Source organism: Eupeodes corollae, chromosome 1, assembly GCF_945859685.1.
Source record: "Eupeodes corollae chromosome 1, idEupCoro1.1, whole genome shotgun sequence".
NCBI classification, from domain to species: domain Eukaryota; kingdom Metazoa; phylum Arthropoda; class Insecta; order Diptera; family Syrphidae; genus Eupeodes; species Eupeodes corollae.
Window position 1 is genome coordinate 211,472,037 of NC_079147.1, and position 72,089 is coordinate 211,544,125.

The window sequence follows — 72,089 nt, forward strand, 5'->3', positions numbered from 1 at the left end:
TCAGTAAAACCAGTTTTGTTTATGATCGTGTCCGTTTAAATGAAAATGAGCCTCATCGATAAAAAAAATGTGATTCACTGTACGAAAACGTCCCGTCCCGACATCGTCTTAAAAAAAATTTAGGGTGATTCAAAATCACAATTTGAAATTTCATGAATAACCGCTTTTGGAAGTCCCAGTGACGCTGTCCTCTTCCGTATAGAAAGTCGAGCACTGACTGGGCCCTGGCAGTGGAGTGTTTTGTAGCCGAAGCAATTGCGAAGAACCTCTGCACCCACGAACGAAGTGAATTCACACTTCCCCTTCACGTATTCGTCGTACACCGAAGTGGGAGCAAAACTATCGAAGTGCAGTTACTTACTAATTGTTACTCTTGGAAAATGCCTCGATGGGCACTTGACCAGTGCGACATCGTGGTTGAGAAATCCGCACGATCACTGATTTCAATGACACCACGTCCCCCGCACCGGTTAATACTTTTTGAAATAATCCTATTTAAAAACATCAATCTTCCACCAGACACCTTGTATAACAAATACACATAGATTTGCACCAACGAAAATCGACCTTTCGTAGCTTGGATAGCATCATTTTCCAAGCCTTCAGTCCAAAATTCATACCAAACAATAAACTTATTTGGTTGCATGGGCACCTCGTGAATTTCGCTTGTATTTTGGTGTAGTTACTTACCCATTCATCAAAAAATTAGCCTCATCCTTAAAGATGATTTTTCTAATAAAATTTGGATTGACTTCTCCACTATATTGTATTTTGTTAGATTAATTTCTCCTGAAACTAACTTATCATTACATATCTTAAAATCACGTAACTTCAGCAATAGGGGCCCAAGGTACATCTCTTAGCTTTATACAACCCAAGCAAAAGTTTGTAACCAAAACGTCTTGAACATACATTTTTGTAATCAGGAGAAGTTTTCTGATGTTTTGATTATATGTACTTTATAAGAAAAAATTATGAGGGTTTTAAATTAAAAATGCATTCGAACGCCTTGGGCAGACTTTTTTATAGGTAGGGGTTTTTTTTTTATCATTCGTGTGGTTATCATTTCGACCTCAAAATCGGAAAAATTACCATTTTCGAACGCTTTCCCTGACAAGACGGGTTAATTTTATATAATGGTACGTATGTTTATCTACACATTCACACTAAGGAATTTGGGTTAACACTATACTCCCCAAATTTGCTTCCGGCTCTTAGACTATCTCCGTTTAGAAGCCTTTTAAGATTCTTGGTGATGTTTCCGGGGAGCTGCAGAAAGTATTGGTGTAGTGGTATTTGACGATATGGATTTTGTTGTTAACCCGTTTTTGAATATTCCTGTGCAAATTTAGAGTATCTTCTTCTCAGTGGCAATTCCTGCTCAAAATTTAAGGGTAAGATATTTTTTTTTCTAGAAGTTGAAGATAAGTTTTCAAGAATAAAAATGTATTTTATTCAAATTTTCTGCAGTCCGTCCTCAGCCTAGATCGATAAATGCAGCAAATGTTTCATCTTTTTTTTGTATGAAAGTAATAACAATATACAACTGGGACTTAAATGAATGTCAGATAAGGCTACCAACTCTGGGTGTCTGATTCTATGTCATCGCCTAAAGCGTCCAAGACAGTTTTGATTAAATCATTTTGGATAGCCATAGAAAAACTTTAAAAACTGTTTCCGTTTTAAGGTGTTGTAATAAAATTGGATCATATTGTTTCAGTAAATTGATTAGTTCCATATAATTGCCTCGGCTTAAAGATGAACTTGATTCATTGTGGCGTCTAATCGATAACTCCTGTTCTCGAAGAAAGCATGTAATATTTGATATGCGGCGTTACCGCACGATTATTCTTAAATTTAATGTTATGTTGGAAACTTAAAGCTTCGTCTTTCATAGTCTGACCAAAAATAGCTAGCTTAAATACATATTGCAAATGGGAGGCACTTAAATTGTGTTTTTTTTAAAGTGTGATAAGAGTGTTCATATTGTCCACATCCGCGGAGGTCCATGCGAAATAGATACCCGAAAAAATCAAACAAGACCAATAAAACAATTTCTTGTTATTCTTGCTACCAAATAAATATTGGTAATATTATATACTGAATATTGATTGTCGAGTTACTCTCTGTTTCTATACTTGTGTGTTGATTTTAAATCTGTGGGACGCCTATTATTAACTATTACTTTACTGAAATCTATATTGTTCAAAATAGTTTCTCTGATAATTCCTTACGAGTAATTGTGCTCTTTGCTTGAGAAGTATTAAAGATACCATTTTAATTCCTACCAAAATAAAAGTTCGTTTTGTCAGACAAAGATCTTGATAATAAAGTTTCTCTGTTTACAACAACTTATCAACTAGCCTAAAACCTAATTCTTAGCTGGTCATAGAATTATGCAATTTCATGTCAAATTGAATTTTTTTTTGAATTCAATTTGAAAATTAACTTTTATTTTTTGTTTAATTGCAAAAGAATTGAATTTAATGCAATGCAGATGCATAAGATATGTTCTCTTATTTATTTTTTTCGCTCTGGTAGTTTTTAATTTAAAGAAAGAAATAACGATTTCGGAATAGAAAAATATATGGGCTATATAGAAATTTGGAAGCACAAACTTTTGCGATGCCCAAGCCCAATGGTTCAAAATCATTTTGGAAAAGTCAAATTGACGCGGGCAGATTTTGGCGCCTCTTGGCAGCCATTTTGTTTTAGTGACATCTGTCAAATCAAGTTACACGATTGAACAATACGTTCAAATCATAAAACTAAAACCCGTACGTTCAAGGCACGCAATATCGGCCGAGAACATCTCCGCGGTCCGTGAAAGTGTACAGCTAAAACCGAGGTATTCTATTCCTCGTCGTGCACAAGAACTTCAACTTGGTAACTTGAGGGTAAGTTTATCTGCAGCAGGGGTGATGTGAATTGGCCACCAAGGTCATGTGATTTGACCCCGCAGGTTGCAGGTCTATGCAAATAAACTATACAATTGACCGATACCCTAAAGGTAAACATGTCTCAGACCATCGCTTAAAGCCTTTTAAAAAAAAATTTTAATACCTCACACACTTGGTTTAGCGACTATAACTATGACAAATGGCCCCTGTTTCCTCTTAAAGAGTTTCTCTTGTTCGTTGCTAATGAAGAAATCATAAACCAAACAGGGAATCCATACTTTAAGATGATTCGGATTAGCTTTTTTTTTTGATTTGCTTCGTCTTTTTACATGGTCTAGATCGCCACTAGAGTAGTAGATGGACCAAATGCAAAAAAAGTTGACTCTTTTTAAAATCAGGTCAGCATGTTTTTTGGACTTTATTTTGTAGGTAAAATTGATCCATAAGTATTTAGATGTTATTTTGTCGGCTACTTCAGTGTTGTCCCGAAACTTCACTTTTACTGTCCGGAAGCATACAAGCTTAGTTTTGCTGCTATTGATTTTCAGTACCCCCTTAGGCTATTATTCCTATAGGTTTTTCATGTGCTCTTGTATATTTCCGGAGAGGGTGATGTGGCGTATGTATTTTAATGTTAGGTCCTAGCTTTGCACCTTGTGGTACTTCAGCACAGATTATTTAAATTGATGATTCTTCTTTCGAAGTCTGTGTATGCAAAAATCTATCAAGAAGAAAATTTTGTATTACTTTAAGAAAATTATTCGATAGTCCCAACTCTAGTAGTTTCAATAGAAGTCCTATCATTGTCAACAACTTTTTCAATGTCTAGCAAAAGCGCTATAGTCGGTTCCTTTTTAAGGTTTCTACTTACGTCCCAGTGAAATCCCAGCAGTGGATGTATAGTGGAGGGTTTGTTTTGAAAGACATATTGGAACTCTGGAATAACATTGCTTTCCCTATAGAATACCCCGAGTTTTTTTGAAATTGGTTGGAAACTCTTCATGTTTGAGCGGTAGCTCTTCTTTGGTTTGGGGATAACCAGGGATAAAGTACCCTTCTTATAGACAAACATATGTTTTATGCTTCCATTTCATGTGTCATAAAAAAGGATAAATGAAAAAAAAAAACTAAACACAGGATTAGTTATTTGGTTGACCAACTTAATATTATACATTAAACTTACCTTCTAACCTAGTTCCTATCTTTAAGTTCTACAATCCTTGTTATCTTCTAATTCTCTTCTAGATCCTAGAAAAACGTTTGCCTAAATAAAATTGACTTTGCTATTATTTATGAGCAGATTAAACACAAATACAAGACAAATCATCGGTTTCCGAAATAAGAACATGTCAGAGGACTACGGAGTAAAATTTGTATTTGCCAAAGTCAAAACCATTATAAGTTCTAAATTGTAAAGTATCGCATTTAAGCAGCAGCGTTGAATCGAAGAAATGTGTCCGATTCGAAGTAAATCGAAGAAATTGCCGCTCCAACGTTTACCTCAATAGGGCTCAATAGAATATGGCCGCCACGACGTACAACATGCACCCCTCCCTTTTTTTAAAACCCTTCATTTACCAAAAATATTCCATTAGCACCTAAAATTTTATATTCAGCTTTTTTTAATTATTTATATGTTAGAAAAGCATAACTTTTATTTTTGAGAACACTTCTCAAAGTTAGTAACGTTCGATGAAATTTTAAGAGTTTATATACTTCAAATCACTGAAGTGAAAGTAAAAGTTCATTACTTGAAAGCAATGCTAATAAAATTTAAGGCAAGTTCTGAGTTATATTTTTATGAAAATACATTTCGGACTTAATTCAAGCCAAGTTTTTTTTTCAAAAACTCATTTCAAACAAGATTAAACTGAATTACTCAATACCGAATTATTTTTCAAAAACGATGACATTCTACGATTTTTTATATACGCAATCTATTCCTTGAGGTATTTTTCTAAGACAATAATAAAAACCTACTTATTTTCCTTCAATCCGCTATGTCAACATAATTTTCGTACCTTCTTTTTTGCATTTTTATTTCATTGCAGTTGGCCATTTAAAATATCAATGCCGCCCTCACTCCAATTTTACTACGCCTACATATCTATGTACGTTTTGCCTCCTACTGAAATAGAACTTCCAAGCCCTGAATTTTGATACACACCTTCAACTGAATTATGGGACATTTTTATACAAGGACTTTTATTGCCAAAAAATTCAAATTTCTCCAACCAAGTTCTATGACCAACAATTTTTTTGTTTTGTTCATCTTGTGCAAGGACCGTGCTAAATTTATTGTGAACCATTATGTGCTCCAAGAGATTTGTGTCCTTTCATAGGCACATAATTGATTTTACCAAATTCACTGAGGGGCGATGGAAATTATTAAATTTTGTTTTAGAGTATGGGTGTGCAGTATACACACAAAATTATAATAGGATGTCCTGTCTATCCTGCTGGCCAATGAGTTTTTTCTCATTAGACAATCATTAGTATTTAAATTGAAAAAGGAACAACAAGAAAAAAAGACCAAATTGAAAATTAGAAGGAATTGAAAGAAGCACCTCTGAAGTTGCAAGGACCTTTCTGTTTTTTTTTTTTCGTTTTTAGTATTCAAAAACCTTTGTTGATTGTTCTAGAAGAAGAAAAAGAAGACATATAAAATTTTGTTTGATGTTTTATGAAGCTGAATTCTATCTTGTAGCTAATTAAAGTGTTTGTTTCGCTTTTGGTATTATTAATTAGTGAGAAATATTAAAATTTAAATTAAGATTTTAGTCTAAGGTAACAATTCCATGGGATGAATTTATTTTATAAATTTGATGTTTTAATTTGAGGAGATAACTCTCAGCTCTTTGAACATTGTATATAACATATATTTCTATCATTAAAACAGCGTAGCTACCTATTTCTTGATTTGAGCTGAATATTAAATTTTCGACAAATTTGGATGCTTAATTTATATCTCTGGAAGTTTTCAATTATTTTGAAAATTAAGAGGGACACATCAGTAGGCAATGTGTTGTTTGATGGCTGCGTTTTTCAAATTGTTTCTAGCTCTGTTTGATCCATGTTATATAAACCTATCAATACAAAATTTGTCTCCAAAATGTAATACGTAATTTTTTAAAAGATATTTGCTTTTGTAGCTAGAAGATAATTTTTCAATTTATTCTTCCTAAAAAAAACTCAAGGCCGATAATGTTTCTTCTGAATTAGTTCACACTTTTTTCATGCCATAGTAATTTCAGTACTACTAATTTTTGAAGTTTCAAGGTTACTCGAATCTAAATCAAAGCTTTATTACGTTCGAGGTACCGATTTTCATCACCCATATCTGAAGAACTGATGCAGAGATTATCAAAAAAAGAGGTTGGGATGCGACCCACACTAATTACTTCCCATCCGGTCTGTCGATTTCTCTTGCTTAACAATTTGTACTTCATGTTTTGTTAAAAAAGTTGTCACTTGAATTATTCGTAAAAAATTTAAAATTACCAAAATTATTTTGCTCAAAATGAAATACTTTGATTTTAAAATCAATTTTTTAAAAACTGATTTTTACCAATTTTAGTAGCATTTCTTAAAAGTTTTTATTTCTTATATAAACAAATATAAATGAAATCAATTTGAAGTCAATATCTTCTATTGTTCACAAGATATCGAGAACTGAACGTCAATTCATACCAAATTTGCGTGTTTGTAGATTTTATTTGTTTATGAATAAAACGGACTGTTCGATTTTTGTAAAAAAAAATACTGAATGTCGAAAACAATATTTTCTGTGAGAAAGCCTAGTTTTTGAAGCCAATATTTTTTGGTTTTGAAAAGATATTTGAATCGAAAGCAAATATGCACTAAGTTTTAGTATTGTTTAATTCGTTTTTTTTTTAAATTTTATTGAATGTTGAAAACAATATTTCTGATAAGACAAAATTAGTATGAAGCCATAATCTTAAATGTTTAAAAAGTTGTTTGAATCAAAAATCAATTTTTACGAACTTTAAGTAATGTTTTTGTAGGTTTTATTTTTTTGTAAAAAATACTATCAATGTGATTTTTCTCAAAATTTAACCGAATGATGGAAATAATATTTCTTATAATATAATTTAGTTATCTAAAAATAAGTTTGAAGCCTGAATATTAATTTTTTTGTAAAGATATTTAAGTCGAAAATCAGTTTTTAAAAACTTTTATTAATATTTTTTTTTTATGTTTATATTTTTAATAAAAGAAGCTGTCAATTCGATTTTTCTCAAAATTTTATTTAATGTTGAAAACAATATCAAAATTTTACCAGATGTTAAAAACTTTATTCTTCATTGCACAAAATTGTTTTGCAGATAAAATTATTTTTCGTTCGAAAAATATTAGAGGTAACAAATATTTGTTTTTTACTTTTTTGATTTACTAAAAAAAACATTAATTGGATTTTTTTTTCGAAAAATATACTAGTTTGCTTTCTCGTTACAATATATAATTAAAAATCAAATCTGTAGCGTTATTGGTTCGTAAGATATTTTGAGTTAACCAAATTTTCAACTTTAACTTTTTTTTAGTTGCTAGGTTAAAAGACTGCCGACGCAATTTTTTTGAGAGTATTTTCTGAATCTTTTTGCATAATTATCTGCGTAACAAAATTTATTTGAAGTCGATTTCTCTACCGGACCGATTACAATAGCTTCCTATGGGAAGTTAAAAAGTTTAGTCAGTGGTTTACTTTCTATAGACAATTATTTTCCATCTTAAATATTTTGCAAATAAAAAATGACTACCTCCAAATTATTTTACGCATCGAGAAATCACGATTTAAAATTCTTTTAAAATTCAAAGTAAAGTTAAAATTGGTTTGAGGCTTGAATATCTTGGTACGACTAAAGATACTTCAAATTCATTTTGTCTTTTAAAATGTCGCAAAATTTTGAAGGATTTAGTAAAATACTATTTTTAAGAATTGATTGAGCTTGAAAGATGATTTGAATCTTATTTAATAATTTGCTAAAGTGAAGATCAAGAAATGGCAACTTTAACTTTTAGCAGTTTGCTAAGTCCATATGTCATCTGAACAATTTGTTTTATATGAGCAGTGGATGGAATGGTCCAGTCAACAACAGTCAATGTTTTCTTCCTATAGTGATTTCATTACTAAGGTAGTTTAGAAAACTAAATTTAAAAAATTATTGGAAAAAAACTTTAAGGAATAGAAAAGTTAACACTTGAGGTACGATAAGGCAATTGAAATTCGTGGGCTAAAAATGCATGAAAATTTTAATTGAATTAACTTCCCGTAGAAAGTAAATGTAGTCAGTCCAATTTGTTGAATAAATATGTCTGTGTGTGCGTGTATGTATACGTACGTTGGGGGTACCTATTGTCATCTGCCATATTTCAAGCACTAATAGAGATAAATGAGGTGGCGCAACAGTCCGTAGTGCACCAGGACCTAATGACTTACAACTCTCAACCATTCCTGTGTGTGAATAATTGCATGAATGGAGGGGACCTAAAGTGACAAGATTTACTCTTGGAGAATTTGTCAATTCCTCGCAAGAGGCAGTACCCGTGAATAAAACTTTAGGTGGCACAGGCAGGGATCGAACCCAAGACCTCTCCCATGACCGTCCAACGCACTAACCATCATGCCACGGGTAGAACACTAATGGAAATATCGACTTTAAATTTAAGTTTTACTAAGAATAACATCAAAGATGTAGAAAGGACTTCCAAAAAAAAGAACCTGGGATGCGACCCACACTAATTACTTCAGATTCCGTCTGTCGATTTCTCTTGCTTAACAAAAAAGTTGTCACTTAAATTATTTGTAAAAATGTAAAAATTACCTACAGTGGGTTGCCAAATTAATAGGGACAGTCATGGATTTGAAGAAAATTGTATGTTTTCGTAACAAAATTAATGAAAATCTTAAGTGTATATTGATAAATAGTTACTTTTTATTAAGGTTGGTTATTATTGCATCAAAATAAGTTAAATAAATAATAATTTTTAGATTAATAATTTTAAAAAATAGCTCTTAATCGAAAGGAACTAAATAAACTACAAAAAATCAATATTTGGTAACTTTTCCTTTTGCCTCAATAACTGCTTGAATACGTCTCGGCATGCTATCAATGCACTTTTTAGCACATTCTTTAATTGCAGGGCAGTGATGCCAGACCTGTATCAGTTTTTCAATAAGTTTTACTTTTGTTGTAATATCTTCTTTGGCAATTTCCCTTTTAGTGATCTCCCATAGGTTTTCTATGGGGTTCATGTCAAGGGAATTGCCTGGCCATGATAAAACTGGTATGTTTTCGTCATTCAAATATTTTGTCACACTCTTAGCTTTATGGCACGGGGCTGAGTCATGCATGAAAAGATATGGTTCGTTTCTTGGGAACCATTCTCTTAGCTGGGGTATGAGTCGAGTTCGCAGAATGTCCTTATATTGGTCCTGTCTCATGGTCCCCTGCACAATTTGGAGACGTCCAACTCCCCTTGTGCTGATAACTGACCATACCATTACTTTAACAGGATGTTTTACCCTTTCTACGATGCATTCGGGGTGGTACTTCTCATTGGGACGTCGCCACACGAAACTGCTCTTATCAGCCACAATTTCAAATGATGACTCATCGGAGAAGCACACCTGTAATAAAAGGAAACAACATTAACAATAAAACTAATCACATTTTCAATAACTTTTTTAGATAATTGCATTTGTAACCTACCCTACTCCAGTCATCAACAGTCATGTGACGATGCTCCCGAGCCCAAGACAAACGTTTTTTTATCATTGCCTCTGTGAGACGTGGTTTCTTAGCTGGACGACGACCCGAAAGTCCTTCCTCTGCCAAACGTCGCTGCACAGTTCTTTTGGAAACCAATATTCCCGAATCATGGATAATGTTTGTAAGAACTGATGCACTTTTCTTTCGATTTTGAAGACAGATGTCTCGAATTTTCCTGTCTGTGCGGGGTGTTGTTACTCGTTTTCTTCCACATTTGCCAGTTTTTTTGGGAGTAATAGGAATTTTTTGGTCCAAATTAAATTTTAATCTATTAACAACAGATTTTGAAACACCCGTAATAGCAGCTATTTGTCTTTGGGAATGACTCGAATGAATTAATAAAGTTTTTATTTCCGTTTTTTTTCTTGGGGTGATATCCATTCCACGACCCATTCTGTTCCAAAAAAAATGCTTATAATCATTAAATATGATTTTTGTAGAAAAGATTTGTTTTAAACAAAATAAAATACATTACTTACGTTTCAATTAAAAGAAGTTCAAACAATTCCCACAAACAATTTTCAAAAAAATAACACCTTTAAAGCTCAAACAACATCCACAAACAATTTAAAAAAAAAACACCTTTGAGAACAAAACCGCTTTCTCCCCGAATGAATCTGGGTTTTCCCCGAATAGAACCATTTTGAATATCCTCCGATAGCTTAATATAACCGTCAAACAAGTAGGCCGTGAAATAAAATTCACCATGTACACTTAGAACCAAAAAAACAGCTTAAAAGAACAGTGAAACATGAAATTTGATGAAAATTTACAATGTCCCTATTAATTTGGCAACCCACTGTATATATTCATGAACTATATTTTGCATACAATGAAATACTTTGATTTTAAAATCAATTTTTTAACTAGATTTGTCAAAAACTGATTTTTACCCATTTTAGTAGCATTTCTATAGAAACAAATAAAAATTGTACAAATGAAATTAATTTAAAGTCAATTTTTTCTTTTGTTCACGAGATATCGAGAACAGAACATCAATTCTTACCCAATTTGCTTACTATTTTTTGTAGATTTTATTTTTTTTATGTAAAAACGGAAAATATTTACTGAATGTTGATAATTATATTTTCTGTGAGAAAGCATATTTTGAAGCCAATATTTTTAATTTTTGAACAGATATTTGAGTCGAAAGTAAAAACTGTCAATTCGATTTTTCTCAAAATTTTAATGAATGTCTAAACGATGCTTCTTATAGAACAAAATTTGTTCGAAGCAATAATCTTATAATATTGAAAAGTTGTTTGAGCCAAAAATCAATTTTTACAAACTTTAAGTAATTTTTTTAAGGTTTTTATTTTTTATATTTTGAAAATAAATATTTCTTATATGACAAATCAAGTTTGAAGTCAGAATCTCAAATTTTAGAAAAAATGTTTGAGTCGAAAATCAATTTTAGCAATGTTCTTTTAATTCGATTTTTCTCAAAATTTTACCAGATGTCAAAAACGTTGTTCTTTGTTGCACACAAATATTTTGCAGATATACTCCTTTTTTTTCGTAAAATATTCGAGATGACAAATTGTAAAATTCAAAGTAAAATCGAAAAACCATTAAAATTGGTTTTTGATTTGAATATGTTTAGAACGACTGAAAATACTTAAAAAAAAGTTTGGTCTTTTAAAATGGAGCCAAATTTTGAAGGATTTAGTAAGATGCCATTTTTAGCAATTAACTGATCTTTAAAGATGATTTGCCTTATTTTAAAATCTTATTTATCAATTTCCTAGAGCTAAGATCACGAAATGATAACTTTAATTTTTGGCAGTTTGCTTAGTCCATACGGCATCTGAACAATTATTCTTATATGAGCAGTGGATGGAATGGTCCAGTCAACAACAGTTCCAATTAATAGCTTTGCTTGAGCCTATTTGCTTTATGTATTTTTACGAATTGTCACCTTCTAGATTCCTTTTTTAATAAAAAGCAATAAGTTTGCAGAACGAAACAAAGATTTAAAATTTTGAACTCCCTAAGCAAAGTACTTAATTTTTATCAAACTGCTAACGATGGCTTGTTTAAAATTTAACGAAAATGTTTTTAAAATTTGGTAAAATATTTATAAAACTCCAATCGGCAGTTTTTTTTAAAACTCTTTCGGCGTCAATGAGTTTTTAATATTTCAAAACATTGTTTAAATATTAGGCAATTGATATTGTTACGAGGTATGTTATTTACTCTTTGACAAGATTCTGAGCGAAACACAGCTATCAGTGTCAAAATAACCTATGTTTTGAAAAACAACCACTAAATGTCTCATCTTGTATTCATATTTTAAAATTAGTTAATTAACATAAAATGTTATTAGAATAATTTATTATTTTCCAAGAATTAATTGATTTATTAAATTTGTTAAATTCTTTTGAATTTAAGTTTCCATTTACTTCATAAATATGTGAAATTTTAATATGTATAATGATTATTTTTATTTGAGTAATCTAAAACGTAATTAAGTAGCCCTAAAAAATACCTAGTAACTGTCATTTTGTCAACCATTTTTAGGAATAAAATATATTTTTGGGATTTCAAGAAATGTGATATTCAATAATTTTACTGTTTGTGAAGCTTATACCAATACCATATTAACGTCATATTTGTTATGAATTGACTTGTATTATGTAAAATATAAAAAAAACGAAATTTACCTAAAAATAGATTATTTCCATGGAAAACGTCAAAGTTAAAAAAGTTGTAAGGTATCCAATGAACGTTTTCACGTTTTTGTTGATTCGGCTATTTTTATATTATCTTTATCACACATACACTACTTATACGTTTGTACATATGGACGTTCCGACAGCTTCTTCAGATTAAGCTTTAATATTTATTCAAATAATTGCGGTATTTAACATATAAGTCACTTTTATTTTATAAGTCCATTGAGTATAGTTTATTTCTTGGCAATAACAAATTTAATATTGTACAAGTTAAATGAACGAAGGAAATATTTCATTAATTCCTTATGGAATATCGAAAACATTTTAGTTGAAATTAATTTTTCAAAAACATCTGTGTGTTGTTTTTTATGTTTCAATGTTTTTGCTTTAATTTATTCATTGATACCTTTTGTTGTTAATTTTGTCCTTATGAAAGGAAAAAGATACAACTTTATGTTGAAATATCTCTTAAGTAGGTAGAAAAAAAGGAAGATACACAAAGGAAGCAATAAGACCTGAGGATGTCCTGCGAATGTTGGCATTTATATTTCACTGAGAGAAAGATTGGCAGAAGCTTACTCTAGTGATCATTTGAAATTTAATTTTATTGAAGTTATTTTAATCAGTTCAATTAGTCGTATTGAAAATTTTGGCATCTCTACGTTTGAAGGACCTTATTGTTTGGGTTTTATAGAGATAATTTTCCGAGCATTGTGTTTTTTTTTATAAAATTTATTAAAAAACACTAAACAAATTTGTTGACCCCAAATATCTCTCGAATCAATAAGGCTATTAACTTCAAACTGCATCTCATACACGTGTTGTTAACTTTTAGTGTCATTTTTAAGAAAAATTCTGACCCGTTCTAGCATGAAACTCAGAGCAGGAGATACGGTTGAGCTAGAAATTCTTTCTTGCGACAAAGTCTGTGCCTTTTCAAGAGCTGCATCTATAAATTAGCACGATTTTAAATTTGGAGTGAAAACAAATCCAATAAGATGTTTCTCCATACCTAGGCCAAAATTCCGAAACTCAGCCTTTGCTTTTCTGGTTCTTCTGTTTAAGCTAAGATCAGTTTGCGTAGGAACACATTGTTGGAAATATCTTTCCATCTATAAAGGTTTTCCAAAAAATATTGACTTGAATTAATGAGAAAGGTCAAAGCTTTTTATCCTTTTAATTTTTGCTAAGTTGATCTTTAACCACACGAATTCTGCTTCTTTTTATACCTTGTTGTCATTTAATGGAGGTTCATGGTCTTACAGAAGAGAGTCAAAGTAGTGCAGAAGTATGTTGAAACTGCAGAGTCCATTGAATTTCTCTGTTTCCATTTCAAAAATCTGCTTGCAGTACGTCGTCACTTAGCACCAACATTAACAGTATTAATGAGAGTTTATAGGCTTGGGCTACTCCGTTTAGATTTTAACATTGTTCTGAAAACATTCCCTTACATTTTTCTGAAAACCTTCCTTTATGCAAAATGTAACCTTGATAAAAGCATTAAATTTATCCGGGATGCCCCGCCCTACACAAAGCAAGCCAAATAAATTCTCTATTGATGTTGTCGAACGGCTTCTTGATTTCTACGAACAACAGATGAAGTGATGCTCAATATCCAACGCACTGTTCGATGATGATTTGCAAGATGGCAATGTGATCCCCACAGGAAGATCATTCTTTTTAAGCGTCGTTTTTTAACAGAACAGAAGACTTCGCAGAGCAGAACACCACATTTAATCTTAAATGTTTGATAATCGATATTTTGTTACGTAGTCTTGCATTTCAATAAATTGTTATATTTATGCTAAGTGAGCATTTAGTTGTGTGTTTTGTATCCATTCGTCAACTTGTAAATGTCGTCGTCAAACCTTTAAAGTTCCATGTCCTATACTTAACTTATAACCCTTAAAAAATGGAAGTAATTCCTTGTTCTTTTTTTTATGTATTTACAAAGTTTCTTTCTAGGACTTAACAAAAATTGAGATATCCATAAAATATTAAGATCATAATCAATATGGGTGAAAATATATAATTCTCTAAATGCATTAAATGGCTCAAACACAATATGGATTCCCTTAAAAATCAACATCCCAACCACTATTTTCATCAGGTGGCTCATCATTTTCTGCCCCACACGGTTCAAAGTACTGCAAATCCATATTACTGCTAATAGGTCGTTGTATAGGCGAGGGTAATGTTTTGGCTTTAAGCCTCTTCCAATCAAATCCATCGAACCAGCTAAAAAACATTTAATGAACAAAAAAACAAATACTTTAATTAAATTCATTGAACCAAAACAAAAAACAAAAAATTGGGAAATACGGAAATACAAAAATACGAAAATCCTTACCCATGACGTTTTATATCAAGGATACCTTTGCGTTGATAGCCCAAACGTTCTGCAGGCATTTGTTTGCATAGCTGTTTGATAAGACCTTGTGCGGTTTTTGGTATTTTCGATGGCATCTGGATGACATCGATTCCGCCCAATATCTGCTGATAGATTTTGATTTGATTCTGACCACGAAATGGTGATTTACCAACTAGCAATTCGAATATAAGAATTCCCAAAGCCCAATAGTCAACTGATTTGTCATGTCCTCGATCTAAAATGATTTCGGGCGCCACGTATTCGGGTGTGCCAGCGAATGTGTTTGTTTTGTGACATTCTAGAATTCGTTTAGCAAAACCAAAATCAACCTTAAAAGGATTGGATTAAAGGTATAAAGGCACAATGTGTATAAATATAATTGCAAAAAGGATACAAAACGGAAAAAAGAACTAAAATCAATTTGTGGTGAATTTTAAGGCAACCTACAAGCTTGCAATATCCATCGGTGGTGAGCATCAGATTCTCAGGTTTTAAATCACGATATATTATATTTCGGCTGTGCAAGTATTCGAAGGCTTCCACAACACATCCGGCAATGAAACGAGCAGTCCTTTCATCGAAATATTTTCTTTTTGACATTATCGTCCAAACATCGCCGCCGAGGCATGCTTCAATGAGGAAGTAGACGTATTTGTCGTTGCGAAATGTTTTATACAATCTTTAAGAAATGAAATAAAAATAAAATGTGTGTATTTTTGGTTGAAGTTTATGTTTTTCAGTTTTTAAACTTTAAATATAGATAGGAAAGTTATTTAATCAAATTTAAGCAACAATTTTGCAATGAGTTTTTGAAAACTTTTAGTCGATAAAGGCTTAATTGTTTCTCGTTTGTCCGAAACGTTCTTTAAAACCCAATTTATTATTCCGTACTCTACTTAATATAATTGACAGCATTTGAGTATTCTAAACACAAACTTCTCAAATCAAAATTTAAAAAATAAAAAACCCAATTAATTTAAGTCAGATTTTTGTTAAAAATTCACAGAACCAAAATCCATAAAAAGCCAACATAGGTATAACTCCTTACCAAGCTCTGAAACCAATGCTAAATCCACATTTAACGGAAAAAACAAAATCTCCTGAAATCAAACTCTTACCATATTAATGAATTTTATATCACAAAGTAAAAGTCCCAATCCGACTTAGACTCAAATTAAATTCCAAAAGAAAAATCCATGAAATGTAGTTAATTCAGCACAACCACGTATGTCTCCAGATATAAATCCCAAAAACGGAATTTCCGATACTAATTTCAGAGAACTAAGATTTGAAAATTCAAGAACTCAAACTCAGCTGGTAGATTCAAAACATAATGTCCCAATATTCTATAAAAAGCGATATACACCTACGAGTACTACGTTAGTGGATTTGGGATTTCAAAGTGTAAATATTTTGATATTATGCACATTGGCACACATATATTAGAAACGAACTAAAAAGCAATCTTTGGAACTTACTCAACAATAAACGGACTTCCTCTGCACATCATCATGACTTGTTTCTCGCTGTAAACATGCTCGACTTGGTCCTGTTTTATGACATCAACTTTTCTTAAAATTTTCAATGCAAACGTCCGTCCATCACTTCTGTGCTGGACCAAATCCACCCGTCCAAACGCTCCAGCTCCCAATGTAGCTATTTTCCGCAAATCACTCAACTCTATTCCAGCATAAGTTCTCTCGAACTCCGAGCGTCTACCAGATGAGAATCGCTCCTGCGCAGGAGTCTTGTCAAGTGTTTCCCGCAGCTGTGGTATGGTGCCCAAGTAACTTATCACAGTTCTGCAAATTAAAGAAATGGAATAAAGTTGCTGAGGGAGAAAAATGTTTAATAAAAAATGCAAACCAACTCTCGATCTAGTTTTAGACATTCGGTCACTGGAGGATCTGCATAGACACTGGCTTGGCGAACATCAGCATTGAGGATTGCATGCTCTCCGAAATAATCACCCCGTTTTCGGTGGGCCACGATTTTTTCAGTGCCATCCGCCTGAATCTTCTTAATTGTAACCGTTCCACCTCTGATAATGAAGAACTCGTTACCAACTTCACCCTCACGCACTATGCACGTATTTCCAGGATAAAATCTCTGCAAAGGCAATAATATATCAAATTGATGTTTCTGAGAAAAACTGTACACAATGCTGATACCCTTTTGAGAATATCGACAAGTTTGCAGAGAACATCTTGCGAGAGGTCTTTGAGTATGGGTGACGACTTAAGGAACTGCAAATACTCTTCCTTCTCCTTATACCCGGAGACAAGCATTATATTGCGAAACTTTAACCTATCGATTTTCCACACTTTAGCTCTGGTAACAGCTGAAATCAAAAACGATTCAATATGAAGCTACAAACTTTCCTGGGAAAAACCAATTTACACATCTTACTCTTTATGGAGGCAAATCTTTTCGCACTATAGAGAATTGCCAATTCGCCGAAAACAGTGCCCGGTCCAATGGTGCCAATTATATTGCCCGACTTAATAACATCATAATATCCTTCCTCGGAAACGAAGATTTCAGAGCCCTCTTCGTTCTCTCGGATTATGTAGCTGCCTTCGTCGTAAGAAGCCGGTTGCATGGCATCAATTACCATCTCCTTTCGGTCTTTGTCCATGTAATTGTTGAGAAAGTCGTTCTTCTCGATGGCAGTTCGTATCAGATTACGGGCCCTGTCTCACATTGTAAATAATTGGAATACTTGAAAAGGTGATGAGGAGGTGATGGTCGTATCGTATAGAGTGTAGTGGTGCATCACTTCAGACAGCACATCACTTACCTGAGGGTTGGTATACTTACGATTCGTTCTTTCTAAATACTTCAATGCTTATGGGTTTCTTGTTTGATAACTTTGGCCTGGAGAACATAACTCCACCTGCGGCACGGCTGGAAGCATCAACTGCATTTTCTTTTGCCTCCTCGAATGTATCCTGAGATGCAATCAAAAGGTATATACGTTTGTGAAAAGTTTTAATTAAATATTATCGCTTTAATTTATTAAAGTTAAGTAAAAATATACCTATATACATGGTTTGGTAAGGTATTAGGTAATAAAGAAGGTTCAAGTTACATTACACACCACAAGAACTCTGCTCTAAGGCAATTTTCTAATGAGGAAATTTTAAATTTCTGTGGAAAACACAAGACAGCAAAACGAGACTTTGAACGTGCTGTGCAAACAGTTTAAACTTTTGATATCATTTTCATAACTGAGTCGTCGTGCTTGGTTCTGGTTCTGCTTTTACTGCTGCTGATGTTGTTGCAGTATAAAAGAAAGTGAAGTGAAAATTTTCAAGAAATAGATGTGAACATTTTTTCAAACAACACTTCAAGTTATTGAACAATTTTGAAATTTGATATGAAATAGAAGTGAAAGGAATTGCCGTAATTGGTTTCTAGGAACCGTTTAAGTAACAAGCCCATAGTTTTCTGAACTTCTAAACTTTTAAGAAGACAATTTTCACCAATCTTCGGCCTGTGGGGTGCGAACTTTAAGGAAAGTCAGTATTGATTTTCGTCTATGTATGAGTGCGTTCAAGTGATGTTGATTAGAATTTTAAAAGAATCATAGAGTGCAGAATGTAAGGACTTCGTCTACCTCTACTTCAAAAATCGATGATAGCACTTCAGACAGTTCAATGATACTTGTAGGTTAATATACTGTATAAACGGTAATTTAAAGGAGTCCTTTGATCAGCCTGTAATCGAGATTTTTTTAAATTTTACTTCAGTTTCGTTAAAGGTTTCTAAAGAAAAAATCAAATGCTCATTACTTATGATTTAAACTTCCGAAGCGGAAGTTTCTTTTCCTTAGTGAATATGAAATTTGAGGAAGTGAGAATTAAAAGAATTAAAAAGTCAATTTTTACAGTCGTAAATGATTGCAGTCAAATGGTTAGAGACAAAATTATTACACTCTTTTTAAGGCCGAGTGGTTGGTAATTTAAAAATCCCAATCTCTAAATGAATGAAATGAATGCAGTCTTTATATTGAGCTCATAAGAGAGGTTGTTGTTCTTGGTGTTATCTCCTTACAGACTGTTTTCAAAAAGTTCATCAGAATTTGTTTGGGTTTTTCGACTTTAGTCTCGACGTCTGCCCGATAGAAGATTCAAATCCGGACCTTGGACCGACCATTCCAAAACAATAGTTTTTGTATCTGAAAACCACTGCTTAACAATCAATGCTATATGTTTATGAACGTTACCGTGCTGTTAAACATAACGAATTGGCATGTCTGCAAATGAGTAAAGGCTCCAACAAATTTTCCAAGATGTCCTTATAAACATTTTGTTTCCTTAGACCATTTATTCTTACAAATTCCATGCCACTAGAAAGCAGTCCAAATCATAATGTTTCCTTCTCCATGTTTGATGATCGTCAAAGTATATTAAGAATTTAATTCCTTCTTCTAAGGACGTCTAACATGAGCTATACCATCTAAACCTAATAAGTAAAATTTAGATTCAACATTCTAAAGCCTATTTTTAAGAATTCCATGTATTTATTTGGGTGAAGCTTAGCAGAAGTCAAACGCGCGCCGCTTCACATTCTTTTTGGAAACATGTGGTTTTTTCTGGCAATGCATCCTCGTAGACCATGTTCTAGAAGTAGACGCGTTATGGTTCTAGGTTTTGATTCTTGAAATAACCTCTTATTTTTTCTGAAGTCAAAAAGAATCGGCTTTGCTAATCAGACATATTAATCTTTCGACTTTTGAAGTTGATTGTCCACCTTTTTTGAAAGCTGTCAGTCATTTTTTAGACTTTAATTGTACCAAATACTTTCTTTTTCGAGCAACTAAATATTTGTCATAAAACTTTCTTTGACGTTGATTCAAAGAAAAAAATCTAAAGCACACAAGTTTTTGATTGCAAATTTTGGTCAACTCTTCGAAAATTACAAGAGCAGGCAACTTTCTTAGAATATTGTTATTGTTGTAGTTAATGCTAACGGCGTATTTTTACTTTTCAAATGTCAAAAGACGATACCTTCAAAAGTGTTAGCTTTTCTAATATCGAGGTATTTCAAAATAAAAGCTCATATTACAAAACTCTGTTAAAAATGTCATACGTTTTTATTTAAAATTGCGAAACGTAATGTTATCGCCTCATTCTCATTTTCATGTTAAGAAAATTAAGTTGTTCCTATTTAATTCTGTAAGTCGCAAATGTTGGGAATGTTTTTTTCCATCGTATTTGGTATTAATTAAAAATTTTTAAGGATCAAAAAATAGGATATTTGGTATTTAAGATACATTTTATATCATCGTCAAAAAATAAATAACATTTAATATAAAATTTAAGGGTTCTAACATTTTATATTCAGGAAAATGAAAAAGAACATTGTCCACAATTTTAACAAAATTTAAACACACCATATCCTTCCATTTGTTCATAAAACTAATGCTATCCTTATCTACATATTTAATAAACAGGTGAAAATTATATAACGTATACAATTTTATTTCCCACTTTTTGAATTTTTCATGTGTCATAAGTAAAAATTGACAATTAAAATGTAAATTTATGACCTTCTTCTAACCTAGATGTAGTCACGTCAAATCCTTTTAACCGTATACGTCAATCTGGCCATTGCCTCATGTCATAACTTTAATGACAAAGTTTCCATTGCCTTTGGGATTAATTTAGAATGTCTCGACGTGTATCTTGAATATTTTTAAAGACTTTTTATGCTCAAAAACTTTTTTCGTTTCGATTGAAAGGGCCTCACATAATTTTCCATTCAAAAATCTTCTTAACACGTTAACATACTTTTAAAAGTTTTATGTTTGCCAAAGTACACCACAAGGGTAGATACATTTGTAGGCAGTGTACTGTACATAGGTACTTGACAAGCGAAAAAAATACTTAACACTCTACATTAGAGCTATAGCTCTATATGTTGCTTAAGCTTATAGCTTACCTCAATTTGAACGCCTGAATCCCTTATCATGGTAGTTGCAAGTTTATCATTATCATCCAAAAAGCCACTCTCTTTCTGCCAATTAAATTAATCAAAAAAAAGTAAATGTTAGCAAATTTCATAAATTTTATATGGATACGAGGCATAAGCAAGAATAATGTGTTCTCCTGGAAGATTTATAGCTTAAAATGCAAACTACCTGCTACCAGGCGAACCGAGCGTAGCGATGAGGTGAAAGTATAAAGGTGTACATAAAAAGCTGGTACCTTTCCACTGTCGAGTACCTATGTATTCGACATTGAAAAAGTCTAGGGAAAAACTTGGGTATTTCCCCTCGCACACATCAAAGGAACTCGCACAGGAACAGAACAGCAAGCGCTCAACAAGTGGGAAATATTTCATAAAATGTAGCGTATACCCCGTTAAAAGATGCAGCAAAGTGGTGTTGTGGTTATGCTACTTTACTAGGGTGGCCATTTCTTAAAATAACTTAAATAAAAGATGTTTTACATTATGGCCAAGAATTATTGTATAGAGAAGGGTTTGCCATTTTGTTTTAAAAATATTTTCAAGCAAGTGGCTGCCACCTCTCGAGGCGAAAAACCCAATTTTCGACTTTCATGTCGACAATAGAACGCCGAATTACTTTTCCAAAGCGTCAGTAATCCAGGGTTTGTCTGCGTACACATGTGACTCACATAACACCACAAAAAATAATCTGTAGCCGTGTTAAATGCCACGATCCTGGAGGCTTCGGCACAGGCCCACGTCTAAGACAATGCAAACCGAAGTACTATTTTATTCATACCTACTCGTAAATTTGCACGATTAGCAAACGTTGTTCTGCAGTTAGTCTTGTTATAATGAAATGGCAAACTAATTTACTTATTTAATTAAGGTGGCGATACAGTCCGGGTCGGACCTGGGCCTCAAACAACAAGCGTCTCCAGCCAGATTGGTCCATAGCTAACTGTCTCCAGTTTCACACGCCAAGTTGGTTGAGGTCTTCACCCACCTGAGTGCGCCACCTGAGTCGCGGTCTTCCTCTACTGCTCCGTCCCAAGGGATTGGATTCGAAGACCTTTCGGGTTGGAGCGTTCAAGTCCATTCGCTCTACATGACCTAGCCATCTAAGCTGTTGCACTTTAATTCTGCTAACTGTACGTCGTTATATCTTCTGCTCCATTCTCCATCTATGCATACGGGACCAAAAATCACCCGGAGAATTTTTCTCTCGAAGCATCCTTAGGCGCTCTCATCTTTCTTTGACAGGGTCCAGGCCTCAGCACCATAAATGATAACCGGAATGATGAGTGTCTTATAGATGGTGATTTTAGATTCTCGATAGAGGCCTTTACTTCTCAATTGGCTTCCAAGACGTTGTTGTTCAATGTCCTTTTTTGATGACAGCATATACTTGATCATGCCCTTATTGACCACTAACCCATCTTCTTCGTTTCCGTCGCAATGCTCAAAACCGCTCCACTGACATCACGCTTTGATCTTACAATTATGTCAATATCATCTGCGTATCCGAGGAATTGCATAGACCTTTGGAAGATTGTGCCTCTAGTGTTGACAGTTGAGTTTTGCCCAATACTTTCCAGAACAATGTTGAAGAAGTCGCATGACATTGCATCGCTTTGTCTAAAACATTTTTTGACATCAAATGCATCGGTAAGAGCTTTTTCGATCTTGATGAAGCAGCGTGTATTCTCCATCGTCAACCTGCATAAACGGATGAGTTTGACAGGGATGCCCCAAAACTACTTTTAAAACGATAAAGAGATGGTAGATATGGATTTGAAGCACCTGGGTTTTTTCCAAGATCTGCGGTAGTGTGAATATTTATTCGATAGTCTACTTTCCTGGTCTAAGGCCACACTGATAGGACCTATGATTTTGTTGACGAGCGGGGCTTCAGATATTGACATAATACGGCAGAAAGGATCTTATATGCAATGTTGAGGAGAATGATACTCTGTATTGGCGCAATTTAGAGGTTCTCCTTTTTTGTGTATATTTTTATGAAATAGCAAACTAAACTGGGCATAAATCAAATGATAGCTGCTAATTTTTTGTGTATGTATTTATGAAATAGCAAACTAAACTGGGCATAAATCAAATGACAGCTGTCAAAAAAACAAACTCCGAAAAAGTATTGTTCGATTAAAAACTATACGTCTAAAAAAACACCAAGTAGAAGAGAAAAAAAAGTAGCCTTATTTTGACCAATTTTATAAACGACTGACAGACATTGGGCCTATTGTGAATTTTATTTCATTTGTAATGTTAATTAATCGGGAATTTCCCTGGAAATAAATTTCCCTCAAATTTTTCTAAAAGCAAATAATTTCGAGAGAAACTTTGAAGCAATATTTACGTTCCACATGTTCAAGAGAGAGAAATATTACGAGGGAAATTTCTGCTTACGATATCCCACATTTTGTTCGATTTAAACAATAAGTTTTAGTATCTGAAATAATATTTTATAAAACAGAAATATCCATGGAAAAACTTAAACAGGAAAGATCACCTGGCCACTCTAGACAGGTAGCTAAAGTATACACGGTACAGTAAGAATGAAAATCTAATTTTATCTTATCGAGTGTTATTTTTTCTGTTTCAATTTGAATATCATGTTAACTTATTTGCATGTTGAAACAATGTTATTTGTACACCTTTGCGGCTACGTTGCCACCATTTTAGTATTTTCAACGCTTCGATGAAGACGACGACGATGGCGACGACAACGACATTGTTCTTATAGGGAAAAACACTATTCCGCAATATTGCGGGTGCAGTGGGAAATGTTACTTCTACGAGCTCCGACACATGGCTCAAGCTAGAAGCTCATAAAAGGATTCGTGTGAACTTCTGTTTGAGCTGCAGCTGGTGTGCCATCTTAAACGTTAGCTTTACCACAAAGCCCACCATTCGCCACCGCCAGGAGCCAGCTGGCAGCTCAGTTGCCACACATTACCACGCCGCGCAGCGCCCACGGTAAGCATCAAGAGTTGATGATTGCTTTTTCGCCAGGAAAATTTACCACCTTTTTGCAACCTGAAAACCTGGAATCCTTGTACCTTGGCAAAGAAACTCCTTATATTGTTCTTGTTTGTGTTTGAGTTGCTCTAAGTTGATGGGTGTTTGTTGTGGTTTTAAAATAAGCTGCTCTGGTTCTATATCCGCATCTAGCTATCTGCTGCTGCTGCTACTACTAGCTACTTGCTACCTGGTTCCTGCTCCTGTTTGGTATTTTCTTTTGTTCTTGTGGTTTAAGTTGCTTAAAGGTTTGTCGTTTCGTTTATACTTGCAACTTGCATGTTCTCTGTTCATGAATGAAAATCTGACAGAGTTGTTGTTTTTGTGTCTTCCTTTTTTTGTTTGTAGTGGTAGCTATTTTCTTTTAGGTTTTTTGGCTTTAGATGCTTTAGATCCTTTCTGAGAATTTCTGCAGGTATTTTGTGTGTTTTTCTTTCTCTCGTCCTTTGATTATTTGCTTGTTAGATTTTATGTTGTCGACGAGGACGAGGACGACGACGCGGAGCGACAACGACGACAGCAGCGGAGGTGAGTATTATTACGGTGATGAAAAGTTTATTAAACTGTAGAGCGAGTGATGGTGTGAAGCTTGATGACTTTTTTTTTGTCTTTGATAGAATTTTACAAGGACACCTTTTTTATGATACAACATCACCTGGTTGTTTTTGTTATACTAAGTTATGAAACAACTGGATGAATTTTAAGTACCAACCTTAAAAAAAGGCGTTGGCTTTATGAACAAATTTTTAATACTCACTGTCATTCTGTTTCCATTTTCGTAAACAAGAGATGGCTCTTCTCGTCGTGTATATTTCTCAGGATTCTAAGAAAAAAAATTAAAAAAAGAAATGAGGACATTTTTTGACACAGAAAGCTTTGTGGGTAGTAAATAATATAACGGAAATTATGACAAAATATAAATGTTCAAAGTATACAGAAATATACTTTGGTTTTAAAATATATAAAATATACGGATTAGCTTAAGTATGCATATTTTACTTATACTTTTTTCAGAAATTAAATAATTGCTTAAAATATTTAACCAACTTTTATAAGTTTTTGAAATAAATCGGATATTAGGTAAGTTAAGTGAATCAAGGAATAAGGACTACTTAGCATAAAACAACAAAACGTAGATACTCTTATGAAACAAATAAGATACAAATATATGCTACTCGTATCGAAATTTGTATTTAATACAAGTTCATTGTAAAAATATTGATTTTTGAAAGCAACTGGGCCGACTTACCTTATATTCTTATGTTCACATAAAATAGATTGAATTTAAAGGACATAACAACAATCTGCAATTTTAGGAACAAAAGCCATAAGTGATCCTAATGAGGGTCATGGCAACAAAATTGAATGAACCTAATTAGGTGGATGAGAATTTTGGTTGCTAAATTTGTAAATAAATTTTAAATAAAGTTGTTTTATTCAAAAGTTTTTTAAATACTTGTTTTTATAGTAAAAATTTATGAAAAAAAACTTTTAAATCAATGATAAAAAAATATTTTGTTTATCTTTTTGTTCGAATTATTTTTTTTAATTAAACACTCAAAAACTTCTTCTTTGTACGTCTTCTAGTTTTTAAATTAATTGAAAAACAATGAAACTATACTTCTTCTTTAAACCCAAAGATTTCTTAAATTTTACAAGAAACATTGCATATAGTAAAATTTGCACGCAACCCAAAGCTTACAGTAAGCAGAAGCAGGAGGTTACTTCATAACTCGTAGAACAAAACTCGTAGACTTTATTTGTTATATTTCCTCGAAATTGCGAATGAGCCTTATGAAACAAATGAGCTCCATAATAAGAACCGACGATATTTTGTTTAAAGTTCGGACAATTTTCCGTAATTTCTTCAAAATAAGTTAATCAAATTCATTGTGTTTTCATCGTTAAAAATAAAAATAAAATAAAGTGTAAGAAATTAAGAAATAAGTATTAAATGGACTTTATTTGGGTATCACTACCTTTTGTCTGTTCTTTGTTCATACTTAACGCATTTTATATTTTTGTTTATTTAATGTCTGATCTAAAAAACTGACCATTGTTTAGCCAAAACAATCAATCTCTTTATTTTCTGCTGCAAGTTTTTTTTTCAATATTCGTGTTTTGAAATTCTGAGGAGGATCCATTTTTAAAAGTTTTAACTTATATTTAAGTTTTTCCAATTTCTTAACTATATATGGAAAGAATTTAAGTAGAATACTTTTAAGTGATGGCTTAACGGAACACAGATAAATATATTTTGAGTATCAGTGAAATTAAGAACAAAAGTGGCAAGAGTACTGAAAAACCTTGACTGAACAGGTGTTTTTCAACGCTGGCAAAACCACTATGTTAGCTTTTCCATCTTTCCTACTATACAGCACTCTTTCCGAACGGATGGAAAACAGCATGTTCCTAAAACATGTGAATCCTCCTACCCATCTAACCACTCTTATATCGTCTGATTTAGTTAAGCAACATTGATTTCATTTTTAAAGATAACAATTATGATATAGAAATAGGGAAGAAAGTATAAAGATGGGCAGATTAAGAAGGAGAATTATTAGTGCTCAATATTAAAGATTGTTCTGGTTTGAGCATGACTGCATGTTGTTGCTTGAACTGTAAGTTTGAATTTTGAAGACGTCCTCCAACTCAAAGAATAACATTTCGGTCGATAAACGGACATAGTGATCCAAAATGTTTCGATGATGGGTGCTTCATTAAGTTTTGGATTTCTTCAGGAAACATCTCTTTTTGAGCAGCTCTGACGCAGTTAAATGTTGCGTTTTGTAACTCGGAAGCGGTAAGTAGTTCAATTAAATGGTTCATCGGGAGTTTTTTCAAACAAATATGAACAATCCTCCGGCAATAAGCGATGATTTGTACCAGTCTTTTTCAAATCGCTGAATTTCGGCTACTCTACATTGCTGATGAAAGTCTTCCATTTTGAGGGCGGTGCAACATAAACATAGGGTTATGGTGGAACCAGTCCACGCTTAAGTTGGACTGTAGATCCCTAGGTCGCTGGTTCATATCCGGCTCGAAGAACCAAAATGTTTCGTTAAAAAATGATTTTCCAACAAGAAATAAAAGAATTGTTGTTTCCTCGTTGAGGTTTGACAAAGTAATAATTTTATTAAACAAACAATGCAACATTTTAGGTATTTAGGTATTTTAAAAACAAAGAGATTACAAAATTAAAAATTGTATTATATATGACTTTTGTATATTTTCACTTCCAAGCTTGACAGGTTGTTGAAAGTATATCTAGTTGAGCCACTGTGTGGTTACATCAGTTGAGCTGCTGTACGCTTAAGGTTCTGTTCGCAACAAAGATTAATATCTTTTTCCCAAGTTTATTTAGTATTTTTTGCTGCTATGTACATACGTTATCAATGAAAAAAAAAGAAACAATAAAATCAGCCAGTGTCTGTGCAACTCCTACTATCACAAAGTTGGTGTGCACATTAAGGTTTCTTGGAAATGGTTGCTACAAAAACTATGTTGAAAATGATTTTGAATTGGGACTTTTCCAACTAAGTGTTTCAATCATTTTGAACGGAGGTCTTCGAGTACACTGCCCAGCGTAATAACTAACCTTATGCCAATCTTTTTCTTCACAAAACGGAGTGTTTAGATCTTCTTCAAAGTTCTGCCAATATTCGGAACCGAATACTTCTATCTATGCCCCAAGCCATATCGATATTCATTTGCATCAATTTCACCAGCCTAGTAAATTGATTTACATTTGTCTTTGAAAATATAATTTTGTATTTTCTTTTTTTTTGTTATAATAATATACAAATTATTTGATAATATTTTTTTCTTTTTTCACTCATTTTAACAAATCAACACAAAATTCTGAATTCGCTAATGTTTTCACTAAATATTTTGATTCGATAGAATTTGACGTTTTGAGTCCTTAAACTAGGCAACATTAGCTTATAATAATTTATCGATAACCAAGTTCGATAATGTTTTGAAATTTGAAGCGAATTGACAAGTATTTAAGCTCGCTTCGCTACTCATAAAGAGGGCACATATCTCTAAAAATGAAAGATTTTTAATGGCCGTCAGTATGTTTTTCGTAGCAATAGGTCCATCGAACAGTGGTGCAAATCTTTACATCGTTTTGTACAAAATAAGATATTTTAACTTTAAATCATTTAAAAGGGTGTGAAACCAAGCTTTCTTGACGAAAATGCGTGCTTTTGGTATTGAAAAATGGTTTCACGCCTGAAATTCACAAAATAAATGCTGGTGTACCTCAGGGCTGCGGTTTGTCTCCGAATTTTTTTACTCATATTCATGTTTGTCTGCCATTCCTAATCTATCAAACTTTTTCGCAGATGACAGTACCGTCTTTTCATATTCGGTTTTAGAGTAACATCCTTGTCCTTCGAATGTGGAATTTCAACTTATTAAATTCCGATCTCGACAGCATTGTTCAATGCGGAATTATTTACAGTGTAGATTTCAATGCTTCAAAAACTCAATCCTGTCTCTTGTCGTTAAAGCCACTTTCCATGGGTGGCAATTGCCACTATCAGATCAAATCTTATGGAATAATTACATATTCGATGTTGCCTAGGATTTCTCCGAGGACGGTGCAAAAAAATATTCACCCCTCCTGATCTGGCTGTACTTTACAAAGCCTTGTACAAAGCTTGAATATTACTCGCATATCTGGACAGGTGCCCCAAAAAACAAATTAATATTTGTTGGATCGAATTCAAAAAAGGATTTAAACAATGTAGGTGATTGAATTATAACCGAATAATATACATCACCTGAACACCGGCGCCGCCAAAACAACGTATATAGAATTTACCAATTGAAATTAAAAATCGACATTGCGAAAGGTAATTGATACTTTACCATGTTATTGTTAATACTTTCAATTGCTTAAATTGTGAATGTATGTTTCACCGAAGCTTATTGTACAATATTGTTAATATTGTTTAGGAAATCAATAAAATTAAAATAAAAAATGAGTTTAACTGAACTCTTTTTTTTTGACGAAGATAAGGAATAAAATGTTCCTGTTTGTGTGCAAATTGCTAGTTTGCTTAAATCGCTGAAATGATGAAACCCAATGGTCCACGAGTGGATGTTATCTCGTTTCCTAATTTTTGTTACTTTTTATTCTTACTTTCTGACCCTTTTCTGAAGTTCGTTTTGGAGGACCTAAACTCTTTAATTCTATAGCAATATTCTTTCATTTTATATTAGCTGGATCCCTGAAAAAGCTTTTTTAGCAAGTTAAACATATATTTCCATTAACTGGCCCAATCTGAATAATTGGAAATAAGTTAAAAAATGTATACCTTACTTAGAACACCGATATCTTCATTTAAAATATATAAATACAAAATATTCAGAATGAGTCAAAAAATTGATAATTCATAGTCACAATGCAATTTAATAAATCTTAATATTAATTTGATAGACGATCTTCTGAATCAAAGTGAACTTTAAAATCCAAATCCTATTGGAAAATGATTGTAATTTTTTTCCAGTAAATGATAAGAAAACAAATATAATCAGTCAAACACAGTTTGCTGCTTTTTATTTATGATGTGCTTACATTCGCACCTCATTTACAAATCCGGAAATGTCATTAAACAGTTATTAAAGGTTATTATAGTTTAAATTTGTATGACGAATGTTATAGTAATAAATTGACAATTTATTAATTAATACTGAGTAGTTTATTTTTTTTTCGAATATAATTTATGAGCGAAGAAAATCTTCTGATTTTAAATGTGTAAAGTCACGAAGTGCTGATAAAAAATGTATCCTTTCAATGATTATTGTATTGTATTATTATTTAAAGCATTTAAAGTAATTTCTCGCTATACTTCCTCGAATAATCTCTTCAACCATATGTTTTTGTCTATAGAATACCTAACATTTGAATCACTCGTCAACTATGTTCGAAATGATGGAAAACCATTAGCTATGGATTTCCAATGATATGTTTTTGAAACAGCAATATCACTCTAATATACACACGATATTTGAGTTGGTCCACCACAATGAGGTTTTCATCCAATTTTAATTAAAATGCCAGAAGATAGAAAAGAAAAAGAAGAAAGATATTGCAAACCATATTTTGCCTCAAAAATTGGAATTTCTAATGAATCAATTTTGTCTCCAATATTTCGTATCAATGTAGTTAAAAAACAGCAAACATTTGAATGAGGAATTTTTGATGATGGACTGTTTTGCGAAAAGCCCACATATGCAAAAGTTTAAAAAAATGTTTTTACTTTATTATTTGCTATAAAATGGGTTTTCTAATAAGAGGTTTTAATTTTGTTACACAAAAAACTGTGCTTATTAAAAGAAATATGGATTTTTACTTCTCTACTGAATAAGAGGCCGCTGTGCCATCAATAATTAAAAATAATATGACATATCCTTTCCATGAAATTTTCAATGATTAATTCGAATATTTTGCGGTTGTATGCTCAAAAACTTTGCTAGCTAAAGCTTAACGAAAATTAGTAGTTTCTTTAATAAATTGAGTTCTGTTAGGAAAACCCGTATGTAACTAAGATCTTGAATCGCTGTTGGGCCATTGGCCTTAAACTTCTCATTCATATTTGTTTGTTATTGAAAGTCAAATTATAACAGTTTTAAAGACAACAACTACATAAATATCGTCCTATTTGAAATAAAACCTCTTATTGGAAAAAACCTTTACAACATATTTGACTGTGCAGTTGATTTTATGTTAATAACTTGATTTCTTCTTCAATGAAATTTAAAAGCCGCCAGCAATAAAATTACATTTTATTTATTTTTAATCTTCAAAACCTAAAACTTGATAATTAAAAAAAAGGTCCTTAGCATTTTCCCACAAATGAAAATAATTTCAAACAATTTGACAGGTGTATCGGTGGCCTTAGGCTATTTTATCGAATCTCATCAATGTCATGCTATGCACACCTTTACTTATCTCAGAAGTGTATTTTTATTATTTCTTGACTTCAAAGGTTATTAGAAATGCCCGAAGCTAAAATAATACAAACAACAATCAATCGTATTTTCTTCTATAGATAAAACTATTTTCTTTAAAAACAGATACCTACATACATACATCTTGTAGACTACATGGATGTATATGCATATCATTTTTCTTCAGGAGGCCTTAATTATATAATAACTGATTTAAATTGACAAATTCCTAGAAAAAAACAAAATTCCCTCAATCAAACTTTTTAAGATTTTGAATAATTTTTACCTTCGAATAAATACACGCACACGAGCATCGCATCGTCGTCTGTGAAAACATAACATCATGCTCCGCATATAAAAATAAAAAAAAAACCCATAGATTCTCCCGAAATGTCAAAATACAGTACAAGGATAATAAATATCTATACATGCATATACAAAGGTCTTGCCAACGGTAATTCAAAGTTAATTTCCGGTATCATGGTAGCAATGTTTCCGTTTTATATTATAAATAGGATAATCATAAATTCTCCACGAAATAAAATATTCCAAGAAAAATAAAAAGAAAAAAAAAGGAGAAATAATAATATAATAATAATAAAAAGAAACTCATTAAATTCGTTGATGATTACTAAATCTTGGAATTGATAGATACCTACGTAAAAACATAACCATCCATAATCATGGCACCGCATCGCAGTAAAAGGATATAATCTAATTATAATTACCCAGAATTAATGAAGATTAATAGCATAAAAGGCACAAAGAAAGAGTAAGATACTTTCTGTTTGAATTATCTTTTATTGCGAAAACAAAAAATTAACCTTTGGGTGTAAAATTATACTGTCAGTGCAATCAATTTCGCCAGATGAGATTTAACCCAGGATTTGATTACATTCAAATGTGGTGTTATACTTTATACTACGAGTATATCGAAAATTGCCTTGAGGTTATGCTCAAAAAATCAACTACCTTTCTTAGGTTTTCATTTTTAATCTTTCAGGTTAATCAACGTCTAAGCAAATTGTATGAATACGGCTCCAAGACATTTGCGAAATAAATTGTTATCTTAAAGGCAAATTGTTTTGATTTAGGAGCAAGTATTGGGTCAGTCGTAATTAAATCGTAATCAATGTTTTCAAGGCAATTAAGATTTTAAATTGATACATAATAAAACTTTACTTTAAAAATAAATACCTTGTTTCAAATACACCTAAATATTCCAGAAGACTTGGGAAGATGTGAATCATAGGTCAAGCATATACATTTATGAAGTCTTGAATTCAGCATATGTGGTTAGTGGAAAAAACAGTCTATACGAAATTCCAGGTTATCCTAAAACCCGCGAAATTAATTTTAAAACGAGGTTATTTTTGAAACAAGGTTTATTTTATAAACCGTGCTATATTTTGATCTAGATATTTTTAAAACGAAATCTATTTTGGAACTTAGGATATTTTTTAACCGAGGTTATCTTAACCCGGGTTTATTTTTAAATCCAGTTTTTTTTTCCAAGGTTATTGTTTCACTCAGATTATTTTACAACCGAAGCGGAATACATGCCTCGGATTTAAAACAAAACGATTAAACGATTTAAAAATTTTGTAATCGAACGTAAGAACGCTCTTCAGAGCTGCACAACAGCTAGCCGATATCCTGTCCACTCATAAGGCATATTTAACAGTATTGAAAGAGGACGTTCATTATAATAAAAAAACTTTTCGGAAAATTGAATTAAATTTTAAAAATAATACTGATAGTTTTTGGAAATTCGTTAATCGTAAGAAGAAATCATATGGGTACCATAACTTAATGACTGATTCGACATCAAACAGTAATGAGCCGAGAATAATTTCGAACATATTTTCAAACTACTTCAAAGATACTTTTGTAGATTATAAAACTATTAGTTTTCTTAACGCATGTACCACTGTTATAAATTTCCCCACTTAAATTCTATTAATTTGGTTACAAGTGAAGATACTGTCCTTAATGGTATCCTACAACTTGACGAATGTTTTGGTCCTGGGCCCGACGCACGGTGTACCATCATTAATTTTTCAGAAATGTGCTGCGTATTTAGCACACCCGTTATGTGTTCTTTTGAACACGTCTTTAAGTAATTCGCTGTTTTCATTTATCTGAAAGAGCTTCTTCATATTACCAGTATATATAAAAGGTATAAATATCTGTGATACCTAAACTATTTGAGTCAATCGTAGGTACCGTCCTTTCTTTTCACTGTAGTTCAATTATCTGTAATAACCAGCATGGTTTTGTTAAAAATCGTTCAACTGTTAATAATCTGTTTAACTTTACCTCCTTTTGTTTAGATGTTTTCGAAAAACGTGAACAAGTAGATTGTATCTTTACTGATTTCAGCAAGGCCTATGATAAATTGTGTCATAAAACATTACTTTTAAAACTATCATATTGGCAAGATAGACGTTATAGTGTTGAATTTAGTAATGAGTGTTCAAGTTTATTTGTTGTGAATTCTTGTGTCCTCAGGGTAGTCACATTGGTCCTATTCTATTTGTTTTATTTATAAATGACTTGGTTTCGATCATACAAAATTCGTCTGTCCTAATATAGCTGATGACATTAAAATTAAAAAAAAAATTAACTTTACATCTGACTGTCTTCTCTTTCAAAAAGACTTAATATTGTTCAGGGAATGGTGCAATAATAATCTTCTTGTTGTAAAAAACCATGTGTTTACACAGAAAAAATCCAATAATTTTTAGTTACATGTTGGATTTTTGTCCTTTAACTAGGGTTTAAATATTTTCTGACTTTAGTGTTGTCTTAGATCCTAAACTAACATTCAATGAACATATTAACTTCATAGATAAAAAAGCAAATAGAGTTCAGGGTTTTATTAAGAGATTTGGCCGTGATTTCCGTGATCCAAATGTTTTTAAATTTCTTCTTGTTTCATTTGTGAAACCAGTCCAGGAATATGCTTGTACAGTATGGTCACCTTACTACGCCGTACACGTCACAAAACTCGAAGCCATTCAGAAAAGATTTTTGCGTTTTTCTCTACGATCCCTTCCGTAGTTTCATGATGTTCATACATTACCGCCTTATTCACAAAGACTTTCTCTCATAAATCTTCCTTTTTTTAAAAATCATAGTAATAAACGGACATACTTATTTCATCACCATCAGTTCCTGGTATTTTAAACTTTAGTTTTAGTCGTTCAAATATAAGACTCCAGAAACCATTGAATACTTATTTTAGCAGATCAAACTATGGTGTACATAGCCCCTTAAATCAATTAATTGAAATCTATAATACATTTTACTCTTGTAATAATTCACCAAATGATAATATAAAAAGTATAAATTGCAAATTAAAATTTTTCAACAGTCTGTTTTAAGTTTTAAGATTTTAAGTATATATTAAGAATTGTTAACGTTAGTATGTAACGAATTATAAATAAAAAATGTCAACAAAAGAGATAAGGTAGAGCTGATGGGGAATGCTATTTTACAGAAATTCTTTTATAACTTATACATTATGTTATATAGCTGTCAACCAACCAAGTTCTTGAGGTACTTTTTCTATTCAGCCAAAGAATAAAACCTAACATTATAAGCAGATGCAAATTTAAGAACATCTGCAGCATTATCGTACCGATGAAAAACGTATTTCTCAAATCCAGGTTATTTTTGCAACGAGGTTATTATTCAACCCTCGTTATTTTTAAACCAACGATATTTTATTACACAGGCTGATTTGTTTTTGAGGTTATTTCGTAAGCCAGGGTATTTTTAAACCGATGTAATTTTTACACCTTGGTTATTTTTGTACTTAGGTTAACTCAGGTTATTTTTTAAAGGAGTCTATTGTTTAAACCAGTTTATTTTATATTTTTTTCCCAAATTATTTTTTTAACTAATTTTCCAATGAAGAATATTTTATATTCCAAGTTATTTTTTAACCAAGGTTATTTTAAATTAGGGATATTTTTAACCGAGGTTATTTAATAACGCAGGTTGTTTTAAAACCAATGTCTTTTTTAGCCGATATTATTCTATAATAAAGGTTTTTTTTTAATCAAGTGCATTTTATAAACTGAATTATTAGTTTTTATCAAAATAGGTTGGGTTGTATGTTGCGATGCATATGTAAAGTACAAGAAAACATTTCGCTCGGATCCCTCTGGAAAAGGAAAGGATTGGGAAGGGTATTAGAAGGTTGATGAGTGTTTTTGTCGAAGGTGCTTTCTGGATCTAGAAATTTCAATTTTTAAGGGCTGCCCACCTGCTGTTTTGCGATTTCAATCAAAACTTTGGTGGATCTGTTTATTTAGTTGCTCTATTGGCCTGTATATCATTGTTACCATATGGCTTGAACTAAGCATTGATTCAATTTTCTATAGATAAATATGTCTATGCATTTGTCTTCTAAATTGTGTTAAAAAAGATCCTTAGCGGCTTCATAAACCGTCTGTACTTCGACTTGAAAGACACTGCATTAATTTGGAAACTTTATTGATCTTTATATATTGGAGAAAACTGCCACCCCCGTTTTGAAACCATCCGTAAAGACAGATACATGATTTGTTCTTATGACCCTATTTTCCATCCAGTCCTTCTTTGTGAGAAATTCTATTTATGCTACGGGGCTAAAATCTATTAAAGTCTTAAAATAATCTAGTGCCAATGTCTATGTTAATATTGTTCTTTATGTTCCTGTGACCAAAGGAAAACCTTTTTCAGTTGTTAAACTAAATACGCTTTTACCAGCAATGTCTCCAGGGCTGCAGTATATGCAATTCTTTTCAATTGTTTCATATATTTAAAATTGCTAACCTTTTCAAGGGCTGTCCAGTATACCAAACATGCGTATATTGATATTGGCCTAACAATGGCGGTCTGTGGATGTACACAGAATGGTTTTAGGCTTTGGCCCCATCTGCATATATCAACTTTAAATATAGAAGACAACTGAGGCTTTTCTCCCTCTTTCTATGATATTTTCTTTGCGATTTAATTTACGATAGAGATCCATTCAAAGATATTTTTGTAATGTGTAAAGAAACCCCATTAATAGCAGAACAGTCCATAATGGGAATTTTTCGTTGTACTGTTTCAACAGATTTGCCTTTTATATAAGATTATCACGATAACTATGATTATTTTTCTACCAAGCTTATTGTTTAACCCAGGTTGATTTTTTACCTTTGATTCTTTTTTATTATTTATTCCAGGTTATTTTTCTAACGCTTGCGCTGGTTAATATATATCGCAGGTTATTCTAAAATCAAAGTTTTTTTAAACGTAAGTTATTCTCAAATTCAGATTATTTTTGTACCCATGTTATTTTATAACCAAGAATATATCAAAATCAAGTTTATAAGTTTACTTTACTTATGTTGCTTTTTAACCAATACACATGATTTGTAAAGCTTAAAGCTTTACATGTAAGCCAAATGTCGCCAAAATCATTACGACCCAATCTTCCTTCTTTAATCGTTAAAATGATAATAGCTTTGACTAATGTAACTTGGAATGTAAGATAAAATTTTCTTGATTTTGGTGTCATTGATCATAACGTTATAACGTTAAATTACTTTTTAAATTCGTATGTCATACATTTTTTGATTAATCCAGAACAAATATTTGTACCTATAATACAAATGTAAGTCTTCTTCCTTTCTCAGTTTGAATGTAAGTAGACTAGGAATATTTTTGTGTTATATTACATTGATACCAAAAAGATGATTTTTTAAAAACATTTTCTTAAAAAACAAAACGTTGTAAAGTCTCAAGTACTATTTTCTGCTTTTTATGTGGATAGTGTACGAATCCATTCTTTGAGGATTTTTGGACATGATATATTTTTTACTTTTTTTGTCTTGTCGTACTTTTCTATGCTTGAAGCAGGATCTGAACAAACATACGTTGACAAAAAAGTCACTTGTTTATTATCCTTAGCTCACGATAGACATCTCGACACCTCTAGTTACGTATTCTTCGTGCGATCCTCTTGACACCAATTTAGCCATAACTTCTTCCTTCGCAGCGTCGGGAGGCAATTTTTTCCGAAGCAGTTTCTTTGCACAGTCCCTGGGCATACAATTCTTTCCTTGCCCATGCAATATATAACTGGCAGGGAGCTGAAGAAACTTTCAAAATAAACAATATGATTAATTTTGTTTGTATTTTTATAAGAGCAAGTGCTATGTAGGACTTGAAGTCTAACTGTGACATTTTTGATTTGTTTGCTAAATTGTATATTTTCCAGGAATTTACAATGACACTTTCGATCAAATTCACAAAGAGTGGCCACCACCACTTTTTTCCTTTTATATTGATTCTATAGTTACATATTCCGTTGTCATGCAAATCGACTCCTCCCATATGTTGATTATATTCAGCTATACATTTTGGCTGAGAAATTGTAACGGTCTTTTTTTCTTTTCTGTTATACTTTTTTGCACTCACGAGAGATTCAATTGTACAGTTATTAGTAGCAACGGTCACCACAGAATTGTCGTTCCATCTCACCAACAATATTTTTTGATCATTTTCAAAAGAAAAATCATAAGAACCACGATCTTTTTTTTCATATTTTTCACACTTTCTATCACAGTATTACATGTACGGTTTTCACGAATTGTTCCGAATAACTTGTATGAAGAAAAGAAATTGTCAAAAAATACACGATGAACTGATGGCTGCTGAACAACTGACAATAGCTCCAGTACAACATTTGCTCCTAGTCCTAATTCATTTTCATAAGTACTTGTTTTTCCACCATAAGGTATGAATTTGTACATGTAACCATTAGAACTGCATAGACACCATATTTTGAAGCCAAACCTGATTGGTTTTCCCTTGATGTACATTTTACAACTATGTCGACCAAAATAAGGAACCATTTCCTCATCGATAGAGAGGTTATGAGAAAATACCCCAAACTGCATATTCTTTTTATTTATCAAATCAAAAAGAGGTCTTAGTTTTGAATATCTGTCATTTTTATCAAGGTGATCGTTATCTGATAAATGTAAGTTTTGCTTTATAGAATCAAATCTGTTCCTACTCATACTTTTTCTAACCAGTTCAATTCCCTTATCCTCATCTTTAGACCAATAAAGTTTAGTAGAAGGTAATGTATGATACTCCGAAAAAATAAGTATGCCAAAAAATCGCTTTAGGCTAGTTTTGTCAATTGTAAATGAATGACGATTTTTATCATTATCATATTTTTTTGTATACAAAATTATTTTTTCTCAAACATCATCACTTAAAAACAATGAAAAAACTTCAATCGGCGTTTTACCACCAATTTTATTTTCAATATCCTCTAAACTTTTTTTTCTTCATTCTGTGGTTCTGTTGTATACGCTCTTTTTTCCATTTTGGAAGAGCTGTCTTTGACTTATTTATATTTTTCTTACTTACTTTTTTTTTTTTTTTAAGTTGATGGTAATGATTGACTGTCGAATACTTCCGATGTATCAGGTAAACTTGCATGGATTTCATAAGTTCCAGCGATATCTGGTAAATTTATAATATTCTCACATATATCGTCCTCAAGTTCTTCTTCGTCTGTAACTTCGTCTACAGGTGGTTCAATATGTCCAATAACTCAGCAGTGGACAGAGGTCTTTTCTTTTTCCAAGACATCGCAATAACGATAAAAAATATCTTAGGAAAAAAATTGTGTTGTACAAGTCTAATTAGTTACTTCAATTCAATATTTTTTAAAACTGCACTTCACAAATCAATATTGGTCATTTATATTTTATACATACAACTATAGAACAATTCACTATGATAAACGCACGAAACTGATAAAATTTTACTACACGTGCGTTTGAAATAACGGCGCGACACTATTGACGACACACACAAACACAACAATTATAAAAAAGATCACTTACGTAGAAATTATAAATAAAAAGCCGAATATGATATTATCTCATTTTTACTTATGACCTTGTAAATATAAATTGGTAATTTGGAAAATCTCATTGTACTCCGAGTTAAGAAAATAAATCGACGAAAATATAGTATAGGAAATTCAAATTTACGTCTAAGTTCATAAATATGTAAAAATTAAATTATTTTATTATAATGAATTAAATCATAATAAAATTAATTATTGTTCTGTTAAGAAGAAATTGTTAAAGCTAAAAAGTAATTTGGTACAATAACACAATAATAAAAAAATAATTTTTGAAATGTTTCGTCTACGCAACGTTGGGAACTAATGGGTTAAGATATCCCTATTACTATCCGAAAGTATTTTTCATGCCATTTTATACAAAAAAGAAAACATGCACACTTGTGCCTAAACAAATCCAGTTTAAAACAAGTATCATTTTTGATACAGGCACTAAAAAGCTTGTATTTCATTTGGAAAATCAAAATCAAAACGAAACTACCATGAATTTTCATTATCAAAATACTAACTTTTATTGATTTTATTTTTTGCAATTTGCTGTCTACCAGTCAATTTGCTGTCTACGAGTCAATGATAACAAGGTTGATTTAAGGATTAAACCTTATTAGAGTAGTAAAATATGAATACCTTTCATTTATTTTAAGAGTTTAAAATGTTATAATACATAAGATATTCGACCTGAAATTAAAACTTTAACAACTTTTTCAAGTCTTGATCTTCTGAAACTTAAAAGTAATAGGTTTAGGTTTGTAAGCTTTTGTTCTAAATGTCAAATAACGTGTCCAGTTGCAATATTTTCATAAAATGGAATAATATTTTACAAGTTTGACCTGGATTGAAATTTTGGAACACCTTGTAAATTGCTTAATTTTTTTGAAAAGTGTTAGCCTAGTAATGTAAAGAATGAGCTGTTAAAAATTTTCTTAACGATGGTATATTTAGTTCGAAAATCCCATAAATAAGATTCCCAAAATATTTTTTTTTGTGAACATCCTACGGGATTTTCAATATTTCTCAGTAATTTCCTGACCTTTCAAAATAAAATAACCCGTGCATGTAATGTAAAGACATCCCGGGGCATAAATTTACACAAAAGTAATTCGTTAAATACATGACAAAGAATTATTAACTTCATTACATTGAACAGTAACATACACATACAATAAATTCCCCTTGGAAAATAGTTTAGACAATTTAGTTTTTTATTATTTTTAAATTATATCCATGGCAAATTTCCCAGAACTCAATTGGAAACCACAAATTTTATGAACATATGTACCTCCATTTATTTCATTGTTGGGGAGTGGAGGAGGCGGTCACTCTCAAAGGGATTCCTTAAATTTTTAAAGAACACAAAGTGCACAGTAAGCGTTTGCCCGTATTTTGATAAAGGTTAAACAAACAAAACAAAAATAAAAAAACATTAAAAAGGGAAAAAAGGGAACAAAGGAAATTTATTTATCTTAAATAATGAAAAAGGAAGAGTTTGTATGTAGGTTTTTACCTCCCTCTAGTTACATTCAAGATTGCAAACGCTTTCATTTTATTCTAAATTGTTCATAACCCTGATGATGACGCATGGTTGGGTTGGTTGTAAGGGAATGAAAAAATAACAGAAGAAAAATGCTTTAAATATCTAAGTAACTAAAATAGAGAAAGCGCAATGTTTTATGCACAGAGAGGTTAATTTGAATAAAACAGAAATTGATTTAGGTATACTTTAACTATATCTCATTCCGGGAAAAACGAACATATTTTTTGTGAATGATATTTGTTTTATTTATTGTAAAAAAAAAAGAACTTTAATGATAGTCATTGAGAGAAGAGTGAGTTAAAGGTTTGAATCTTTTTCTTTTTTTTTTAGAATAATTTAATTTAAAAGAATCCTTTAAGCCCTATTAATTACATATTCCATATTAGAATCTGCGAGTTTTTTTTTTGAAGGATTTGAATAATTTTGCTGATTAGCGAGGATACAAATATAACATAATTAATTGTTTATCATTCATTTTTCAAGGGACCTTTTATCAATATATTTCTTGGCTCACCTTGACAATTCAAGATCCACCTTTTGACATGCCAGACAATTTCTTAAAACTCAAAATGACTCCTGGGCAAGGTTAGAACCGCTTTTTGGTGGCAAACTCATTTTGTTTCTTTACGCTTCTTAAACACCCTGGAACAAAATTAATATAGATTGCAACTTGATTACCTCAAATTTTGGAAGTTTAGCATCTCCTTAAAAGTTTAAACCTTGCTTTTAACGATCAAAATCCAATTTTATAAGCAAGACATCTTGTGATTTACCTTGACAATTTAATATCCACCTTTGCAATTTAAAATCTTCATATGAAAGCTTTAAGACCCTTATCTACAACTCAATGCTTAGCTTTTCAGATCAACCCGTGTTTGTCACCACACCGAAAGATTCTCGGTCAAAATGTCACTTAAGGCTGTCAGAAATTTAACACTAAGGAAAATCGTATAGGTCTATTTATGTGAGATTTATTAACTTTGCTTGTGAATAAGAAAGCATTTCAATATTCCAATTTAAACGATATACCACAATTTTCCCTCGAACTTTTCAATTCTTAAACAGTGATTCATAAATTAGGGCTAGAAGGATTAATGGATCTTTAAACTATTGAGTTACGAACTAAAAATTCCAGCTAACTATTAGCTCTAGCAAACACAAAATGTATGTAGGACGTGAAATTTAGTTAAGAATCAAATATATTAATTTTGTCTTTCTTTTAAGTTTAATAAGCTTTGTTTTGTCAGTTTCATTTGGTGACATTTAAAAAGAACTTATTAGCATTTAAATATGTTATAAAGATCGCTTTGAATGAAAAGGCAATTGTTAAACAATGAGTAGAAATCATTGTTAAAAAAAGTTAGAATTTCATCCATCGACAACAAAAATAGAAGGGGTCCGAAGTGACTGCCTTGAGGAACACCAGACTAACGCGAATTAATAAAGAAAATAAATGTGTTCTTTTGTTGAAAATCACCAATGCATAGAACTAGAAAATTTTCCAATCGTCAAGAAAAATTCCGATTTCAAGAGAACCTTTAAACAGTAGATTTTATGATCCTGAACAAATAACTGAACAGTTTCTTAATACATTTGGTATAATACCATCAGGTCCCATTTCATTATCGTCATTGAAATATTTCACTGATTTAAAAATTGAACTTGAAAATTATATTCTAAAGCAGAAATTATCTGTAATATTTTGAAAAAAAAACAACATTGTCAGCAGGAAAGTTCTACTGTAATGTATGATAAAGGGTGTTTTTTAAGATGTGTGGTTTTCAATGAGAAATAAAACGTATATAATTTTAATTATGTTTTAAAAATATTATGTTCTAAATTTCTTGCGAATATTCTTTCAAAGCTTTGATCCTCTTAGGCTCATCTGCGTATATAAGCGACTTCACATAAATAAATTAGGTTGTAGAAAAGCAAGGCCTAGTGACTTACAACTCTCAATCATTTCTGTGTGCAAGTAATGTCAAGGAAGGTTCTACAGTTTTTACGCCGAGTCCGAAAGACTTATTTGAGAAAGCACTTTTCATTACTGAAATTACTCTTTTAGAATTTATTAATTCCTCCCAAGAGGAAGTACCCTGCAAAATAAACTTTAGGTGGACTACACCCAAGAACTCTGGTATGACAGGCCTATGCCCTTATCATCACGCCACGGGTATTAAGCGACTTCGAAGCGTAATAATGTACTTAATAAAAGTTTCAATAAATGTATTGCTTATTAACATTATTTTGGTAATAAATTTGCAAACATTGTTTAAATAAAAAAAATAAACTCCGTGTTAAAGAAACACCCGTTCTACATTTTTGTTTTTCTTTGAGATATTCTACACCAAGATATGAGACTTCGTTAAGAAATAAGCTGCATAAATTAGTGAATTATGATTACCACTGGAACATATTTCATTTAATCTAGTTTTACTGTGTTTTTAAATAAAAGGCAAATAATTTGATTCTCACCAATAAATTTATCTATAATTTGATTTGGAGATCATAAAAAGAATCTTTTAATTTACCATAATCGTTAACAACAAACTGATATGATTAAAAACCTATCTAAAGTGTATTCAAAGTATTCAATGTATGAATAATACTACCTGATAAGAGTAAAACATCCAACAACAAATTAAAATATCTGTCGAATCCCATCGTCGTCGTTGTAGTCGGTCGCAAATCAGTAAATCACTTAAGTAGCCACTTAAATTTATTTACCCCCAATTTTATTGACCCTATCTACTCTCGAACCTACCTTTAGAGTCCATGTCCTTGAGGTACTTTATTTATCAACTATATTTTCACTTAAAATACAACAAACAAAAAATCAAAAACAACTGTCACAATAAAACCCCACGGGAAGTTTTATTGACTCGAAACACACTTCATATACAAGAACCTATTTTTGTTGTTGCATTTCAATCCGACAAAACTTAATTCAAGATATAAATTCTTTGTTAAACATAAATTTGAGGCACATACAAAAATACAAAAACAGACAAAAGAACATAAAACCTACATCACTTCTTGATGAAGTAGAAGTTTCATTTAAGAAGTTCATCTGGCTCCTTGGATAGAATCCATCTTTCTTCTTAAGTATTCTCGGGAAGCATGCCATTTCGCATTGGAGTTAGTTTTTCAATTTTGCACAAGTTTTGTTCTTCTTATTTTTTGGTAGATATGTTTTTTTCATCAAATAAATTGAATAAACTTGAGTGGGTGTAAGTTCTTGCATATAAGTAAGCTGTGCGCCTTCATATCACCACCACCCGAATATTCAGTGTGTGTTGAATTAATAACACTTAATCAAAGCTCACAAAAGGGGTTTTATATATTTCGTATACCGTTTGAATGGAAATTTCGGATAAGATACAGATACACGACATATGCAAGTGCACATTCATTAAATTACTTTCAAGCTTCACAGATTCGAATGAATATATTCTCGGATATTAGATCCGGATTAATCGCACACGCGTACACAATTTGAAAATTAAAATTTGTTAAATTTTGGCTTTTCCATTAGATTTTACGGGTATACGGAACTATAACCGACGCGGCGTCGTTATACATTCCAACTAACTATAAGAGTACCTTCGTAACGTAGGTACATACCAATTAAAAAATTGTCTTCAACTAACTACATTATCAGGTAGGCAGGCTTCAATTTCAGATAAATTGGTTTAGTCATGATGACGACGAACGATAGGTCGTTTTCGTATATAGGTACACAAATACGACACCTTCTTCCTCCTTCTTTCTTGAACCTACCCTAAACCTTAGAGTGAGAGTCTAGAAAAACCTCTTAAAAGCTAACATAACTGTTTTTCTGTGCGCTCGGTTTTATGTGTTGTTCGAAGTTATAAGTCAAAGTTTTCTGTGTTCTATGTAAAGAACAACTTCTTATCGCAAAGGCATAGTTTGAAGGTATATTTTGAAACTTCTATCTATACGGCTTCTGATATCTTGAAAATATAGCGAAATATTGATAAGAATAAATTTTACTTGAGAATTTCATTATGACTATGAAAGCATGTGTGTATTGATGTATGATTTTTATCATATGTACATACATACATATATACCTTTTTGAACGCTGCTTGTCTAGTTCAGTATAGCCGGCTAGAAAGTAGGTAAGATAAAAGTGAATGTTTCTTTTGTTTTTATTGTATGTTTTGATGTACGTACTTAATTGAACATAGGTTTTTATAATTAAACAGAAAGCTCTTTGAATATTTTTTTCTGTTTGCTTAAATTTTATTGATGGTTTGGTCGTTGACTTTTTTTATATTTTTAACTCAAAAACAAAAATATACAGGGTGATGATTTTATTTCAATTTTACCGCCATGATAGTATTTAATAATGTAAATATTTTTTGTAATTATAAAGCAAAAGAATTCTCTGTGTTTCTTACCTAATAGATAATTTTCTTTAAAGAGTCTCTAACTAACTTACTAACTCAATTTTGAAATCAGTAGATCAACGCCCAATTAATAACACTGGTCGCCAAAATTACGCTTTTGTACAACTCATATCAAAAAACTTAGGTATCGGTTCGATCATTCGATTTAACTTTGTCCCATGCGGAGCCGACATAAACCAACAATTGATAAATTGTTCTCAATTTGAAGCAACCTCTTTAAAAGTCTCTAAAAATAAAACGATGTTTTTAATGCTAAGATAAAACTAAATGAAACTAAAGCAATCGTTAGGTAACCACATAGTTTCAAGTTAGGGATCTGTATTTAACTTCTGTATCTTTTCCGTTTGAGCTATCAATTAAACTATTCTGCGTAAAGTTAATAGCACAAAAATGTAAAAAAAAAACTTTATGTTAACATGCAGCCTATTACGAGATATCGTCTCATAAGACATTTCAAATAATATAAGAAAACAAAAGTACAGACTAAGACTATTTTCATTTTAAATGTTTTTATTCATTATTCCTTGGCATTAGACTTTCTTATCAGTTTGACCTGCTCTGATTTGAATTTACCACACATTGACTGGATTCCATCGTAAAGACGAATCTTGCCTTGACGCCTCTCTTTATTATTCACAATTGAAACTATCTTTTCTCGATGAAATTGTTTTACTGACTTACAGCAAAAATGAAAAACTCGAAAAAGTATTTTTTGATTTAGTATTTTCTTTTTACGCTATAAGTATTCTTGGTCCAGAATCTAAATCAGGAATTACAAATATTGATTAATATCACTACGAGTACTTAATTAATTACTTAAATAATCACCTTACTGAACTTAGTAATTCCTTTGATAATTTTGATTTCAGAAAAGCTAATTTCCAGTTGTTGTCTCAAGATTTACCCATTTGTGGAAATGATAAATTATCATTTTCCGATATTGACTAAGGCTAGGTTGCCTTGAGATCGCCATTTCTACCATACTTAAAGAAAAAATCAGATGACTTTCTAGTTAACTTCACTCACAAGAACCGTTCATTAGATAAATCTGTTGATATCTGTAAAGCTTTCGCAACAAATTTTCTTGGTTCATTCGTTAATAGCCCTGAAGAAGTTAATGAAGTTTATTTTATAATCTTCACTCCTTTTCGCAAACGAGCTGTAGTCATAATCCTGTGCTACCATAGGAATATATTACCATTCTCTGTCCTAAATCTTTTATCATTGTTAAATGATGACTGCTCAGACGGTCCCGATAGTACTAAAAAAGTGTAGTAACAGTTAAGTTGAAACCTTTACATTCATATTCAAACTTTCTCTAAAAACAGACACATTTCCCAGTATGAGGAAGAATTCATTTCTAACACCAATTTTCAAGAAAGATAACAAGGCTGTTAAAACAAAATGTAGGCCCATTGCAAAGCCCTCTTGTATTTCTAAATTGTGTTGCATTCTTTAGTAAGAGTCTTATTTGCGTTTAGAGACATGGTTTTATGAAAAAAAGAGCAACCGTTTAAAATCTTCACTTAAACACATGTTCAATCGCTTAAGAACAAAATTATGCAGTTGATTTTATACACTGACTTTTCTAAAGCTTTTGAAAAACTTAGAAATTGAATTATTTTATTTAAAGGATCAAATGATACCTTGAGAACAGATCCTGTGAGAAATTGCCATTCAAAACCTTTTATTGCTCAATCTGGTGTTCCCCAGGAAAGCCATCTTAGTCCTATTCTGTTCATCCTGTCTATTAACGGCTTATCATCATGTCTCATTTTTTTTTTGATGACATGAAGATTTTTAAAATAATAATGTCCACCCATGATCGTATCCTTTTACAAGCTGACATTGATAGTTTCACATTTTGGTGTGGGAAAAAGAGCCTTGCTCTCAACGCTTTAAAATTCCAGACGATAACTTTTACTAAAAAACGAATCGGTAGTGTATTTGCTTATTGTATATCACAGCAAAAACTCTGTCGCATCTTCAAATTTTTAGATTTAGGTGTTCATTTCTGTTCCAACATTTTAAATTCGACAAAATGACCCTATGACAATTACTTCATGTGTTAAGTTAATTATGTAGTACTGAAAATATTTAAATCAAAAAAATTTAACTTAATTTAAATAAATTTGGGAAACCATCTCACATGACTAAATTTTTTTTTTTTTTTTGATAAAGTGATTTTAGAGCCGGGCTAAAATTAAAACAATAATTTTAGTGTAAAAACACCTTGAAAATTTTATACTTTGAAAATTTGATTGACTTTCTGAATAATAATTTTCCTTGCACTTAACACAGGTCGACAAAACTAATTTTTTTCGGGAATGTCCCAAATTTAAATTTCGCCTTTCCATTTATCACATTTTTGAAATATTACTAAAGCCGATCAGAAACTGGATTATTAAGGCTTACTTCGAACCCAAAATTTCTATTAGCTTTGGTGTTGATTTTTTTATATTTTATTTTAACTTTAACTTTGTTTTTATATGTTTTAAAAGGTTTCAACAACTTGATGTTAACAATTGTTTAGGCAACATATTCGTTACAAGAACAAAAATTACCTTCAAACCGTTTTGCATTTTACTGTTGAAGACCGATTTAGTGTAAATGATGAACGTTTTGTAAGACAAGTGGAATCTAAGAACTAATAAAGGTTTTTTGAATATTGCATACAATAATATAAATATTTCACCTGACTATTAAAAAAACGGATTAAAATTTTGAGAAACCATCACTGATTTTATTGAAAAAAAAGGTACTTCATTAATTTAGGTTGCCTCAAAAAGCCATTCTTATGTGTTTTTTTTTTTTTGAATTTAAAAAAAGTTAAATCTTAAAAGAATTAATTGATAAATTCAATACACATTTGAATTAAGGTTATTAAAGCCCATTGTACAATTTTAAACCTTCTCGACCAGTGTTATCAACCGGTTGATGTTCTCTGGTGTGAATAAAAAAAAAATTGAAAGTGTAAACAACCAATATTATAATAAGATTAGTTTTCGAAAAAGGTGTTATTTGAAGAAGGTAACGAGCTCAGAACATCTTTGTAAACTTTTACGAATTCTGAAAAAACACCCTTCCTGTTAATTATTATTCGTTTTTTAAGATTTACCACCATTTAACTTAGTGAGGGTTGACACGATACGTTTAGAGTCTTAATGTCAAAAACTATAAACCATAAAATTTAAAAAATTACATTTATCATACTCGTATATAAGTTTAGTAAAGTTTGAATACAACAAACAACAACTGCTACCATAATGCTGGAATTCTACATTTCCAAGGGTGCCAACCTATCATCAGATTCGTTTGTTTGTGGTACTAAGTCTTTAGTTAAATCATATTAATTGAAGCACTTTTCTACAGTCACTGGAATTTAAACCCTGGCTAAGTAGATTATAAAGCCTATGCACTACGCATCAGGCCAAGGCAGTTGGATATTTAAGGTACACTTATTCATGTAATGACAGATTAGCTCATATGCTCCAATAAATTGACACAAAAATAAATTGTAGGGGTACACAGTACACACTATAAATTTCCCATTGGTGGCCCTTAAAATTGTTAAATGATAATTTTTGTAATAAATGGAGTTATCACTAAAAAAACTTGACAAAATAGGCATGTAATTAGAAATTGAAGTCAAAGCTATTTCCTATCGATATTTTAAAGCAATGTTGCAGTTCTTTAAATAGGTCTTACATTTTTGTAAAAAAAAACAATTTCCAAATAATTTTTTCAAAAAAAAAATTACGCTTTTAAAATCGTTCTAAAAGTAATTGAATTTTATTTCCATTCCATAATCGAGCTGACAAATATTTCTTATCACTCACTTTTTTTGATTTATAAAAAGACTGTTAATATTTTGTATTTAAATTCATGCCAATTGTGTTAATGTGCAAATTAAATTTTATTGAAGTTGATATCTCTTTTAGTTATTATTATTATTAGTCAAATGTAATAACGAATTCGATTGTTGTCGTAAATATTTCTCTGATTTAAGTTAACATTGACTTTGAAGCTTGTGAACCTAATTTTGTACCTTAATCATAATTTTCTTTTTCCTTAATCTTATCGCGTTCTAAAACTCGTACGTGTCCGTGATTGAATAATAAATTCACGTATATGCTCAAAATATCGACAAGTTCGGATTCAATTTTCAATTGAAATGTATTTCACTCTAATAAAGCCAAATACGATAATTCCCAAATCTCCTGGGTGGAATGAAGTATCCCAATTCAGACCCAATATCGCTGTTTATGTTTCTTCTTTCGAATTAAAGGCTTTGCAAGATAACAAGAAAACCGCCTTGAACTTCTAAAACCCACTCGTTTATATGAAATGCCAAATCCCTACCACAATCAGTCTTTTTTTTTTAAAGTAAATAAATATTAGTATTTTATGTATAAATTTAAAAACGCTGACTTTCGTAAGAGCAAAACCCTCCAGAGCCAGACTGTATTCTAATTTGCTCCTCCAATATTAATATTCATAAATAGCTTATAAAACTTCAATCAGTTTCCCATAATAAATTCGCATCGATATTCTTCTTGTCTGCAAAATTACTTTTATGAATTAACGCGTGAATTATTGGATCAGTACCATTCAACTCATAGTGAATCAATCCAACCAGCCTTGAGACTTATAATCACCATCCACGAACCACCACCCTACAGCCCTGCAGTTGTTTGTGAATAATTTTAATATTAAACACAGTTATATGTCCAACAATAATGATTCTAAACTCACCGACTTTCCAATTACTCAGTCTCCTTCTTTTGATAAGAAAACCAAACCACGTAATTTAAGTTTGAAATTGTTGCATCTACAATTCGCGCATCTCGTCCCATCCCACCAATCAAAACTATTTTGCCAAGAAAGTAAAGTCTCTCAGCCTTTAAGTAAACAAAAAGTTGGTATTCTCATTTCCCATATCAGACCCACGATAACGACGACGACGGGTCTTGGTTTCTCGAATAAATTATTATCAGAAGATTGTTATATGTATACTTATCCTTTATATGTATTTAAGGTGCAAATGTATGTAATGTCTGCAGGAGGGGATAATACAGCTGAATCGTTCCTTGATTTTGTTTGGAAGAAGTTAACTTTATTTTATATAAACAAAGAATCTCAAAATCAAAGCAAATTCAAAAGCAAACTTCCATTTTCCATCAAATAATATGCAATATTAATTGAAGTGAGTGGAAACACAACTATGAATGTATTTTTGAAAGATGAGAGTTTGAAAATGTTTTATTAATAAATTTACTTCAGTTTAATGTTTATTATTGCAGATCCCTTTTGTTTGAAAAATTGATGACTGCATTGAAAACTTTAACCAAAACCATTGATTGAAAATCAAAAATTTAAAGGGATGGTGAGGGTAAATACTGAATTACTCCAATTAAGAGAATAAATATTGTTTTATTATTTTTAGCTAATATCATTCAAGGGTATTTTTATTAAATACCATCTCATTTAAATAATTACCATGTGCATTGCCATTTTAATGACAAAAGTATGTAAATAATGACCATAACACCTAATTATAGTTAACATATTTGAATATATGCATCCGCGAATAGAATACCTGTTTTCAATAAATTAATCTAACCTGTTACGTAATATTGCATTTGTTATATTTTAAAATACCTGCATACATAAATATTTTCAATTGATATGTTATAAAAGCTTTGAGTTTTACTTTTTTTGAATTTCGTAGTATACTGAAAATTTACATAAATCAACATACTCGTAGATGCGTATATCAGGTGTCAATAGTTGTATCAAATGGAATGGAAGTTTTAATTTGCGAAAGGGTGTTGGCAAGGTGATGGTTTAGGATATTTAAGTTGGTTGATTAATCTGCATTTTAACAGCTAATATTTAGGCGGACTATATATTGCAAAAGTATTAAGGGAATACTGTTGCAAAGCAAAATGTCGGCCAAATCAATTTATTGAATGGATGTTGAAGTCTTTGAATAAATCATCATGTGAGTTATAACCATTGATTGGCGTTTTCAAATTTTTCATCAATTTTCAAGTTGAACTGAACGAGTTCATAATTGGTGGTTTTCATTACAAATTTAAGTTGCATTGGATCATGTATCATCATTGATCCAACCAAAACAAATATTTGTTTTAGACATGGTTTCCGTCTATCAACTCTGTCGGACCTGCCACTATCATCTAGGTTCTCAAAATCGAGTTAAATGAAATCAAGAACTTAATTCAAATTCGGTTGGTATTGTTTAAACTTTTCGAAATCACTTCAAGTGAAATTAAAGCAACCGATATACAGTGATTCTTACGACTAATTGGACACATAAAATGAACATGTAAAGATGTCTGCTTTGGATAGTTATCCTGGTAGAAGATAAAATTGGCTTGTTTTCCGAGATTTTCTCTTTAGCGCAGAACGCGTTGCTCTAAAGTCTGGTAACCAAACTTGAATTGTTTTTCTATCCGGAACAGGATCATGTCGTCCAAGTTGAAATGGAATGCGAAATGCTCGCTGAATAGTAATCGCAGAACCACCATTACTGATATATTCCTCTACGACAAATATTCGCACCGTGACACCCCATTATGATTACTATAAACGGCACGTAGACCCTATCGATACCCTGAACACCATTTTATCTATCAATAGCTTTAAATATAAACGTTTAAAAATACGGTAGGTTTTTTTCGCTGGACCCTGTATTTATAAACGGCTGCACTTCCATTTCGGTAAAGAAGCTTCTCATTGTACTACATCTTCTTCCCTTTTACTTTTCTGCTCACATTATAAATTTTAAAATTTCGTTTAAAGTCGTAAAATTATTTAATTGACTGTAGAGGAACTCCGTTGCTTAACGTTTGCAATTAATCGTACTGGCTTACCGACCTGGCTATGCAACAAATCCCATTTTAAAGTTCCCTTTTAGTGTTTTTAAATGTAAGTAAAAGTCTTCCTTAAGATAAGGTTACTAATAACATTGTCATATGATGAGAAAAGTACCGTTACAGAGTTACTACAGTGTAAAAAGAGTGAGTGTTCGATTATGTATGAGAGGTTAAATTTGAAATACAAATTTTGTATTTAAACATTTTGCATTTGAAAGTGTTTTAAAAGGGTGATTTTGTTCTACTACTATTAACATTTTGTAAGAGATACCGTATAGTAGCCCCGCTATTATCTTAAGAGGTGTTCTTCAACGCTGGCAAAACCACTCCGTAAGCTTTTTTATCTGCCCCACTTCCAGGTCTCGTTCCGAGAGGATGGAAAAATGTATTTGTCCAGCCGATTCCCAAAAAGGCGAATCTTCCTCACCCTCTAATTACCGATTGCACTTGCGTCCCTTTTTTGATAAGGTAATGGAAACGCTGATTAATTATCAGTTTAAGAAATATCTTGAAGATCGAAAGCTTCTTAATGACCATACGGCTTTCGAAGCAATAGGTCCACTGGTGATCTCATGGTTCATCTCACCGAACAGTGGAGCAAATCCTTACATCGCTTTGGAGAAAGTAAGATTATTGCACTTGATATTTCAAAAGCATTTGATATGGTTTGGCATCAAGTTCTCTTATCGAAAATTCGTGCTTTCGGTTTCCATGAATTCCTGCTTTATTGCTTTATTCGTTCAAAACAAGTAGTATTGGATGGATTCAAGTCTGAAGTCCATAAAATAAATGCTGGTGTGCCCCCGGGCTTCTGTGTTATCTCTAACACTCCTTCTCACTTTTAATAATAATGATCTCCTGTCTGCAGCATCTAATTCAATTCATTGTTTCGCTGACGATAGTACTAGCTATTCATATTCGTTTTCAGACTCCACCCTCTTCTTCGGATGTGGAACTGCAACGACAAAATATGATAAGTTCATTAAATTTCGACTCAAAAAGCATTGATAATTAACATTCTATGTGTCTGATTACGGTTAGCAGTACGTTTGTTTGAATATCGGTTTAGAATCATTGTTATTGATACGTACCAAAGCAGTGAAGCCCTTGAAGGTTTTCAAAAAACATTTTACTCGAAATGATTTAGTATGTTGAGCTGAAAAATAATTTTAATTGGTTCTTCCTCAAATATTAAGTAGAAGCTGCAACTTTCCACGAACAAATGCCTCCCTCAATTCATTTTAATCTCAAAACTTTAAAAGAAATTAATATCGATAAACCTGAATTTCAGGACCCTAATTTTGATTTTGAATAGATTTTAATTTCATTTCGAGTCAGAGTGAAATTTAAAACGTTATCGCTTAGAATATGGTTTATAATAAAAATTTTTCAATACTCGTGTAAGCAATTACGGTACTAGCTGACTCTGCCATGATTCCACTGATACTACTTCAAACAAACACAATGAATCAATATTAAATACAAAATAAATGCTCGGAATGAATGAGGTTTTATTAATTTTTTCGATCAATCATGGCTATTTATAAATGTTGAACATGATATTGACGGACACACAATTATGTGACAGTTTGTAACTCAATACATAGATTTTTGACTAACTTTAATTTTGTTTTGTGATGAGTAAATAAACAATGATGACGATTTTACGACGAGCTAACACATAACGTATAACTATCTATGCGTTAAACTCTTAGTAAGAAGCTCTTAGTTAATTCCGAAAAATTCCAACGACTTTACTTGCGATTTATTTATGGTCACAAAGGCCAGACGGATTTGAAATTGTAAACATTTAAAGTCGATTGGTAAATCCGTTGGAATCATCAGCATATGCGGGAAGACATTCTCTTCCTGGTATTTTTCCTCTATGGGGCTTGCCGCAATAACATCATTCATAACCAGGGATAGGATTTTACTAACTTTGACTTTATTTTGGTTAACCGAAGCCTTTCAAGCCTTTTTATATCATAATTGCTTTCTATGCCATTGTTGCTTTTTCATTAAATTTTTTCAATCAATATCTAATAAATTGTTAAGCATTAAAAGAAATGCGAACATTTCCGCATACCGTCCTTTGTGACGATTCGATGCGATTTTTTGTATCCCGATTAGCTTAAGAGAGAAAAGGTTTCGTTGTTTGTAACTGAAACTGCACCGTATATGAAGAAGAGTGGTAAAACTCTGCAAGGGTTGTACTCATTTACCTAATGCAAAGCCCTTCTAAGGGACAACCGAAAAAAAATTGCTTCCTGAGAACTTTAAAAATCTCTTGGTATTCCAATGCTACTGTTTAAGAATTTAAATTTAAATTAGGAAAACGCCAAAAATCAAAAAACGTTATAAATTATTTAATTTCCAAAATTTAAATCATTGCAAACAAATCAAGAAAGAACAATTAATTTTGCGACTGGCTGGTTTGGTGGTTGCTAGAAAAGAGAAAGATTCTATTTCTATCATCTTTAAATTGAAGCCAACCCATATGCATCACTTGCTAAAACCAGTATTTTGCACACGATACCAATATCAAAGGTATTACCTATGTACCATTGCGGTTTATTCTTTTTGTTAAATGCAACGGTCTTAGCAAGCAATGCATAGATTATGTAGGTATGTAATATGTTTACAAAAAATAAGTTAACAACAAAAAATATATCATAAACAGCTTCCGTCATACCAAAACCAATACAGTAGATAGAGCATAGGGCAATTACAAAATGTTTGGCAATTTAAACAAAATTAAAATTAAATTAAATTATATAATGATTTAAACATTAATAAATAAGACATATGTATATATGTATGAATAAAAATAATATCAGCTTCGTTTCTCAACATGCCGCCCCCGCTGAAGGAATTTCAGGACATGGCAAGAGGGCAAGTTTGGTTATAGGGCGCATGAAAGTGCCTCGTTTGGTGCGCAATGTAACCACCCGTACGTGTCCATCTTCACCTGGATGAACTGCGGTTATTCTTCCTAAGGACCATAGGGATGGTGGCATGTTAGATTCCTTCAGAATGACCATGTCACCAACTTCAAAATCTTTTAGGTCTTCTCTCCATTTTGGTCGCTGCTGCAAAGATGTGAGGTAGTCGGTATGCCACCTTCGCCAGAAGCCTTGCATCATATTTTGTAGTAGCTGCCATCTTCCCAATCGATTAATGGGTAATTCCAAATAACTTGGCTCAGGAATCGCCGTGTAAGGTCTACCTATAAGAAAGTGAGCAGGCGTTAATGGATCAAGATCTGAATCGGAAGAAGCACAAAGGGGCCTAGAATTTAAAAGGGCTTCGATTTGGGCTAGCAAGGTACACATTTCTTCAAAGGTAAGGACACTATCACCAATTACTCGCCGAAGATGTTGTTTTACTAATTTAACCCCCGCTTCCCAAAGCCCACCAAAGTGAGGGCTGTGAGGAGGAATAAACTTCCAATCGATGCTTTCTCCAGCCAACATTTCTGCAGCCTTTTTGTTGTGATTTTGGGACTGCACCAGTTTATACATGTCTGATAGCACACGAGCCGCTCCTTGAAAGTTCGTACCATTATCGGAATACAAAACGCTGCATCTACCACGCCTGGCGATAAATCTTTTTAGGGCAGCCAAAAAGGCGTCTGTGGTCAGGTCCGATACTAATTCAAGGTGCAGCGCCTTAGTTGTCATACAGACAAATAATGAAATATACCCTTTGGACAACGTTGGTTTCCTTCCTCTAGATGAACGAAGAGTTATCGGGCCAGCGTAATCACATCCTGTGTGGGCGAAAGCAAATGATGGATTTACGCGAGATGATGGTAAATTTCCCATAAGCTGCGTTGATGTAATTTTCCGTTGACGAAAACACGTATGACAGTCATGAACTAGTTTTCGAATAAGATTTCTGCTTCCGAGGATCCAAAACTCCTGGCGAATCAGTGCAAAAAGTCCAGAAACACCGATATGTAAAAAGTTCCTGTGAGCATCTAAGAGAATTAACAGAGTTATTGGATGATTTTTAGGCATGATAATAGGGTGTCTAATCGCGAAGGGAACGTTTTTAGCATTTGAAATTCTACCACCGACACGCAATAAACCGACGACATCAATAAAAGGCGAAAGCGAACACAATTTTGAGGCCTTGTCAACACAACGGTCAGTCTTAAGACTTTTGATTTCTCTAAGAAACTCTCTTTGAGTCCACTTGAGGCAGATTATTTTACCAAGGCGTAGCTCTGAGAGCGAAAGATATCCACACCTTCTATCACCTTTAGGCAAACGGCAAAAATAGATGAAGCGACGAATATAGCAAACTATTCTCACAATTTTCCTCCAACTAGAAATTTTAAGCGAAATTTTGTCAAGAAAATGCTCCACCGCAACCGAAACGTGAACTGTATGGACTTTCTTCCTTTCTTCAGGAATATCTTCTATTTTAGTTTCACAATGATTTGGCCACTCATCAATACTATGAACCAGCCATTCTGGCCCGTTCCACCACAATTTGTGTTCCATCAAATCCTTAGGCGAGAGGCCCCGCGAAGCACAATCAGCAGGGTTTTCAGATGAACTGACATGACTCCAAGACGAGCGAGGTAACGAAGACAATATTTCAGAGGTACGATTCGCTACAAACGTACTCCATTTTCGTGGCGAGGATGAAAGCCATGACAAAACAATTTGAGAGTCACAGAACGCAGATACTCTAACTGGTTTCACATCTAATGACGACCGAATAAGTTCTATTAAACGACACAAAAGGAGACTCCCACAAAGTTCCAGGCGTGGAATAGACAACTGCTTTACTGGAGCAACTCGAGTCTTGGCGGCGACTAACTTCACTTCAACACCATCTTCCGAACAACTACGACAGTAAACCACTGCAGAATAAGCCTTTTCCGAAGCATCCGAAAAACCTATTAACTCCAAGCTTTTAGAATTTTGGGTAAACCTTCGAAAAATCCTAAAGTTTTCAAAATAGGTTAAATTCTCCCGATACAGCTTCCATTTTTCTGCGATTTCAAAGGGCAAAGGATCATCCCAATCAATTTTCGTCTTGGTGGTCCACAGCTCCTGAAACAGTATTTTCAACAAAATAGTGGAAGGAGCCAAAAACCCCAAAGGATCAAAAACCTTTGCAACCTCTGAAAGTAGTTTTCGTTTTGTGGGCACAAAGTGTTCGGGTAAACTAATTTTGTACGTAAAGGTGTCATGATACGGGTTCCAAACCAAACCGAGAAACCTTGGTGCACTCAGAAGAACTATCCAAATCCAGTGAAACAACTTCTTTACAGTCGATGTCACGCAATATTTCCCAACAATTAGAGCTCCACTTGCTGAGCTCAAGACCTCCACACGACAACATCTCGAAGATCTGCTTCTTCAGCTCCAAAGTCTCCGACAGCGAATCAGCCCCCGTCATTAGGTCATCAACATACATGTCATGCAAAACTGCATGTGATGCTAAGGGAAACTGGTGTTTGTAATCAAACGCTATTTGACGGAGAACTTTCATGGACAAATATGGAGCAGGTGAAGTACCATATGTTACCGTAGCCAAACGAAAATGCGATATTGGACTATCAGGGGATTCTCTCCAAACTATCCTCTGAAAATCCCGATGCTTTGGATGCACCCAAATTTGCCGAAACATTTTAACAATGTCAGCACAAAATACGAAACGGTGAAGACGAAAACGAATACAAACGTTAACCAAATTTCGTTGAAGAGGAGTTCCTATATGAAGCATTTCATTAAGAGAACAGTTTTTGGTATCTTTATGAGACCCATCAAAAACAACACGAATTTTGTTTGTGATCACAGCGTGATGTGGCAAATAGAAAACACTTCCCGACGTAGGTTCTATTTTCTCATCAGGGATACGCTCCATGTGTCCCAGATTCAAATAAGTCTGCATGAACTTGCAGTATTCCACTTGTAGGTCTTTATCACGCGAAAACCGGCGTTCCATTGCGAGAAGTCTAGACAAAGCTCCAGATATGGAGTTAGCAAACTTAACATGGTCTTGTCGAAAAGGAAGTTCTACCATGTACTTATTATCAGGTGTACGAGTTAGAGTTTTTGAAAAGTTTCCATCTACCTCATCTTCAATTACTCTAAAGGAAGAACTAGGAGGTACCTCTTCAATTTCCCAAAAGGATTTCAAAATAACATCAACGAATTTCCTGGCAAACAACCCGTTACAACCCATCCAAACAATGTCTCATGAGCAACCACCTTTCCCTCTGGATCTGAACGATGATCACTTAGCAGAATACTCCAAGCCTTGTCAGCCCCCAACAAAACATCAATGGGACCTGGGTTTTTGAATCCTACGTCCGCTAGCAAAAGATCGTCAAGAAAAGTGAAATTGCTGGCTTCCAACGAAAGCGATGGCGTTTGGGAAGTTATTTGGTTGAGAATATATGCCTCAACTTGCATAGTATGTGAGTTAATGCGGGATTTTAATTTTAACTCAGCAGCACCTTGAGTCACACCAGCTTCAACAGACGAAATCCCGGATATTGGTAAACGAGCATGAGAACGACGTAGACCAAGTCTTTTCACCAAACTATCAGTTACGAACGAAACCTGAGAACCACTATCCAACAAAACGCGAACGAGATGAGTCTTTCCAGAAACGTCATACACTTTTACAACAGCGGTTGGTAATATAACCGAAGAACGCGAACCATTTTGCATATGGTTGCTTACGACAGAAGCTGAGCCTTGCGTAGGATCAACGGCATTAGCTGTGCTTGGGTTATCTAAGTGCACCAAGCTATGGTGTCGAGAATTGCATGACGTACAACGTGCTTTCGATCGACATCGATTCGACGAATGTTTAGTACCGAGGCAGTTATAGCATAATCGTTGATCTCGAGCGAAATTACGACGGGAACTAACCGACATTGAAATAAAATCTGGACATTGTGGAAGATAATGTTCACCTTTACATTTTGGACATGAGGTATTTACTACGGCGAGGCTTTTTATATTTGAAGAATTTGACGTACGAGAGTTCTTGACGCGAGAAGTTTTCGGATCGCTAGCTTCTAAGGCATTAGAACGCTTTTCTAGAAAATCAAGGAGGTCTTTAATCGTCGACTCTTCCGACATTTTGTTTACTAAAGCCCAAGCTTTTTTAGTTTCAGAGTCTGTTTTATTTATCAATAAATAAACAAGCCACGGATCCCTACCTTCCGACTTAACCGCTTCAAGACCACGAATAACTTCATCAGCTTTATCCACTAGCTTTCGCAATTGAGAGCCATCACACGACCCGACGTTTGGCAATTTTAAGAATTGTTCGATAAGACAATTTATTATAAAAAGTGGTTTATCATAACGATTTTCTAATTTCTCCCAAGCTAGCTGGTAATTGGAATCCGAAATGCTAACACCGTTCAAAAGATTAAAAACGTCCTCGCGCAAAACCGACTTCAAGTACCTAAACTTTTGAGCACTCGAAAGTTTTGTGTTGCAGTCCACCGTTTGCAAGAACACATCGCGAAAACCTGGCCATTCCCGATAATCCCCGGAAAACGGTGTAATGTGCATAGGTTGCAGCTTTATATTAGTAGGGTTTTTATCTAACTGGCCTAACCGATCTACCAATTCGGCTTGGGAAGAAACTAATTCCTTCAACGAAACGTTCGTTTCCCCATTGCTTTCCACTGAAGTAATGTCTTTTAAACGTTTTAACAGAGCACACTTGGCTACTATATATTTCGATTCTAAAATCTCAAACTCAGGTTCTGGATCAACGTAACCCTCTTCAGCATGAAATTCAAAAAGAGGCGATTGAGAACTACAAATGTCTTTAAAGGCCTTCTCTAACCTTTCCAAACGCACATTCAATTCTAAACTATTGGCACTTTCAGGAATTTCTTGCGCGTATGTATATACTCTAGCAATGGAGCCTTTGTAATGTCCACGAGCTTGTTTTAAAACCTCCATTTTGGCATTTAGAAATACTTTTTCTTATGCGTTTCTAACAAACAAAAAAAAAACACGATTTTTTAAAGTCTAACAGCTCACAATGCACAAAATTCTCTTATTATGGTTCCAGCAACAGTAATCAACAGATAACAGCAGCAGCAAATCGAGCCCCCCAAAAAAAATCATCCATGAAAGCGCAGTGGAGCACCAGGCAAAAATCAGATTTCTGCGATATACTTATCTGTGTATAGGAATCCCAGGTCTAAGAACCACCAACCAAAAAAAAACGAAAAGCCGATTCCAAATATCCAGGAACGAAGGACCAATTTTGTTTAAGAATTTAAATTTAAATTAGGAAAACGCCAAAAATCAAAAAACGTTATAAATTATTTAATTTCCAAAATTTAAATCATTGCAAACAAATCAAGAAAGAACAATTAATTTTGCGACTGGCTGGTTTGGTGGTTGCTAGAAAAGAGAAAGATTCTATTTCTATCATCTTTAAATTGAAGCCAACCCATATGCATCACTTGCTAAAACCAGTATTTTGCACACGATACCAATATCAAAGGTATTACCTATGTACCATTGCGGTTTATTCTTTTTGTTAAATGCAACGGTCTTAGCAAGCAATGCATAGATTATGTAGGTATGTAATATGTTTACAAAAAATAAGTTAACAACAAAAAATATATCATAAACAGCTTCCGTCATACCAAAACCAATACAGTAGATAGAGCATAGGGCAATTACAAAATGTTTGGCAATTTAAACAAAATTAAAATTAAATTAAATTATATAATGATTTAAACATTAATAAATAAGACATATGTATATATGTATGAATAAAAATAATATCAGCTTCGTTTCTCAACAGCTACTATAATTAAATTTATTTTTGTTTAGTTTGATAATATTTTTAATAAATGCCTTTTCTTTTTCTTTTGTACGTGTTTTGTTTATCACCTTCTTCACGGTTAGTCTTGTGCTTTGCAAAGTGGAAGTTGATTAATGTTTTCCAGCCCAATGACGGCTGATCCTACTTTTAACTGCAAATTATGAGTTGCTAATCGATGGAATTCCAGTAAACTTAAAACTCCTTGGGTAAGTTGACCACGTTATCCTGGTTCTTAACGGTGACGACTTATTTGAAAGTAATTATGGTTATTGCACTGCTGTGCTTAATCTTTGAAAACAGGTATAGCTCTCTGTCCAGTGACCCTAGTGACCTCTCATGAGCCAATGTGAATTCATCATAAGCAATCTTTGTGCATGTTTCTTCTAGCAGAGTCGTAGCTATTCTAGAGCCACGTCATTTCGTGATCTAATCTCCGCCGGTTCCTCCATCAAGGAAATAAATTCCACAAGCTCCCCTTTTCACAGCTTCTACGAGTATCAAAGTGTCGTACGCAATTCTTTGTGATTGATTTATTTGTGGAACATTTTTACGAACTTTTTCGGTTCAATGTCATACTGTTACGTTTAATGCATATTCCAAACATTTTCTTATTTATTTATCTTTTAAAACTTCTCTGGATTTCAACAATTTATTCAAGACCAACCCTTTTGGGGTTTTAGGAAGACTAACAAATAGCAAATACGTTATCTGTGATAACCAGCATAGTTTTGTTAAAAAGCGTTTAACTATTACTAATCTATTTAACTTTATGTCCTTTTGTTTAGATGTTTTTAAAAAAACGTGAACAAGTAGATTGTATCTTTATTGATTTCAGCAAGTCCTTTGATAAACTGTGTCATAAAACATTACTTTTAAAACTATCACAGCAAGGTTTTTACTACAGTTTCATAAACTGGATCTCCTCATATTTGCAAGATAGACGTTATAGTGTTAAATTCAGTAATGAGTGCACAAGGGTAGTCACCTTAGTCCTATTCTATTTGTTTTATTTATAAATGACTTAGTTTCGATCATACAAACTTCGTTTGTCCTAATATATATGCTGATGACATTAAAATTAAAAAAAAAATTAACTCTACATCTGACTGTCTTCTCTTGCAAGAAGACTTAATATTATTCAGAAAATGATGCGATAATAATCGTCTTGTTTTAAATGTTGACTAATTTAAAGCCATGAAAAAAGTTCCAATCGTTTTTAGTTAAATGTTTAATTCTTGTCCTTTAAGTAGAGTATATGTGTTTTCTGACCTGGGTGTTCTCTTAGATCCTAAACTAACATTCAATGAACATATTGACTTCATAGTTAAAAAAGCAAATAGAGTTCTGGGTTTTATTAAGAGATTTGGCCGTGATTTCCGTGATCCATATGTTTTAAAATCACTTTTCGTTTCATTTGTGAGACCAGTCCTGGAATATGCCTGTACAGTATGGTCACCTTCCTACGCCGCCGTACACGTCACAAGACTCGAAGCCATTCAAAAAAGATTTTTGAGTTTTTGTCTACGATCCCTTCCGTGGTTTCATGACATTCATACATTACCGCCTTATTCACAAAGAATTTCTCTCATAAAAATTCTTCTTTAAAAAATCGTAGGACGTACTTGCACTTTTGTTTTATTGTAATAAACGGATAAATTTCATTACCATCAGTTCCTGGTAGTTTAAACTTTAGTTTTAATCGTTCAAGTATAAGACTCCAGAAACCATTGAATACTAATTGTAGCAGATCAAACATTGGCCTCTTAAATCAATTAATTGAAATCTATAATAAAAAGTATAAATTGCAAATTAAAATTTTTTAACAGTCTAGTTTAAGTTTTTAGATCTTAAGTATATATTAAGAATTGTTAACGTTATTATTTAACAAATTATAATAAATAAGCAATTTGTTTGTGTAGGTACTACACAAATGAAATAATATAAAGAATATCTTCTAGAAAGCAAGATTCACAAAAAATACTTCTTAATTGTGTAAACAAGAAACTAAATTGAACAAGTTGAATTTAAAAATTTTTTAAATTTTCAAATCTCAAACTGATTCAAAAAGTGTTCTTTCTTTACTCGCCTTTTAAAGGAGAATTTTAAGAAATTTTGTTGATTGAGGTCAATGTACTACATAAATACAAAATTGTTAGGGATAATCATAATTTTTAACTCAGAAATCTTATTTCTAAAACCAAGTCAAAAAACCAACAGAAAAAAAAAGTAAGTTTTAATTTCGTATATTTGATTCCTTTTCACACTGCCTTTGCATTCTGCAATCCAGTGGGTAAACTACATTATCCCAATCGAATATATTCAAATAAACAGAATGTTGGATAAATCGTTTTGATTCATACAAACATGAAGTTTAATCAATCCACCTTAACAGAATAATTTGTGTAATTTTTGGAAATTGGCAGAATTTGACTTTTTATTCCAATTATAAGCAGAGGAATACGAGAATAATCAAACAAAGAGCTTCGGAGAAATGTTTAAAAGTGTCTTTCTTCCCCTTAAAATGTTAATATTCTTTTATTTATAAAACAAATATTATTAATTTAACTAAAATAGTTTTCACTTACATTTTGCTTACAAAAATTAACAAACCAGACATCCACTGAAAAATCCGATTCACTTCGAATGAATAGCAGAATAACGAATAGTGAAAATTCAAGTAAATATGCCTGATTGACTCCATTAGTTCTTCAAGAAAACAAGAGATTTGTGCTTTCTGGTAAAACGCTGTGATCATATTTGTATACGCATCACAATGCAAATTCAATTTAATGATTCATGTCTGCATTTTAAATACAAACAAGAAAACCTAAAAAACAACTGGAAAAAAAATTCATGAGAATCAGTCGTGATATTAATTTATATTTTTGTTTTCATATCAAATAGTGCTGCATCAAATGATGCATATGCATGTTTTTATGGATAAATCTATTTATTGGTTTGAAATTTCAATACATTTTATTTTATTTAACTTTTTTGTGTGTTGTTTTATTTGTTGATTTTATCTCACAAACGAAAATAAATGCATCTTTTTTATATCCTTAAATTTATATTTTACATTTAATGTGAAAATCCACATAAATAAATTAAAAATAAACATAACCACTTAGGTTTGTGTATATTATTAAGGAATCACCAGTTTATTATTTGAGTGAATAATCAATTTTAATTAATTATGAAAAATGCCCAAAGCCCACTTTAATGAACGGTTCGTTTTGTTTTTGTTAAAATCGTGTAAACACTTAATTTAATAAATTTTTGGAGCTATTTTATCAATAGAGTTATTAATTTGTAAAGGTGTTAAGTGTGAAGGACTATAATACCTAAAGAAATTCCTCTAAACTTAGAGTATTGAGATTCTTTAAAAAGTTGTTGAAATACTTTCACTTACTTGAATATTTTTCGATAATCTTTTAAGTCTTATTTTTCCATTTCATTTAAGCTTTTTATACTGTGGCTTTGAAGAAAGTACCTTTGTTTTGTTCATCTATTGAGATACTTATGGAATTCTATTGAGGGGTATTGCTTTGTATTGAAATTTGAATGAACTTGAAAAAGGGATTAAAATTGAGATTACTTTTTGCCATCAATGAGAAGCTCATCTTAATTGGATCAAATGTTACCTCTGATTTCCATTTAAAATTTCGAATCGATATGAAAATGCTTTTAAATTTCATTCCATAACTCATAAGAGGTATTCGTATTTTCCCTCAAGAATCAATTTGTTTCTTCGTTTCTTTTTCTATTTTTATTTTTAAAAAAATCTGGTTTAGACAAATCTTCTGTTCCACTTAATTATTTGGTTGAGTAAATACAAAACAACCAAAATGATACACATTAGTACCTTCCAGTTCCCATCATCACTTAAAAATGGGATCAAAGTCTATAATTTCTTAATGCTGTCAATGGATGTGGGGACAATCAACGAAAGTACAGTTGTTTTTGATGTCTTAACCGGAGAGCAAAATTAAAGGAACCATAAGTTGAATGTTTGTTATCAAATCATTTATTAGTTCCAGTAACATTTCTTAGTATATTTTTTTTTTAAACAAAACTAAGCAAATCAATAAATAAAACACATTAAACATTTTAAAAGAGTACATCGCCGTTTAAAGCGACTGCAAACTTTTCACGTCAATTCGAAAGTGCTGAATTTGGAATTTTAAATTATTGTCCTAGAAGAGGAACCACTGTGCGACTCCATCTTCTTTTTCGCATTCAACCATTTTTGGGATAGCACAAGTTGTGCCTTTTTTTCATTTTGATCTGGGCTAAACGTTAATTCAAAACTATTTAAATAAATTCACACCCCTCAACCCTTCAGGCACCCTCATGATTGTATGGGTTCATTAAGTTTAACTTTCACCAAAAGTTCTGACAATCTCATTTAATGTGATGCGGTATCAATAACCCATAGGTATTTTTGGTACTCCACAAAAATCCAAAGTATTTCTCGGAACCCCCCCCGTGAATTTAATAAATTCTTTCTTCCATATCATCAGAAGTTTGTATGTATGTATGTCGACCCTATAATGCTTACGACTGCATATTTAAATTCATTCTACTTATTCAAATTTAAATTAACCTCATTTTTTTTTCGACTTACTTTTTATTCTATTAATCATTTGACAAAACTTCTTCTTCAAGGGCTCTTTGGCTTTGCTTTATTTTGCGGTTTAAGTACAATCGAGGGTACATATAATTATTTCCATTTTTGTTTTATTTTTTGTTTGTACCACATACTACAAAAACAGAAGAAGAACACAAAAGTATGGTTTTATTCATACACAAAATACAGTGACTCCAAGCTTAAATTATACACTCTATTTCATTGTTGAAAATAAACGAAAACTAAATTTAAAACTGTCAGTGTAATATAAGGGTTTATTATAAAATAAGGTCAAGATATGAGAAAAGAATATAAGTAATTCTAGTCCTTGCCAATAATTGAAGCAGAGTGTAGTCTTTATTTTTGTAAACAAACAACCTCATATAGCTTAACTGATGCACGAATCGGATCCTCAGATCAATTTGTCTTTGTATCACGTAACTAAATAGCCTGAATTAATATTTTTTTCGATATGGGACTACATACTAGACTTAAAACTTAATAATGGGAAATGATAAAAATAACTTTTTCGACAAAATTAAACCATAAAAACCATGAAGAAAAGCCCTAATTAAAATACTTTCGGATAGTAATGTGAATGGATTTTTACAAAGGTCAATGATACCTTCAAAGCTAGTTATGAAAATCGTCCTTGGAAAAAAGATCGAGGCTATGTGTTGACAGTTTTGTGTCCAGCAAAAGTTTTAGAGATACATTTACAATAATAATATTCGAGGCTCGATGAACTACTCTGGAGACGGTTGCTATGCTTATTCCGTTCATTGATGCAACGCCGCGATATTGAGCTCCATTCCAGTCTTAATAATGGCAAAAATAAAAAAAAAACACAAAAATTGTTGCAAATGACTTAAACAAATATTCCTTTAGCTATTATTAAAATTTTAGACAAAATAAATTCCGCTTTTCGTTAATCGAAAAATTTTGTTGAAAAATCATAACTAATATCGAAGTTAATTCTTCATTTCAACCAATATTTTTAACTTTTTCATTTCATTTAAAACAGTTTTTCAAAATGTCGATGGATAAAAAAATAACTTTACAAAATCAGACATTTTTGAAATTGAGATGATACAACTCTTTAAAATTAAAATTCAAAATTCGCCTATGTCCCTCGTCTTCTTAACTTTTTAATTTTATTAATTTTCTTACAACTTTTCAAAACAAATTCTTATTTGTAAATAAAAACTGCTGAAAAGCTTTCTTAAATTATAAATATAATTTAAAAAGTTTATTTTTTGGTGAAACAAAGAGATCAATTACTTTGCAAAGTTATACAAATTTGCACTTTTTAAAAGACACTTTGTAAATTTAAGTTTGGTGAAACGTATTTTGCAAAAGAGAAAAACTTTTAAATCCGAAAATGTCCTCTTTTCGAATTTGGGTTTTGTAAAACGTAATTTGTAATCTAAAAGTGCAAAGTTGCAAAGCGAAAGTCTTTAGTTAAACAGGGTCCTGTTTTTCATTAGAAGGTGTTCAACATATAATCAAGGACAAGAATATGTACATGGACATGAAGGAGCAAAGTGCGGGAAAAGAATCAACAGTAAAGATACTTTTAAGCTGTAGCAAGACCACGATCCTAAACATAAGTCAGGAATAGTGCAATCTGGATTGATTTGAAATTGCCCTCTGTTATCCAATCAAATGCACCGTCATCAGACCTTAATGGCATTGTACGTTTATGGTTTAAACTTGACCGTGATATAAGAAGAAAACACGACACAAGACTACAGACATAAAAACATTTATTTTAGAAGAATTGAGACTAATTTGTTTATAATATGTAAAAGGGATTGGACTCAGTACTTGAACAAAAATTGGCATTGGTTTTTTTTTGGTAATGAAATGGTATTTTAAACTTAAGTTATATAACATATTTTCCTCGGCCATATCTCAAGAACCATTAGAGAAGTCGACTAAACATAAATGTTGTTTTATATAGGGCCAGCCATCTAACATTTTTTTTAACTAGTACTTATTTCGTGAATGGTAACACTTATCAGCTCATGTCTGATTTGACGGATAATTAGTTTTATCTTTCCGCTGAACAAATATGGTTGTTTATACTCTTCAACATTGCTGTGAAATATTGCTTGCGATCAACTTAAAGAAGATGCCGGTTTTGCAAAAAAAAAACGTTTTTTTAGATGAAGCTCATTTTGATCTTGGCGGGTATGTAAACAAGAAAAATTGTTGCATTTATGCGCAGAAAACCCGCACTCATACATTGAAAAGCCTACACACCCAAAACGATTCACTGTTTGATGCGAATTTTGATCCAGAGGTATAATTGGGCCATTTTTCTTCGAAAATGAGCAAGTAATGGCCGTTACAGTCAATGGCGATCGTTATCGGGCCATGTTAAACGAATTTTTGTTCAATTGAAGATGATATTGGCAAAATTTGATCTCAACAGGAGGACGCTAAGTACCACAAAACCTAAGCTACACTCAATGTTTTGCGCCCATTTTGAAAAAAAAAAACAAAAGTTATCTAGCGGACCCTTTAGATATCTAGCTTCACCCCGCAACATAACTACGATGATATTTATACAAGTTAATATCAGCTACCTGTCCGTAAAAGTCCCGTCGGTTCAGCCAATAATTTAAAGAAAATTAAAATCACGATTTCATTTGTGACGAGTTTATAAACGGGTTTCATAGATAATGCCAGCAACTTATGTTAAACAAGTAAATACTAGTCTTCATAGATTATCATCACCATTTGGAAATCTAAATAACATACCTTATTTTAAGATTTAGAGTACAATCGAATATTTTATTATTTGCAAATGAAACGAAAATGGAATTCATGATAAATACTTTTTATTTGTTTATCTGTTTTTACTAGCCGTGCCATTTGGGTGTAACACTTTTAGCCTTTTATTAGAGACATTACTAATGTAGAAAATAGAAATATTTTTGAATAATAGATTGTCAAGGAGGCATTTAGTTACCAAAATCTAGCTTTTAACCGAATTCAAAAGGCTATCAATTCGACCATAATGTGTGTGTTTACTGATTTCCTGAAAATACTTGAATCCACTTCCAAAATTCGTTTTTCTTTTCTATGTTTGAATGGGTATACTACTCGAAAGTTTCTTCTAACATCAGATCATGGAGTAATGGGAAATTCGAGAAAAATCTTCAATTTTTAAAGCCTATCTTGTGTCTTAGGGTGTTTGTTCCCTCTTTAATTAAATACTTGTAATACATATGTTACCTATTTGTTTGGATAAGTATTAATATCATCTTTATAAAAATACCTGCACAAATAATTGATAAGATAAAAAGATTGTAATAGTGATTTACTTTAAAAGATACACATATGTTGTCAATAAATGAGCCACTTACCACTGGAAGAAGAATTTTTCAAACCGGACCAGTAGTTCCTGAGATAGCCACGTTCAAAGAAACAAACTCTTTATTCTTATAATATTGGTGCTGATGTTTTTTTTACTAAATCAAAATAAAATATTGGTTGACTCAAATATCTCATGAGCCAATAACTCTAGCGAATTAACTGAAATTTGCGAAATTGGTGTATATTTGTAACAAATTTAACGGTTTTTGTTTCATAAATAGTAAAAATGAAAAAAAAATATTTGTCACCTAGAATCTTTGACAAATACAAAATATTCTTAAATAATAAAGATTTTTACATCGTTTAAAGTTTTTAACATTTGTTAATTAAAAAAAAATCAATAAACAGATTTCATAACAAAACTCTAAACCTACAAATGTTAATATACTTAAAACTACTAAAAATTGTTTTTTAACTCTAATATCTCCAGACTAATTATTCGTTTTAAAATTATTGCATTCTATACAAACTATTGTTGTAGCTATTCCATAATTTAAAAAAGAATCCAGTTGATTTTTTTTCAAAGAAAACAAAAACTTAGTAGAACTTTAAAAAATTGAGGGATGACCGAAGTATCTCGTGAACTTACGTTGAAATCAAAATTATTTGATCATATACAGATTATAATATAGTTTTTAAAATAAATTTATTTCTTTGGCAGATCCTATTGGCAATTATTATAACGAAAAGAGAGAACTTTTTATTTAATTTTTGTAAAAATTGTGTGAATCATTTAATCTGGGTGGCACTGTATACATACTCAGAGTTAAACGTATGTAGTGCCTTTCTTTTCCTAGATCCTTTCGCCGTCTACGAACTTTCTCAATTGATTCCTATCTAGGATGAAGGCTTACATAAAAGAGTATATGTATATATGTAGATATGAACTTTTCCTTACCCCATTAACGTTTATAATGTTGGTTATATTGTATACTAATGAACTTGTTTCCTCAAAACCTCCTTGCCTGCTTTTCACATTCTATTAATTATAGAGCCTCGCACTGATGTACCCTCACTGTATAGGTATACTCTACCCGTGCACAACATCACACTTCATACACTTTGCCTTTGCCTTCCCTATTTATCTTTCGGCTTCTCATCCTCATTCCACTAGTTGATATAGTATAGTGTGTACTTTTATGAACACCAATTCTTTAAGTACCAAATTAATTAATATTAATTACTTCTTATAAAATATAAGCTGGTTTATTTCCAACACATTTTTTCTTTCCTTTTTGTTTCGTATGTGTCTCTTTTTCCTAGGTTTTGTTGTTGTTGTTGTTTTTTTATTTTTGCTTTACTAATTTTTGTCATTTGGAATTGTTTAAATTTGATAAATGAATTAAGTGTTGGAGGTATAAATTTTAAAATATTCTCCTTGTGGTTTTTTGAAATAGCACTTTTATATGAAGTGGCAAAAGGATAGCAGACAAAAAACTTTTGTAATGTGGTTTCAGGAGATGATGAACTTATCTCAGATGATGATGCATAGTAAAAATGGTACATTGTTTGATTTATCTTAAAAAGCGCTCCAATACTGGCTTTGAATGGATTTTAGCCATTTCATACCAGGTAATGGCTTTAAAGTAACATTTAAATGTATTTACGGATTAAAACCGATGTGAAACAAGTTTTGAACGAATTATCAATACTAGTTAACAAGAAAACCAACGCCCTCTGCCTGAATTATCAAAAACTTACAGTAACTTAGTCTTTTTTTTTTACTGTAGAGGTTATTATTACCCTTTAGATATTTAAAGTTTAAAGAAAAAGTTTGAAGAAGAGATACGGGTGCATATTGATTTTTAATTTTAAAAACGAGAGGTATAAACACAGAGTTAGTTGAAGCATTTCAAATCTTTGATGTGCGGTTCAAAAAAAAACTCTATACTTGACAGTACGCCCGAAATTGAGCTCAAGGGTAAACTTATGACCATTCCTAGGAATGCGAGTATTACGGCTGAATCGTTTAAGGAGTAGAATGCAATTGGCTAATTCGACAGAACATTGTTTGTAAAAATATCGATAAAACAACGAAAAAAAGCCGTTTGCTTCAATGTCTTTTAGGTTTAATTTAAAAGAGAGCTTTGAAAATGAAAAGTGACCGTTGGTGATATGAAACATTTTCAGCTATCGTGCACCGAGAAATAACCAGTTTACTTGAGGAATTTTAAACGAAGGAGTAAGTAAAGCAGATAGTTTTTTTTCAGCCGCACTACGTGAATGTGAAATGCTTTTTCCAGGTCAATATTTCTCAATCATTGAACTGTTTAATTTTTCAATAATAATGTGCTTTACATCGGTGTCTGATTAAGAGATCGTATCATCCTTACCTTATTTCTCACACAATATCTACAAATTGTTCGTTTCACTAAAAATAGATATTATTCATGTTCATACTTTTTCGCCCAAACAATTAATATATGAGTAGAAATTTTCTTTCTTATTTCTTCCATTCGTATTAAAACTAGCTTAACTATAAATAAAAAAGGGACCCTATTATAATTTTTTGTTCAATATTTATTAAAATTAAATCACAAACCTAATAACACCCTTCATTTTTCATTTATTTCAGACAAATTGGACTTCTTGGGTGTTTACGGACTTTAAAGCCTTTAAATGGCTAAAACCGAATCCTTCAAACTCCTAAAAATCAATTCCGTACTCATTCCTACTTCATTATGCAACAGACGTCTGCTAAGCCAACAGAAAAACAAATAATTCCTCCTTCATCAAGCTGAATGTCTAATCGAATAACTAGACTATGACAAAATGTATTAAAGCTGAAAGGCGATCAACTGACTGCAGCAGCATCAGGTGCTGCGGCTCACATCTGAGTTGCTTTAATTTGAATTGCAGATAACAGACAACTTAACGAACTGCACGTCTACGGCAACCGCAACACATCAGAAACAAAAAAAAGAAGAAAACAGTTAGAAAAAAACTAAATCCAAGAGGAATAAAAACGCACTAAATACACGCCCCACCCCAGAAAGATAGAAACACAAAGAACGGTCGATGACGACATCATTATTTCTCATCATCCTGTTCATGGTGGCTCTATTACCAGCCAACATAATCAAAGAAACCAACGCAACAGCTGCTGCCGGCAGTGCCTGGCAGTCTGTGGTGGTTCCCGACAGTTCTAGGCTCCTCAGCAGCTCTTTGCTGCATTCCCCATCGGACATTGCCCATCGACTAAGCACATCAGTCATTCGCTCCAATGAGAGAAATCAGCATCAACTTCAACTTCAGCAGAACCCACTACGACGACGACGCATCGCCAGAGCACCGACTATCAATCAGGAATTTTTGCCGGGTGAGTTGCTGCCGCAATTGCCACAACTGCCACCACCTCCACTGCCAGCTATTCCATTATTGGCAAAGCCTTTTGCTGAGAAGCAGAACATCCAGCACCATAATGGTACAACACCTCTGTGCGGAGGCTACTATCGGGCTGCAGCTGGCACCATTCAAACGCCCAACTTCCCGCACAGATTCAAGACACCCATCGAGTGTGTTTGGATTGTTGATGCGTCCGAGATTCACTCGCACGCCGAACCGGGTGCCAATGTTTCGATAGTTGTCTACCTGACGCAGTTGTACGTGCTGGGCGGACTCAAATTCACAGAGTACATGTACTACAGCGATGACTACAAAGTGCCCAGTCATCGGCTTTTCCAACTCACCGAAGACGATGCCACTAAAGTAGCGTGGATTCAATTCACCAGTCAATACCTTGAGATTCGTTTCGAGATGCAA

The 72,089-nt window shown here is 32.3% G+C and overlaps 3 protein-coding genes across 3 annotated transcripts in view; 1 reads left to right on the top strand and 2 right to left on the bottom strand.

Annotated features, from left to right (window-relative positions):
• Nucleotides 1–14,295: 14,295 nt before the first annotated feature.
• On the bottom strand, nucleotides 14,296–43,773 carry LOC129940306 (cGMP-dependent protein kinase 1). Its single transcript, XM_056048605.1, has 11 exons — nucleotides 43,181–43,773; nucleotides 24,486–24,551; nucleotides 20,684–20,758; nucleotides 17,558–17,688; nucleotides 17,147–17,430; nucleotides 16,909–17,078; nucleotides 16,608–16,846; nucleotides 16,216–16,539; nucleotides 15,185–15,416; nucleotides 14,717–15,066; nucleotides 14,296–14,604 (listed from the first exon to the last, which is right to left on the bottom strand). Exons 1-11 carry the CDS (start codon nucleotides 43,277–43,279, stop codon nucleotides 14,442–14,444), a joined length of 2,133 nt encoding a protein of 710 aa, XP_055904580.1. The 5' UTR covers nucleotides 43,280–43,773; the 3' UTR covers nucleotides 14,296–14,441.
• Nucleotides 43,774–54,330: 10,557 nt separating this feature from the next.
• Nucleotides 54,331–57,448, bottom strand: LOC129948442 (uncharacterized). Its single transcript, XM_056059452.1, has 2 exons — nucleotides 56,720–57,448; nucleotides 54,331–56,550 (listed from the first exon to the last, which is right to left on the bottom strand). Exons 1-2 carry the CDS (start codon nucleotides 57,446–57,448, stop codon nucleotides 54,331–54,333), a joined length of 2,949 nt encoding a protein of 982 aa, XP_055915427.1.
• Nucleotides 57,449–70,908: 13,460 nt separating this feature from the next.
• Nucleotides 70,909–72,089, top strand: part of LOC129954275 (uncharacterized) — a 214,844-nt gene continuing 213,663 nt past the window's right edge. The window contains exon 1 of the mRNA XM_056068118.1: nucleotides 70,909–72,089. This exon is cut by the window's right edge and continues 155 nt beyond it. Coding sequence (XP_055924093.1) covers nucleotides 71,346–72,089 — 744 coding nt within the window. The 5' untranslated portion in view covers nucleotides 70,909–71,345.

What these genes read in the sequence shown, in the direction of transcription:
- LOC129940306 (XM_056048605.1), bottom strand. Translation starts at nt 43,279, where the DNA reads ATGGCATGCTTCCCGAGAATACTTAAGAAGAAAGATGGATTCTATCCA. An exon ending in GGAAGTCCGTTTATTGTTGA is followed by an intron (nt 15,417 to 16,215) that starts GTAAGTTCCAAA and finishes CATTTCTTAAAG; the next exon opens with ATTGTATAAAACATTTCGCA. An exon ending in CCGATGGATATTGCAAGCTT is followed by an intron (nt 15,067 to 15,184) that starts GTAGGTTGCCTT and finishes AATCCTTTTAAG; the next exon opens with GTTGATTTTGGTTTTGCTAA.
- LOC129948442 (XM_056059452.1), bottom strand. Translation starts at nt 57,448, where the DNA reads ATGGAACGCCGGTTTTCGCGTGATAAAGACCTACAAGTGGAATACTGC. An exon ending in GTTCTTCTGAGTGCACCAAG is followed by an intron (nt 56,551 to 56,719) that starts GTTTCTCGGTTT and finishes ATACTGTTTCAG; the next exon opens with GAGCTGTGGACCACCAAGAC.